Below are 72,089 nucleotides of genomic sequence, written 5' to 3'. Positions count from 1 at the left end.
AGAAGAAAGTTGACAGAATGTTGGTTCCAATAGGATTGAAATATGCAAAACAAATACCAATAAAATATGGACAGCTTTCTAAGCATTTCTCATGACAGTGGTGTATTATGTAATAATACCTTATGATGGAAACCATCTTTGCTATGAGAAACATGATATATTTAGAAAGGACAATAATATATTTATCAGGGCCTGAATAATATTTGGCAGGGGTTCCTGAGAGTTTAAAGGAAAAAAATGTGTAAAAAATGTTGGATAAAGATGTAAAAGATGCATGCTATACTTCCAAACAGCAGCTTGTCTTTCCAGCCTGGTCTTGCAATCTGTGTCCTTTGTGGCATGAGCTATAGTGTTTATGCTGTACTGAGAATTTTAAAGTCTATAACACAATCATCTTGTAGTGAAATAATTACTGTTTGCTATAATTTTCAGAACACCCCAAGTACCCACATGAACTGCTTTACAGACTGCAAAGAAGCATACAACACAAACTGAGAGAAAGAAGACTAAGGTATGGTTGCATAAGGAATGTTGCTAAAATTGTCTGTTTGCTTTTTACTTATAAGAGTCACAAATAATTGTGATTTGGGGTCTAACAGATCCAGAAATAAACTTTAAACAAACCCCAAAAAGTGGTTTCTTTACTCAGATAATATGAAGATTGTGTAAATATTACTAAACTCACATCATTAAATAAGATCAGCAAAAATCAGTTTGCTATTATCCATTTGTTGTCTTAGCTCAATATAATTCTTATGAATACACCTATACAATGTACACAATACATACTGTGTGTGCATATATATTTATATAAATATATGTGTATATTTATATATATAAAACTCTCTCCATAATACCTTTTCAAGGATTAGCATTTTCCCTTTTTAATTTTGTGTTTACTTTACTATCTCTAAATAATTTGGGTATATTATTGTTTCTCTTTATAAATGAAACATAAACATCTATTGACATTATGGTATTTCCTCAACAGTTTTGCTGCTTTCCAGTTTTATCATTGATAATCTTTAAAAATTTAAGTACTATATTTAAAATTTTTTCCTGTTAATTTTTACCTACTCATTTCAAGTTTATGTAAAGTAAAATTCATTCATTCTGTTATCAAACTCAGGTTTGGCTGCTCACTATTCAAAAGTTAACACTCAAGAGACAAGTGCTGGTAGGAACAGAAATACTGCTTTATTTAGGTGGCTGGTTATCTAGGGAGAAGGCAGAATTGTGTCCTGTCCAGAATCAGCTCTAATGATTTTACCACGGGAATTTTTAAAGGGAAAAAGGAGAGTAATCTCAGTTAATCCCTGAGTTAGGGGGTTGGATTTTTTGCTGGTTCCCACTATGTGCAGGCTTGTTGACTCCTCGTGATCTTTAGATGCTATTTTGTTCTCACCATCTGCTCATGAGATTGCCAAGGGAAGAAACTACGGGAAAAGATCTAGTCATCTGTTAATTATTTTTTCTTCATTTCTACTTCTTTAATTAAAAAAAAAAGGGAATCAACAAGTTAGGCAAGGTACGCTGTTATCAAAAGATTTGAAAGGTTAGTTAAGCATGGGGCATCTGGTATAAAGGTTGGTAAATATATAGTTTTGCTAAAGTGATGAGATGAAAGGGGCCTTCTGGAGAAAGCTGCTGCCTGAAAAGAGCTGCTTACAAATCCCCACACTCAGACATTATTCCATTTCTATTGGATTATGAGTAAAAGTCTACCTATGTGACTTCTTCATGTTGACACAGGGCACCACATTCTTAGAGTGGATTGATATGGGTCTGTAGTGTCTCTTTGCTAACAATTTTAGTTACCTACTTATATATACCTGTAGAACAAGCTGTAATTATTTTGATGATATCCACAAAGATACACATTATTATGAGCAGTACTGTTTATTATTCCTGTTCTCTTGAGGCCTGTTTTTAGAATTGTGCTAGCCATAGATTCAGTACTGCTCAAGATGGAGTGGCTTATATTTGCCATGGCTACATTCTGGTCATCATAAGATTAGCTTTTTTCCCTCTGGTGATAGTCATAGTATTTATAAAACAACTCAGGATTGTGCATCAGACACAAAAAGATTCTGTGACTCTATCATGCAAATCATTAACTGTTTGTGCATACACTTTTGTGAGGAGGTCTGAGACACTTTAGCTTTCCTATAAACAGAAGCAGGGGACGTGGAGGAGTCTTCACACTTGGGAGGGTCCTGAAGGGTTCTACTTGGTTTCAGTTTTGATATATTTGTTTGAGTTTTGACAAATACACAGAGTTGTGTAACTACCAAAATGAGCAAGATATAGGGCAATTCTATCATCTGGAATATTCCCCAGTGCCCTTAGTAACCAACCCCTTTCCTCATCCCTAAAATCTGATATCTACCACTTAACTTCTTTCTCTGTAGTTTTGCCTTTTCCAGTATGTTGTACAAATGAAATCAGGAAGCACATGGCCTTTTAAGCCAGCATCTTTCCCTTATAATACTCCAGAACCATGGGGTCACAAAGATTTGGACATGACTGAGCAACTAACATTTTCACGTTCACTTTTCAGTGGGTATATTGTTGCTTGTATCAATAATTTATGCCTTCGCATTGCTATGTATAATTGCACTGTATGAATTTACCAAAGTTTATTTATCCTTTCATCAGTCAAAGGGTGTTTAAGTTATTCCCAGTTTTTAGAGCACATGATTAAAACTACTGTGAACATTCATGTACAGGATTTTTTTGAACATAAGTATTATTTCCTTGGGTAAATACTTAGGAGGAAGATTGTTGGGTCATATGATAAGTATGTTTACTTTTTCTTCAGGAGTCATTAATTTTATTAGTATTGCTAAAGCAACAAAGAAATATGTATTATATATGTCAAAGATTTTTACCTTTGTAAAATTTTGCAGGGGGTTTTATGTATGGCTCTTAATAACAATATGCATTTTCTCTATTTTCTAAGTAAAATATTATTAACTCTAGTCACTATGATGTATATTTTATCCCCATGACTTATTTATTTTATAACTGGAAGTTTGTGCATTTTGATCCCTTCATTTACTGCATCCACTCCTTCAGCGACCACCTCTGTCAACCACCAATCTGTTCTCTCTATCTATCGCTTGGTTTTGTTTAATTCCACATATAAGTGAAAATAAATAGTATTTGTCTTTCTTAGTCTGACTTGTTTCACTTAGCATAATACCCTCGAGATTCATCCATGTTGTTGAATAAGATTTTAATCTTTTGATGGTTAAGTAGTGTTCCGCTATATGTATCACCGTACCTTTATATTTTTGTACATCAATAAACACTTGCTAAACTCTTGACTGTATCACTTTTGCATTGCTAGCAGCAATGTATGAAATTTGAGTGCTCCGCAAACTTGCCAGGGCATGTGACTTTATCAGGTTCTTTTTATATCTGTTGTTTGCTGATCCGATAGATGTACAGTGGTGTCGATTTTTGGTTTTACTTCACATTACCTGTAATGACTAATGATATTGAACATTTTTACCTATACCTATTTGCCACTGGATTTATCTTCTATGGTAAAGTGGGGTTTTTTTAATTCAAATATTTTATTATTTTATTGGGTTGTTTTCTTGTTTTTGAGTTTTAGAAATTCTTTATATTCTATGGATCCAAGTTCCTTGTGAGGAATAATTTACAAATATTTTTTGCCAATCTGTAATTTGTTTTTTAATTCTTTTAACAGCATCATTCACAGAAAAAAAGTGTTTTTAATTTTGATGAAGTCTAATCTATCAATATTTTCTTTGGGGGATCATGCTTTTGATATTCCATAGAAGAATTCCTTGTCTGTTCCAAAGGTCATGAAAATGATTTTCTATGTTTTTCTTTATAAGTTTTAAAATTTTACATTTTATATGTTTATGATCTGTTTTGAGTTAACTATTATTGGGTTGGCCATAATGTTCATTTTTTTCCCCCATGAGATGACTCTAGTAGTGCATAGTTGCATTTAGTTTCATTCAAAACAATTTTGCTAGATTGTATTTTGATAGATGTCATATCAGCATGAATTAAAAACGCTTATCAAAACTGGTGAATTTTTGTGTAGCCATTTTAATATTGGAGATGAAAGAAAACAAATATTTTTGGCATATTGTGCTCTATGATTTCAAGAAGGGTAAAAATGCAACTGAAACACACACACAAAAAGATTTGTGTATGGAGAAGGTGCTGCAACTGATCAGTTGTGTCAAAAGTGGTTTGAGAAGTTTGGTACTGGAGGTTTCTCATTGAATGGTGGTCTGTGGTCAGGTAGACCAGTTGAAGTTGATAGCGATCAAATTGAGACAGTAAGTTGAGAAGAATCATTGTTATACCACATAGGAGATAGTTGGCATACTCAAAATACACACATTAATTGTTGCAAATCATTCAAATCAGCATGATTAGGTTAATCACTCTGATATTTGAGTTCCATATAAGTTAAGCAAAAAAAATCTTGACTGTATTTCCATAAGTAATTTTCTACTGAAACTTAATTAAATCATTCCACTATTAAAAAACAAATCATGACAAGTAATGAAAGTGGATACTGTACAATAATATGGATGGAAGAGATTGTGGAGCAAGTGAAATGAACCAACACTAGCCACACCAAACACCGATCTTCATCCAAAGAAGATGATGTGTGTGTATGGTGGGATTGGAAGGGAGTCCTCTATTATGAGCCATTCTGGAAAACCAAATGATTAATTCCGAGTATTGCTATTAGGATAATGCAAGACCACATGTCTCTTTGATGACCAGGCAAAAATGGTTACAGCTTGCCTGGGAAATTTGGGTTCATCTACCATAGGCACCAGACACTGCACCTTTGGGTTTTCCATTCACTTGGTTTATAAAATTCTCTTCATGGAAAAAAAAATTTCAATTCTCTAGAAGACTATAACAGGTACCTGGAACAGTTCTTTGCTCAAAAAAATAAAAAAAGTTTGGGGAAGATGAAATTATGAATTTGCCTGACAAATGACAGAAGGTAGTAGAACAAAATGGTGAATACATTGTTCAATAAAGTTCTTGATGAAAATGAAAAATATGTCCTTTATTTTTACTTTAAAAACAAATGAAATTTTTGGCCAACCCAATATATAAGCTGAGAGATCCGGTCAAAGCGATTTTTTTCTTCTTCTTCTTTTTCCTTCTTTTGCATGCAGATATGAAATAATTCATCAAATTTTGTTTAAAAAATTTGTTTTAGACATTGGCTCGCCTTTGCATATTTGACAAAAATCAATTGAACATAGTTGTGTTTCTCTATTTCTGAATATTCTCTCCCATTGATCGACATGTCCATCTTTTCATTGATACCATGGTGTGGTGATCTTTGCAGCTTTATATCAGATAGTGTGAGTCTTCCAACTTTGCTGTTTAAAAAAACCAACTTTTTGTTCTAATTCTCTTTCCTTTCTATATGAAGTGTAGAGTCATCTTGTCAATATTTACAATAATCATACTGTTACAGAGACAGGAGAAAATTCCTGAGAAACGTGTATGGACAGCGTAAGCCCACACTAAAAGCCAGGACTATAGCCAATGTCACTACAGTGCAATGGTTGGAGAGATACTGTAGCATTAACTGGGCATTGATGCTAACTCAAATACCAGCAGACAACATGGCAACAATGACATTACTGCTTCTGGATAGTGGATACCCTATTACCGCCAATGGAATGCCCTGTAGAGCTGTTGATTTGTTACTATGTTCACCCAAGGGTAAAATATTAACACATTTCCCAAATGAAATAGGAGGTTCATATCCCTGGTGACTCAGACCATAAAGAATCCGCCTGCAATTCAGGAGACCTAGGTTGGATCCCAGGGTTGGGAAGATCCCCTGGAGAAGGGAAGGGCTGCCCACTCCAGTATTCTTGGCTGGAGAATTCCATGAACAGAGGAGCCTGGCAGGCTACAGTCCATGGGGTCAAAAAGAGTTGGACATGACTGAGCGACTTTCATTTTACATGCTGGAAAAAGGGAAAAAATGTTGGACAAACCTAACACTCAGATCATATCAGATCAGTCGCTCAGTCGCGTCCGACTCTTTGCGACCCCATGAATCGCAGCACGCCAGGCCTCCCTGTCCATCACCAACTCCCGGAGTTCACTGAGACTCACGTCCATCGAGTCAGTGATGCCATCGAGCCATCTCATCCTCTGTCGTCCCCTTCTCCTCCTGCCCCCATTTACCTAACACTAAATGTTATTAATTTCTTTGTAAGCTGCACTATTGTAACCCTAGAATTCTTTTCTTACCCTTGTAGATGATGCCTCCTCTTTCACTGACATTACATCACATAGGCTGAGGCACATCTTCACCAGTTTCTCATTTTACAGGACTGACACTGACTTCTTCTACCTTTGTGTAAGTTAGTTTCCCAAATGGTTTCTCCTTTGGATGGGAGGGCTGATTCTCAGCATTTCCATTAATGACATGTGAATAGGTAGCAAATATAAAAGCTAGCTTTTACTCTAATTTCCAAAAATAAATAAAATTGAATTAAATGAAAAGTAGAAAATATCTGACATACTAACACCAGTGCTAGAATCCCTAGTGCTCCCTGAGACATTTTTCACTTTCTTTTGAGAGTTCTTTAGTTATGTCTGAAAGTAACCAGTGTCTCTGCCAATGCAGGGCTTGCATGTGGACAGCTTGCCTAAAGCAGCCTGGTCCTGCAATTACTTACAAAGCCTTTAAATTAGTTAAATTTTTTTCTGTCCCATTCAGACTTCTGCACAATGTAACCACTGTCATTAGGCTTGTAGCCCTGAATCTTTTCAGGCCCACTAAAGATAATTGCTCCCATGTCTGTTATTTTCATTTGCTTTTGTGTGTGTGTGTGTGGACTATAGCTTTCTTTACTCTATTTCATCTGTAATGAAGATTATATCTACTGGTTCTCCTGTTCACAATGCATGTTTTGTTTTGTTTTTTTAAATATATCTGCCATTTCAGTGGGCTTTTGTTAAGGGGGAAGAAAAGACATATATGCAGAGTTCATTGTCTGAACCAGAAACACATAAAGGAGTTCTACTATGGACTTAAAAGTACTCATAATAAGGAACTGGGCTTCCCAGGTGGCATTAGTGGAAAAAGAACTCAGCAATGTAGGAGACATAAGAGACATGAGTTCAGTCCCTGGGTCAGGAAGATCCCCTGGAGGAGCACATAGCAACCCACTCCAGTATTCTTGCCTGGAGAATCACCATGGACAGAGGAGCCTGACAGGCTACAGTCCATAGGGTCACACAGAATTGCACACGACTGAAGTGACTCAGCACGCATGTACGCCACAAGGAATTATTGATACTCACTCCTTGACCATGTTTGGCAAATGAGTTATCTCGAGGAGGGGGTGAATTTTCCTAAACTTCTCTCTTTTTTTTTTTTTTCTGTGTCTCTCATTTTTCAAGTTTCTCACATGTCAGAACTAGTTTGTTGATTATGCTCATTCCTCCTATCAGGATTCCTGTAACTAATTGCATAAATGTTTAATATTCTTTCCAGTTATCACTTCTTGATGTTCTTATTTTAAATAACAAATATGCTTGTTAATTATCTCAAAATATTTCGACTGGTATAGAATGAAGCTTGGGCTCCAAAATCACTGCAGATGGTGACTGCAGCCATGAAATTAAAAGATGCTTGCTTCTTGGAAAAAAAGTTATGAACAACCTAGACAGCATATTAAAAAGCAGAGACATTACTTTGCCAACAAAGTTCTGTCTAGTCAAAGCTATGGTTTTTCCAGTAGTCATGTATGGTTGTAAGAGTTGGACTATAAAGAAAGCTGAGTGCTGAAGAATTGATGCTTTTGAATTGTGGTGTTGGAGAAGACTGTTGAGAGTCCCTTGGACTGCAAGGTGATCCAACCTGTCCATCGTAAAGGAAATTAGTCCTAAATATTCATTGGAAGGACTGATGCTGATGCTGAAGCTCCAATACTTTGGCCACTTGATGCGAAGAACTGACTCATCTGAAAAGACCCTGATGCTGGGAAAGATTGAGGGCAGGAGGAGAAGGGGACGACAGAGGATGAGATGGTTGGATAGCATCACCAACTCAATGGACATGAGTTTGAGTAAACTCCGGGAGTTGGCGATGGAAAGGGAGGCCTGACATGCTGCAGTCCATGGGGGTCGCAAAGAGTTGGACACAACTGAGCGACTGAACTGAACTGCTAGAATGAAGCAGTGATGTTAATCAAACTTCTCAGGGCAGAAAGTTAACTTATGGCAGAAAGATAAACTTGAAGTTCACATTATCAACCATTATTGTGTATGGTTTTCCTTAAATCACTCCAATGTTTTAAAAGAGTTAATTTTTCTGCCAAGTTACCATATGGCAAAACCAATAGAATATTGTAAAGTTAAATATAATAAAATTAAAAAAAAATCATATGATAGTTTAAAGACATGGAGAGCACACTTCAATCCACAGACTCCTATATTTTCAGAACTGAAAAGCACAATGCTATAACTCTAGCTTAGCCTCACTTTCTCACACATGCTAACAAAAATCCTAGAGCTTAAATGATATGTTGATCAATTCAATTATTACAAGAACTGTTACCAAGTTCCTCATTCGCATACCCATTGTTCTCCTAAAACTATTTTCTTTTCTTACCTTAGAATACCATCACTGCACAAAACAAACTACCCATACCTTTTTCACCTCACTTATCCCTTGCTGTTTTCTGTGTTGATGTGCAAATGCCTGATCTATTAATCATTTAAAGGAAGGTGACTAAATTCAGGTGCACATCAGATGCAGTTTGACTAGTAGTATGTAAAATACTAATTTTACATTTACCTAAAATATTCCTGATCTAGTGCTTTCCTGAACAGTATTTGAATCTGGGCTACGTTTATATGTTTTAGACTTTATGAATATGTTATTTGCAATTGTTTGAGCAATAAAAAAATAAAATTATAAAATATCTTCTGTCAGGATCCTCAGAGTACTATGTATATATAATAATTACAACATTACAAAATTATAATAAGCAATCATCCACTAGGACAAATTCAGGGAGGAAAAAGTTTTGAATAGTGTTACATAAATGTAGAGAGAATTAATTGTAAACTCAAAAAAAAAAACAAAAACCCTGCAAACATGATTAAATGCAAAGCCAGACACAAATCGAACTGAACACATTTGTCTTTGGGAAAGAAATGATAAAAATGTTTTGGCAGTAAAATGAAATTGCTTATAAGTCATTTCAAAATAATAATACACCCTGGAAGATTTTATTGGTTTTATGACTTTAAAACTGTGACCCAGTGTCTTGGATATGCTTCCTTGTAAAGTTATAATCTAATTATAAAGTGGCCAAATATTAAAGAGCTGCTGTGAATCTGCTGCTGCCTCCAAATGTTACTTTTGATGTTTAAAGCTCTTCTAATGAAAATTGCATGCACTAACTATCAATAGAAAAAGATTAAATACTATAGTGCAGTGAAGTGAAGCAGAGATTGGTTTTTCACCCTGTTCAGGTTATGATTGCATTATTGTGAACTTAATATTTGTTCCAAGAGAAAATGCTTTCTTTCTTTAAATATACATTACAATAATTGAATAGACAAAGTTATTCCTGGAAGTTAAGGGGCATTTTAAAACCAATAGAAATAGTTGTATATTGTTTCTTCCCTCTATTCTAAATGCCTCTTTTCCTCAACTCCAACTCTGCTGTTGTTTATGAAAACACTATACGATGCTCCAAGGGAAAGAAATATGTTTCTCAACTGCAGAAACTTATTGGAATCTTTTCTTGTACCTCTGTTTCTATTTAGGGGTGTGTGTGTGTGTGTGTGTGTGTGTGTGTGTGTGGTGTTTGAGTTATTGATGAAACAGGAGGGAAATCTAGGGCTAGGGTCTGGTTAACTTACTTAGCTCATTACTATCTTCCACCGCCCATGGGAAAACTGTTTTCTGGTTCTTCGCTGTCTCTGTCCCATTCATTCTTCTACTTCTTTCTACTTTCTTCTAGCATCCTTTTCAAGATTGCCACATTTCAGTATTCCACTCAGGCCAGTCTTTAGTTTTCCCCTGGGAAATACTTCTCCATGCTATAAAATCAGACTTTTGTCCTGTATTTTTCTTTTCATGGCTACAATTCTTATTCCTTAAGCCAAATTTCAGTTCTTAAGAGTTAGGATTCTTACTAAACTCACACTAAAATGTAATGTGAATAATGACTATATTGTTATGTTTAGGAATAATTATCTAATATAAGTCTACTTATGTTTCAAATAAATATGTAATAGACGATGAAATTTCAGGCAAGTGAATTTAGCTCCCAATAGGATTCTACACTCTGATCATCAGACTATGAATATATTATTTCACATGTCAAAAAGAACTTTGTAGATGTAGTTAAATTTCCTAATCAATTGAATTCAAAAGAAGAAGACTGACCAGAAGCAGAGGCCCAATATAATCACATGATCCCTTAAAAGCGCAAGGCAAGGCAGAAAGGGAATTTAGAGAAATCCAAAGCACAAGAAGAATTCAATGATTCTTTGCTTGAGTTTGAAGAGAGTCATGTGTCAAGAAGATAGGGACTTCAGTTCTACAACCACAAGAAGCTGAATTTTGTCCACAACCTCATAAGCTAGCATGGTGCCCCAGAAGAGAATAGTAGCCCTGACAGATATCCTAATACCTTATCACTGCTGCATCATTCATCCATTTAAAAATACTGCTTGTTAAAATGTAAGCCATTAAAAAAATAATTCAAATAAAGCTCTTGTACCTTTGTTTATCTTTTCTAAATCTGTCCCTAATATGTTTTCATGTGCCAGCTTTCATATTTGTATCTTCTGTTGTCCAATATTATCCTGGCCAATGTGTTTAGTCAATTCTGTTACATATAATGAAATATCTAAATGCTAGCATTTATGCCAGCTAGTAATAGCTAATCTATTTATTTTTCAGCATCTGCATAAACTCTTTCAGAGTGTTGTCACTTCTCTATTTAGCTGGAAAGACTGACAAACAAAATCTGAAAAAGACTAGTGTTTGCAGAACAGAGGGTTTCATACCTCCCATCTCCCTGGCTGCATATTTTCAAATTTTATGCCTCATCTGCTAAAATCTCTTTCAACACAAACCCCAACTGTGCAGCTGTGTAAATCATGCATTCCCATGACCAGGTGTGCCAAGGATGACTGTGGAGATACCCCTGTTAAAGTAATCCTCCCACTAGAAGAGACACTGATAACATTGATTTTTGGATGTCAACAGGCTGGATGGCTTAGAAGCCAAATAGTTTAAGATGGTTCCAGAATGCTTTCATTTGAAGCATGATTATAACTGTGTTGTTATAAAGTTTGGGAAAACTAGAAGCACCTTCTCTGTGCTAATAATTACTGGAGAGCATTGTTCTTTGCAGACTCAGGAATCCTTAACATACAGGCTGAACTTGCCCTGCTAAAATTTTTCTGTTTCCCTTCTGCTGATGCTGAAAAAATAATACAAATCATAGTTTTTCATCTAATAAGCATCAATTACTCAACATAATCAAAAGAAGACGTTCACCTTTTCATCTATCTCTGTCATCTGTCTTGTATCTATCTATCATGGAGCTACCCTGAGGCCATCAGTCATTACACAAGTTGGTTGTTTATTTTTTTAAACTTAGTTTTACAGCATGACTCTTAAGAAATGGCTACCTTGGACATGCCTGTGATGACCACAGCGAAGTAAAATAACACTGCCTTGCTGCCTCAAGAGGAAATCACTGACTTTTATTATAGTAGTGTGGTTTATGCTAGTGTTCCCTTTCAATGAAGGTCTAATATGACAAATGGTGTTAGGGGAATATTTTAAATCATCGTCACAAATCAGTATATATTATTCCATCAGTTTGATGTTTAGATGTATAATACATATTTTCCTTTCAAAAGAACTGAAAAGTAATGTATTTTGTTTACTGGATGTTCCAAGCCTATGATGAATACATCCTTGCTCATGTCTCTTTTGTATGTTTACTCTGAACTCCTCAGAAGTTAAAGAGAAATAATGGTTTTCACTGGGAGCTTTGTTGTTGTTTGAAAATAACAAACTTGACACTAGCAAATAGTGAAGGGGAAGAAATTTAAAACCTTTCATATCCTTAATACAGGTAATAGGAAATAGATTTGTAAAGTAGAATTTGTGGTTGCTTAGATTTTGATTTTACTCAGAAAGTCACTGAATTGCTTTTGAAATTACAACTTTTAACAACTCTTAAACAGGAGTAATACTATAAGTTTCTAATCCATATCAGAGACCAATTGGTGTGTGGATTAATGCAATAATTTCTACCAAGATTTTTGGTATATATCAAATGGGCTGGGTGAACACAAGATAGTGCTGTTGTTTGTCATGAAATTGTGATTTTTTTTTGTTTGTGTTCAGTTTCTTTTAAATCCCTCCTTTTTCATTTTCCTTAAGTTAGTTGCTTGCTGTCTTGATTCAATATTAGCCTAGGTTTTTCTGCTGATGTTGATTTATGTTTTTCTACCCACCATCTCTTGAAACACTCCTCACTCTACAGGCTTCAAAGTGTGGCATTTGGAGGCTTAGAAAAACTTTTGCCTGTGGTTTTAATACAATGAAGAGCACACAAAATTTTAATCACATCCAACAACATATTGCATAAAAACTTACACTTAAACTTGTATTGAAAGAAGCCATTGGCTTCTTCCTGAAGGTATTATCTCTCAAATTTTATTTTGAGAAATAATTCTAGTATAATGGCTTAGGACTGTACTTTTAGCTTCATATTTATCAACCTACAATTTCTTTATGGCTTATATGGTCTTCTCTTGCGGCTCAGCTGGTAAAGAATCTGCCTGCAATGGGGGAGACCTGGGTTTGATCCCTGGGTTGGGATTTGTAAGGGCTTCCCTGGTGACTCAGACAGTAAAGAATCTGCCCACAATGCAGGTGACCTGGGTTCAATCCCTGGGTTGGGAAGATCCCCTGGAGGAGGGCATGGCAACCCACTCCAGAAGTCTTGCCTGGAGAATACTATGGACAGAGGAGCCTGGAGGGCTACAGTCCATGGGGTCACAAAGAGTCAGACATTACTCAGCAACTCAGCACAGCATGACTAATTTTGCCTGTTTATTCTCTTGATTTATAGTTCATGTTGACAACTAATTAATTGTCCTATTTTAATGTTTTGTTCTTGTTCATATGTCTAAAACTGGAAATTATAGACCACTTCCAATGAAAGTCCAGAGAAGGCAATGGCACCCCACTCCAGTACTCTTGCCTGAAAAATCCCATGGATGGAGGAGCCTGGTGGGCTGCAGTCCATGGGGTCGCTAAGAGTCAGACACGACTGAGTGACTTCACTTTCACTTTTCACTTTTATGCATTGGAGAAGGAAATGGCAACCCACTCCAGTGTTCTTGCCTGGAGAATCCCAGGGACAGGGGAGCCTGGTGGGCTGCTGTCTATGGAGTTGCACAGAGTCAGACACGACTGAAGCGACTTAGCAGTAGCAGTATCAGTCCATTGAAAGTTACAATCCACTTCTAAGATTCTGCACATTGTAAGTGGTATAAGTTCAGTTCAGTTGCTTGGTCGTGTCAGACACTTTGCGACCCCATGGACTGCAGCACACCAGGCTTCCCTTTCCATCACCAACTCCCTGAGCTTACTCGATTCGTGTCCCTCGAGTCAGTGATGCCATCCAACCATCTCATCCTCTGTCGTCCCCTTCTTCTGCCTTCAATCTTTCCCAGCATTGGGGTCTTTTCCAATGAGTCAGTTATTTGCATCAGGTGGCTAAAGTATTAGAGTTATTAAACAATGTATTGTTTTCTATATCCATGTATTTGTTTACTAGCTCTGAAAGTCAGTTAGAGGAGACTGAAGTTTATTATTTTAGTGAACAACTAAGACATAATCTTACCTGTTCTTTCAAAAATATTTATTAAGTGCCTTTTGTGTATCTTTTACATTTAAGAAAATAATTTTATAATATACACAGTAATATATATTATATATATATATATATACTTTATGAAAGGATTTATGTTATAGTAACCAAATGTCTTGACTGTGTTTTTTTTTTTTTTTTTTAATTTAAAATTAAGGAGATGACCTGTCAGGCAGAATATTAGAAAATCCTGTTGATAATGTTAGTTCCTGTTTAAACCTATCTCAGAAGGAAATTGTTCACAGTTTTCATAAGCCAAATGTCTTCTGACTTCAAATCCATTCTCCTCCCACCATAATATATAACCACTCATTTGCAAGGGATGCAGTTATTGTCAAGGTGCTGCTGTTGGTGTTTCTTTGCTGAGCTGGGAGAGATTAAGAGGAGATACTTTTACAACATTTGTTCTTCCTTAGAAAAGATTCCTATGTATCTTTTTATTAATCAAAATACATGTAATGCACTAAAAACTCAAGTTGTCAAGAATAAACATTAAGGGTGCTATGAATGCATTTTTTTCTTGGCCATTTCTGTAAATGGGAACTCACTATTTGCAGACAAAGAATAGTATCTTGTTTTAAATATGTATTGAGACAAAAGGCATGCCCTCAAATCTCATCACTTAAAAAAATTTCTTCCCATTGGGAAAATTTTATGATTATTATATGTGCAAAAAAAAAAATGGTTAAACTAAAAAGGACTTAAACTGCTAGGGTAATACTTGTCTCTCTTGTATATTTTCTATTTTACATAAGACCCAAAACATGGTGAAGAATGATTCTGAATCATTCTATAATGATACCAATTTTTATTTTTATTTTATAGTTCTCTGTTTTATAACTAACCATGGCATAGAACTGTAAACTAAACACCAAGGTCATCTTTTACTGTGTTCTTCTCTGCCTTGGAATTGTCTATTTTTCATGCTTGTTTTGCTGTTTTGAATATAATGTTCATTTAGAGAAGATTCAGTAAGTTGATCCTTTCTTTTTCTTGTACTGAAAAAAGCTAAAATATGCCTTTTTGTTCTCCTGACTTTGCCAATACTTGTTGACTGTAGCATAAAAACTCATTCTGGCTTCTGATTTTGTGTTCAGATGACATGGCATGACTTCAGAAGTTTTAGATTCTTCCAAAGATGGGCCTGAATCTAGTACTAGCTGTGTCAAGCTACTTTTCTTTTTTTGATTACATGTGTTTTTGTCAATAACTTGACTCATTTTTATTGTAAACTTTTATTTTTAAATGGCTGACTACAACTTGGCAAGATTGGTGCTTTGATTTTATGCACACATCTTAGTTGCCAAAGCTGAAATTACCTTAGGAAAGAGCAAAATGAAGAGATCCCATTAGGAGGCACTATTTTAGATATACCCAGTCACATGCTATCTTTGAACCATGACAAATTCTTGGCCTCCGCTGATTGCCACACCTAAATATTCTTCAATATTTTCTTTCTGCAAAGACACAAGAATCATATTAGGTACCAATTAGTTGAGCCTCAGCCCCATTCCTTCCTTTTAATAGGTAGCAGTGTTTCCTTGGCTATATCTTCATCTGCAAGTAATTTCAAGTCTGGTATTATTTATCAATTTCACTGATTAAAATAACCATACTTGAACTTTGGTTTACAACTCTTTAATGTTTAAGCAGATAAAAATTTCTCAATCATGTCTGCTAAGGAGCAAAGAGGAGAAGGCAATGGCAACCCACTCCAGTACTCTTGCCTAGAAAATCCCATGGACAGAGAAGCCTGGTGGGCTGCAGTCCATGGGGTCGCTAGGAGTCGGACACAACTGAGCGACTTCACTTTCACTTTTCACTTTCATGCATTGGAGAAGGAAATGGCAACCCAGAAGGCACAAGATTATGTAAAATCTGTAACTTCCCTTTCTTTTTCCATCAGAATATTCTTTTTAGACTTTCATGTGTAATCTTGTCTATTGTATTAGGATCTCTTCATTTTCTGCAATAAAGCAACATGGAACATTGTCCCTTAACCCTGTCCGCTTCCCATATCAGAGTGACTAGTTTATATTTATACCACACATCATCAGTGCCTATCTCAGTTAGGGATGACCTACACAGTAAACACCTTAAGGACAATGGAACAATAATCTCACTGTTTCCCCAGGAGTAACATCAAAGCCACAGTTTTTTTGGCTCCAGAATTCTCAGGGAACATTTTTTCATAAATCTTGTCATAGCAACTTACTTATTTACAGCTGTTTACTGGAGGATTTTTGGCACACTGCTTTTACTCAGCTCTAGTCACTTTTTTCCCCTTTCAACTGACTCTGTTAAACCCATATGTCTTAGAGGTTTGCAGCCACTGACTTTCTGTGCATCAAAAATCCAAATATAACTTATCTAATCATCTCATATCCTCTGCCACCCACTTCTCCTCCATATCCATAGTTACTCCTTATGTGCAGTTTTGGTTCTAAGGATTCAACCAACTACTTACTGTGTAGTACTCTAGGAATTGCTATTGTAAAAAATCCATATTTCAATGGTATGTATATAATCTACTTTGCACTTCTTTACTAATTGGCCAGACGTCCCCAGTGGCTCAGTGGTAAAGAATCTGCCTGCAATGCAAGAGGTGCGGGTTTCATCCCTAGGTGGGGAAGATCCCCTGGAAAAAGGCGTGGTGACCCTCTCCAGTATGCTTACCTGGAGAATTCCATGGACAGAGGAGTCTGGTGGACTACAGTCCATAGGGTTGCAAAGAGTCAGACACAACTGAAATGACTGAGCACACATGCACTAATTGACCACTGTATTGACTTCTAAAGGATAAATATGCTTTATTAGCTAGTCTGAAAGTTGACATCCTAATGTTGAATCTTCACAGTTTGACACATTTTGCTTCTAACCATTTATGTTACCTTCACACTTTTCCCTGTACAGCATACTTATGATATGTGAAAAAAAGTGAAAGTGTTAGGCACTCAGTCCTGTCCTACTCTTTGCACATGTAGCCACCAGGCTCCTCTGTCCATGGAATTCTCCAGGCAGAATACTAGAATGGGTAGCCATAAATATGATACAGTCATATCCAATTTAGCTTATGAATGTGAAGTAGATATATTTTGGTTCATATTCTGTAAAAATTTGTTTGAGTGATCTTGATGGAATTGTCTATATTTGGATATATCATCTATATTAATTTTTATCTTTAGAGGTTCTTCAAAATAGAGTTGAGATGGGTTGCCTTACATGAATTACAATGAGTGCCTTATCTTTGTTTTTGTTCTCCCTCTGTTTTGTAATGTAATTCATTTTGCAATACGATATGCATCTATTTTAAAAATTCATTAAAATCTTACTCTTACCTCCTACTGAATATGCCCCAAACTAACTGTTTATGTGATGATTACCTTATTATTTGGAAAAATGTCAATTTCTCTGAAAAAAATCCCCTTTTAAAATGGATCAAGTTAGATTCTTCTGTTTTACCTTTTCAAATAGACTTTAATTTTTAGAACAGTTTTATATTCACATTAAAAATTAAATGGAAAGTATAGAGAGTTCCCATACACTATCTGCCCTCTCAGCAGCCCAGCCCCACTTCTCCACTATCACCTTTCTCCACTAGATCGGCACATTTGTTACAACAGATGAACTGCATTGACACATTATTGCTATCCAAAGTTCATAGTTTATATTAGGGTTTTTCTTGGTGTTCATTCTACTGTTGTTTTTTTTTCAGTCACTAAGTCATATCTGACTCTTTGTGACCCCATGGACTGCAGCACACCAGGCTACTCTGTCCACAACTGTCTCCCAGAGTTTGCTCAAATTCATGTCCATTGAGTGAAGAATGATGCTATCTAATCATCTCATCCTCTGTCATCCCCCTTTCCTCCTGCCTTCAATCTTTCCCAGCAGCAGGGTCTTTTTCATTGAGTTAGTTCTACCCATCATGTGGCCAAAGTATTAGAGCCTCAGCTTCAGCATCAGTCCTTCCAATCAAAATATAGGCTTGATTTCCTTTAGGATTGATTAGTTTGATCTCCTTTCTGTCCAAGGAATTCTCAGGAGTCTTTGCCAGAACCATCAATTCTTTAGCACTCTGCCATCTTTATGGTCCAATTCTCATATCTGTATGTGACTACTGGAAAAATCCTAACTTTGACTATACGGACTTTTGTCAGCAAAATGATGTCTCTTCTTTTTTAATACACTATCAAGATTTGTCATAGCTTTCCTTCCAAGGAGCAAGCATCTTTTAATGTTATGACAGGAGTCATTATCCACAGTGATTTTGAAGCCCAAGAAAATAAAATCTGTCACTGTTTCCACTCCCCACCCACTCCTATTTGCCATGAAATGATGGGACCAGATCCCATGATCTTAGTTTTTTGAATGCTGAGTTTCAAGCCAGCTTTTTCACTCTCCTTGTTCACCCTCATCAAGAGGCTCTAGTTCCTCTTTGGTTTTTTACTTTAGAGTGGTATCATCTGCATTTCTGAGGTTGTTGATATTTCTCCCAGCAATCTTGATTCAAGCATGGGATTCATCCAACCCACATTTCCTATGATGTACTCTGCATATAAGTTAAATAAGCAGCATGACAATATACTGCCTTGTTGTACTCCCCTTCCCCAATTTTGAACCAGTTAACTGTTCCATGTCTGGTTCTAACTGTTCTTCTTGACCTGTATTCAGGTTTCTCAGGAGACAGGTAAGGTGGTCTGGTATTCTCATCTCTTTAAGAATTTTCCACAATTTGTTGTGATCTACATAGTCAAAAGCTTCACCATAAATTCAATGAAGCAGAAAGTAATGTTTTTTCTGTAACTCCCTTGCTTTATCCATGATCCATGTACATTCTATGGGTATTAACAAATGTATAATTACATATATCCACCATCATAGTATCATACAAAATAGTTTATCATTCTAAAAATTCTATGTGCTCTGCCTATTTATCCCTTCTTCTTCTCTAATTCCTGGAAACCACTGATTCTTTTATTGTCTCCATAGCTTTGGCTTTTCTCAACTGTCAGAAAACTCAGTATGTAGCCTTTCAGATTGGCTTCTTTCATGAGTAATATACATTTAAGATTCTCCATGTATTTTTATGACTTGATAGCTCATTTATTTTTAGCATTCAATATTATTCCATTGTCTAGATGTACCCTAGTTTATTTACACATTCACCTATTGAAGGACATTTTGGTTGCTTCCAGTTTTGGACAATGAGGAATAAAGCTAATGTAAACATCTGTGTGCAGATTATTGTGTGGACATGTTTTCAACTTATTTGCATAAATACCAAGGTGTGTAGTTGCTGGATCATATATTAAGTGCATGTCTATATTCCAAAATGACTCTGCCATATGCATTCTCACTATCAGTGAATGAGAGTTCCTATTGCTCTGTATCATCTCTGCCATTCTGTGCTGTTAATGTTTGGACTGTTGTCATCCTAATAGGTGTTTGTTGGTATCTCATTGGTATTTTAACTTTCATTTCTCTGATGACATATGATGTTGAACATATTTTCGTATACTTATCTGTCATTTATGTATCGTCTTTGGTAAGGTGTCTGTTAAGGCTTTTGATTTTTTTTTTTAAATCAGTTTGTTTTTTTTTATGGTTGAGCGTTAAGAGCCTTTTGTATTGGGTTGGTCAAAAGTTCATTTGGGTATTTTTCCATAAAATATTGTGGAAAAACCCAAGCAAGCATTTTAGCCAACCCAGGGCATTTAGAATAACAGTCCTTTATCAAACTTATCTCTTGTAAATATTTTCTCCCAGTCTGTGGCTTATCTTCTCACTTTGTAGTGTCTCTCACAGAATAGCAGATTTTTATTTTAATTATGTCCAACTTATCAATCATTTATTTTATTGATCATGCTTTAGATGTAGTATCTAAAATATCCTTACTCGGAGGAGGAGCCAAGATGGCAGAGGAGTAGGACGGGGAGAACACTTTCTCCCCCACAAATTCATCAAAAGAGCATTTAAACGTCGAGTAAATTCCACAAAACAACTTCTGAATGCCGGCAGAGGACATCAGGCACCCAGAAAAGCAGCCCAACTCTTCGAAAGGAGGTAGGAAAAAATATAAAAGACAAAAAAAGAGACAAAAGAGGGAGGGACGGAGTTCCGTCCCGGGAAGGGAGTCTTAAAAAGAGAGAAGTTTCCAAACACCAGGAAACCCTCTCACATCCGAATCTGTGCCGAGCTTTGGAAGCACAGAGGGCAACATAAAAGGGAGGGGAAAAAAAAAAAAAATAAACAATTAAAAATCGCGGATTGTGAGCCCTACGGTAACTCCCCCAGCGGAGAAGCAGCGCAGACGCCTGCACACGGCATTAGCAAGCGGGGGCTGGGCAGGGAAGTGCGGCACGGGCTGTGTCCCTTAGAGTAAGAATCGGGCCGAATGTCCTGAGCGCTATCTGAGCGAAATAATTTGGGCTAGCAAACCAGACTGTGGGATATCTACCACGCGAAAAGCCAGCCCTAACCTAAGACACCGCCAGGCCCGCGCACAGAACAAAGGACTGAACAGAGATAGCCGGCTGCAGACCTTCCCCCTCCGGTGACAGGCAGCCAGAGCCGGAAGGGGGCAATCACAGCCCCAGAGAGACACTATCTATAAAACTGTAAGCAGGCTTCTTTGCTAACTAAAACTTCTTGGGGGTCTGGACGGTCAATATCTGCCTGAGAAGGTGCGCCGGTTTTACACCCAGATAACCGAGTGGCGGGGAGGCGATAAGTCGCAGCATTGGCGCCCGCCAAACACCTCATCACCTGAGCTGCTCGACCTGGGAAGAACACAAAATGCAGGCCCAACCGAGTCTGCGCCTCTGAGGACTACCCGAGTGCCTGAACCTGAGCGGCTTGGACCTGGGAGCTCAGTCCAGGGCCGGCCTCTGATTGTTCCCGGCGGAACAACCTAGAGCCCAAGCAGTGTGGGCAGGGAGGTTACACGCGCCGTGAGCGGGGGCAGACCCAGTGTGGCCGAGGCACTTCGAGCGCACGCCAGTGTTATCTGTTTGCAGCATCCCTCCCTCCCTCCCCACAGCGCGGCTGAACAAGTGAGCCTAAATTAAAAAAAAAAAAAAAAAAAATAGGGTCCTCCACCGTCCCCTTTGTGTCGGCGGGAACCAGACACTGAAGAGACCAGCAAACAGAAGAAGCTATAACAGAGGGAAACGCCTTGGAAGCTACAGGCCATAGATTAAAACCCTGTGGTTACTACGGATTACATAGGAAGGGGCCTATAGATCTTGAGAAATATAAGTCGGACTAAGGAACTGCCAAAAATGAACTGAACCCACAATACTCACAACAAAACCAGAGAAAGACCTAGATATATTTTTACTATTTTTACGATCAATCTTTCTTTCTTTCTTTTTTTTTTAATTAAAAAAAAATTTTTTTTAAGTCCTCTATTGTCCTTTAATTTTCACTTTTATAACTATTACTTTGCAAAAAAAAAAAAAAAAAAAAAAGACCCTATTTTTTTTTTTTTTCTTCTTCAGCAAACTTCATATATATATTTTATAATTTTTTGACCGTGGTTTTTTTTTTTTTTTCTTCTTTTTCTTCTTTTCTTTAACATTGCATTTTTGAAATTCCAAACTCTACTCTAGATTTTTAATTTTAGCCTTTTGATATATGTTATCAATTTTGTACCTATAGTTTTTTTCATAATTGCTGTGACTTTTTTTTTCCTCTGTTTCTTTCTCTTCTTCTTTTATATAACATCGTATATCTGCAATTCCAAACTCTACTCAAGATTTTTAATTTATGCTTTTTGGTATTTGATATCAATTTTGTACCTGTATTTTCTTTATAATTTTTGCGACATTGTTTTTGTTGGTTTGTTTGTTTTCTCTCTTTATTTTTCTTCTTCTTCTTCTTTTTTTTTTTTTTTAACGTTGTATTTTTGAAATTCCAAACTCTACTCTAGATTTTTAATTTTTGCTGTTTGGTATTAGTTATCAATTTTGTACCTGTAGTTTCTTTATTACTTTCACGACCTTGTTTTTCTTTGTTCGTTTTTTCTCTCTTTCTTTTCCTTCTCCTTTTCATTAACATCGCTTTTTTGAAATTCCAAACTCTACTCTAGATTTCTAATTTTTGTTTTTATGTATTTGTTACCAATTTTGTACCTTTAAGAACCCAATCTTCAGGACCCATTTTTCACTAGTGTACGAGATTACTGGCTTGACTGCTCTCTCTCCCTTTGGACTCTCCATTTTCTCCACCAGGTCACCTGTATCTCCTCCCTAACCCCTCTCTACTCTACCCAACTCTGTGAATTTCTGTGTGTTCCAGACGGTGGAGAACACTTAAGGAACTGATTACTGGCTGGATCTGTCTCCCGCCTTTTCATTTCCCCCTTTTATCCTTCTGGCCACCTCTGTCTCCTGCCTCCTTCTTCTCTTCCCTGTATAACTCCGTGAACATCTCTGAGTGGTCCAGTTGTGGAGTGCACATAAGGAAGTGACTACTGGCTAGCCCACTCTCTCCACTATTAATTCCACCTCATCTCATTTGGGTCACCTCTAACTCCCTCCTCCCTCTTCTCTTCTCCATGTAACGCTGTGAACCTCTCTGAGTGACCCTCACAGTAGAGAAACTTTTCATCTTTAACGTAGATGTTTTATCAGTGGTGCTGTATAGAAGGAGAAGTTTTGAAACTACTGTAAAATTAAGACCGATAACTGGAAGTAGGAGGCTTAAGTCCAATCCCTGACTCCAGGGAACTCCTGACTCCAAGGAACATTAATTGACAGGAGCTCATCAAACGCCTCCATACCGACACTGAAACCAAGCACCACACAAGGGCCAACAAGTTCCAGGGAAAGACATAACAAGCAAATTCTCCAGCAACAAACGAACACAGCCCTGAGCTTCAAGATACAGGCTGCCCAAAGTCACCCCAAAACCATAGACATCTCATAACTCATTACTGGACATTTCATTACACTCCAGAGAGAAGAAATACAGCTCCATCCACCAGAACATCAACACAAGCTTCCCTAACCAGGAAACCTTGACAAGCCACCTGTACAAACCCACACACAGCGAGGAAACGCCACAATAAAGAGAACTCCACAAACTGCCAGAATACAGAAAGGATACCCCAAACTCAGCAATTCAAACAAGATGAAGAGACAGAGGAATAGCCAGCAGATAAAGGAACAGGATAAATGCCCACCAAACCAAACAAAAGAGGAAGAGATAGGGAATCTACCTGATAAAGAATTCCGAATAATGATAGTGAAATTGATCCAAAATCTTGAAATTAAAATGGAATCACAGATAAATAGCCTGGAGGCAAGGATTGAGAATATGCAAGAAAGGTTTAACAAGGACTTAGAAGAAATAAAAAAGAGTCAATATATAATGAATAATGCAATAAGTGAAATTAAAAACACTCTGGAGGCAACAAATAGTAGAATAACAGAGGCAGAATATAGGATTAGTGAAGTAGAAGATAGAATGTTAGAAATAAATGAATCAGAGAGGATAAAAGAAAAACGAATTAAAAGAAATGAGGACAATCTCAGAGACCTCCAGGACAATATTAAACACTACAACATTCGAATCATAGGGGTCCCAGAAGAAGAAGACGAAAAGAAAGACCATGAGAAAATACTTGAGGAGATAATAGTTGAAAACTTCCCTAAAATGGGGAAGGAAATAATCACCCAAGTCCAAGAAACCCAGAGAGTCCCAAACAGGATAAACCCAAGGCGAAACACCCCAAGACACATAGTAATCAAATTAACAAAGATCAAACACAAAGAACAAATATTAAAAGCAGCAAGGGAAAAACAACAAATAACACACAAGGGAATTCCCATAAGGATAACAGCTGATCTTTCAATAGAAACTCTTCAAGCCAGGAGGGAATGGCAAGACATACTTAAAATGATGAACGAAAATAACCTACAGCCCAGATTATTGTACCCAGCAAGGATCTCATTCAAGTATGAAGGAGAAATCAAAAGCTTTTCAGACAAGCAAAAGCTGAGAGAATTCTGCACCACCAAACCAGCTCTCCAACAAATACTAAAGGATATTCTCTAGACAGGAAACACAAAAATGGTGTATAAATTCGAACCCAAAACAATAAAGTAAATGGCAACGGGGTCATACTTATCAGTAATTACCTTAAACGTAAATGGGTTGAATGCCCCAACCAAAAGACAAAGACTGGCTGAATGGATACAAAAACAAGACCCCTGCATATGTTGTCTACAAGAGACCCACCTCAAAACAGGGGACACATACAGACTGAAAGTGAAGGGCTGGAAAAAGATTTTCCATGCAAATAGGGACCAAAAGAAAGCAGGAGTAGCAATACTCATATCAGATAAAATAGACTTTAAAACAAAGACTGTGAAAAGAGACAAAGATGGTCACTACATAATGATCAAAGGATCAATCCAAGAAGAAGATATAACAATTATAAATATATATGCACCCAACACGGGAGCACCGCAGTATGTAAGACAAATGCTAACAAGTATGAAAGAAGAAATTAACAATAACACAATAATAGTGGGAGACTTTAATACCCCACTCACACCTATGGATAGATCAACTAAACAGAAAATTAACAAGGAAACACAAACTTTAAACGATACAATAGACCAGTTAGACCTAATTGATATCTATAGGACATTTCATCCCAAAACAATGAATTTCACCTTCTTCTCAAGCGCACATGGAACCTTCTCCAGGATAGATCACATCCTGGGCCATAAAGCTAGCCTTGGTAAATGCAAAAAAATAGAAATCATTCCAAGCATCTTTTCTGACCACAATGCAGTAAGATTAGATCTCAATTACAGGAGAAAAACTATTAAAAAATCCAACATATGGAGGCTGAACAACACGCTGCTGAATAACCAACAAATCACAGAAGAAATCAAAAAAGAAATCAAAATTTGCATAGAAACGAATGAAAATGAAAACACAACAACCCAAAACCTGTGGGACACGGTAAAAGCAGTCCTAAGGGGAAAGTTCATAGCAATACAGGCACACCTCAAGAAACAAGAAAAAAGTCAAATAAATAACCTAACTCTATACCTAAAGCAACTAGAAAAGGAAGAAATGAAGAACCCCAGGGTTAGTAGAAGGAAAGAAATCTTAAAAATTAGAGCAGAAATAAATGCAAAAGAAACAAAAGAGACCATAGCAAAAATCAACAAAACCAAAAGCTGGTTCTTTGAAAGGATAAATAAAATTGACAAACCATTAGCCAGACTCATCAAGAAACAAAGGGAGAAAAATCAAATCAATAAAATTAGAAATGAAAATGGAGAGATCACAACAGACAACACAGAAATACAAAGGATCATAAGAGACTACTATCAACAATTATATGCCAATAAAATGGACAACGAGGAAGAAATGGACAAATTCTTAGAAAAGTACAACTTTCCAAAACTCGATCAGGAAGAAATAGAAAATCTTAACAGACCCATCACAAGCTCGGAAATTGAAACTGTAATAAAAAATCTTCAAGCAAACAAAAGCCCAGGTCCAGACGGTTTCACAGCTGAATTCTACCAAAAATTTAGAGAAGAGCTAACACCTATCCTGCTCAAACTCTTCCAGAAAATTGCAGAGGATGGTAAACTTCCAAACTCATTCTATGAGGCCACCATCACCCTAATACCAAAACCTGACAAAGATGCCACAAAAAAAGAAAACTACAGGCCAATATCACTGATGAACATAGATGCAAAAATCCTTAACAAAATTCTAGCAATCAGAATCCAACAACACATTAAAAAGATCATACACCATGACCAAGTGGGCTTTATCCCAGGGATGCAAGGATTCTTCAATATCCGCAAATCAATCAATGTAATACACCACATTAACAAATTGAAAAGTAAAAACCATATGATTATCTCAATAGATGCAGAGAAAGCCTTTGACAAAATTCAACATCCATTTATGATAAAAACTCTCCAGAAAGCAGGAATAGAGGAACATACCTCAACATAATCAAAGCTATATATGACAAACCCACAGCAAACATTATCCTCAATGGTGAAAAATTGAAAGCATTTCCTCTAAAGTCAGGAACAAGACAAGGGTGCCCACTTTCACCATTACTATTCAACATAGTTTTGGAAGTTTTGGCCACAGCAATCAGAGCAGAAAAAGAAATAAAAGGAATCCAAATTGGAAAAGAAGAAGTAAAGCTCTCACTGTTTGCAGATGACATGATCCTCTACATAGAAAACCCTAAAGACTCCACCAGAAAATTACTAGAAGTAATCAATGACTATAGTAAAGTTGCAGGATATAAAATCAACACACAGAAATCCCTTGCATTCCTATACACTAATAATGAGAAAACAGAAAGAGAAATTAAGGAAACAATTCCATTCACCATTGCAACGGAAAGAATAAAATACTTAGGAATATATCTACCTAAAGAAACTAAAGACCTATATATAGAAAACTGTAAAACACTGGTGAAAGAAATCAAAGAGGACACTAATAGATGGAGAAATATACCATGTTCATGGATTGGAAGAATCAATGTAGTGAAAATGAGTATACTACCCAAAGCAATCTATAGATTCAATGCAATCCCTATCAAGCTACCAACAGCATTCTTCACAGAGCTAGAACAAATAATTTCACAATTTGTATGGAAATACAAAAAACCTCGAATAGCCAAAGCGATCTTGAGAAAGAAGAATGGAACGGGAGGAATCAACCTACCTGACTTCAGGCTCTACTACAAAGCCACAGTTATCAAGACAGTATGGTACTGGCACAAAGACAGAAATATAGATCAATGGAACAAAATAGAAAGCCCAGAGATAAATCCACGCACATATGGACACCTTATCTTCGACAAAGGAGGCAAGAATATACAATGGATTAAAGACAATCTCTTTAACAAGTGGTGCTGGGAACTCTGGTCAACCACTTGTAAAAGAATGAAACTAGAACACTTTCTAACACCATACACAAAAATAAACTCAAAATGGATTAAAGATCTCAACGTAAGACCAGAAACTATAAAACTCCTAGAGGAGAACATAGGCAAAACACTCTCTGACATACATCACAGCAGGATCCTCTATGACCCACCTCCCAGAATATTGGAAATAAAAGCAAAAATAAACAAATGGGACCTAATTAACCTTAAAAGCTTCTGCACATCAAAGGAAACTATTAGCAAGGTGAAAAGACAGCCTTCAGAATGGGAGAAGATAATAGCAAATGAAGCAACTGACAAACAACTAATCTCGAGAATATACAAGCAACTCCTACAGCTCAACTCCAGAAAAATAAATGACCCAATCAAAAAATGGGCCAAAGAACTAAATAGACATTTCTCCAAAGAAGACATACAGATGGCTAACAAACACATGAAAAGATGCTCAACATCACTCATTATCAGAGAAATGCAAATCAAAACCACTATGAGGTACCATTTCACACCAGTCAGAATGGCTGCAATCCAAAAGTCTACAAGTAATAAATGCTGGAGAGGGTGTGGAGAAAAGGGAACCCTCTTACACTGTTGGTGGGAATGCAAACTAGTACAGCCACTATGGAGAACAGTGTGGAGATTCCTTAAAAAACTGGAAATAGACATGCCTTATGATCCAGCAATCCCACTGCTGGGCATACACACTGAGAAAACCAGAAGGGAAAGAGACACGAGTACCCCAATGTTCATCGCAGCACTGTTTATAATAGCCAGGACATGGAAGCAACCTAGATGTCCATCAGCAGATGAATGGATAAGAAAGCTGTGGTACATATACACAATGGAGTATTATTCAGCCATTAAAAAGAATACATTTGAATCAGTTCTAATGAGGTGGATGAAACTGGAGCCTATTATACAGAATGAAGTAAGCCATAAAGAAAAACACCAATACAGTATACTAACGCATATATATGGAATTTAGAAAGATAGTAACAATAACCCTGTGTACGAGACAGCAAAAGAGACACTGATGTATGGAACAGTCTTATGGACTCTGTGGGAGAGGGAGAGGGCGGGAAGATTTGGGAGAATGGCATTGAAACATGTAAAATATCATGTATGAAATGAGTTGCCAGTCCAGGTTCGATGCACGATACTGGATGCTTGGGGCTGGTGCACTGGGACGACCCAGAGGGATGGCATGGGGAGGGAGGAGGGAGGAGGGTTCAGGATGGGGAACACATGTAAACCTGTGGCGGATTCATTTTGATATTTGGCAAATCTAATACAGTTATGTAAAGTTTAAAAATAAAATAAAATTAAAAAAAAAATAAAATAAAATATCCTTACTCAACCCCAGGTCATTTATATTTCCTCCTACCTTATCTTCTGGGAGTTTTGTAGTTTTGTGTTTTATATTCAGATCTATGTTGTGAATGGTATAAAGTCTGTCTAAATTAATTTTTTACCATGTGGATATTTACATCTTTCAGCACCATTTGTTAAAAAGACCATGTTTTCTCCATCTTATTGTGTTTCCTCCTTTGTCAAAGATCAGTGTTTTACTTGAAATAGTGTAATGATTGGTCCATTTCACCTGCCTTCACTAATCAAGGTCATTTTAAGACTTGCATGTGTGCCAAGCAGCAACTAGCCTAAGCAATAAGACGTTTGCCCAAATTGTTTTCCAGAAGCTTGGAGTCTGCTGCATCTAGTTCAAGATGAGTTGATTGAGACTGGATAGGACCACAGACCACTGACCCTTCAACTGGGTATGCTTGGTGACCTTTTGAAATGCAGAGACCTGTAACTCAGACATGTCTGTGTGTGGAATGATTCCTATACCTTTTCCCACACCTCAGCTCACCCTGCTTCTTTATTTATTATCCATAAGAGCCCTGACTCCTTGCCTTTAGGGAAGCAGATTCGAGACTAGTTCTCTGGTCTCCTTGACCTTGGAGATAAACCCTCTTTGCTGTAAACCTCAGTGTTTTAAATTCCTGTGTTCAACTTGCTGTGCATTGGACAAAATCAACCTGGTTTGTTAACATAAGTTTTATTGTTTCTTGTTATTTGTTTTTTATATTCAAAATACTATTATGTCTTGCATGCATTTTTTTAATGGTCTAAACTTAGTTTAAACTTGCTACTGCATTAACAGTAACTAACCAAAAAGAAACGATTCTGCTTACTAGCTTTTTAGAATTTCCTTCTAAATTCATGGATCTTTTAGGTTCAGTATAGCATCTATCTATCAGATCTAGTCCCTTAAATCTATTTCTCACTTCCACTATATAATCATAAGGGATTTGATTTAGGTCATACCTGAATGGTCTAGTGGATTTCCCTACTTTCTTCAATTTAAGTCTGAATTTGGCAATAAGGAGTTCATGATCTGAGCCACAGTCAGCTCCCCGTCTTGTTTTTGCTGACTGTATAGAGCTTCTCCATCTTTGGCTGCACAGAATATAATCAATCTGATTTTGGTGTTGACCATCTGGTGATGTCCATGTGCAGAGTCTTCTCTTGTGTTGTTGGAAGAGGGTGTTTGCTATGACCAGTGTGATCTCTTGCCAAAACTCTATTAGCCTTTTCCCTGCTTCATTCTGTATTCCAAGGCCAAATTTGCCTGTTACTCTAGGTGTTTCTTGACTTCCTACTTTTGCATTCCAGTCCCCTGTAATGAAAAGGACATCTTTTTTGGGTGTTAGTTCTAAAACGTCTTGTAGGTCTTCATAGAACTGCTCAACTTCAGCTTCTTCAGCGTTACTGGTTGGGACATAGACTTGGATTACTGTGATATTGAATGGTTTGCCTTGAAACGAACAGAGATCATTCTGTCATTTTTGAGATTGCATCCAAGTACTGCATTTCGGACTCTTGTTGACCATGATGGCTACTCCATTTCTTCTAAGGGATTACTGCCCACAGTAGTAGATATAAGTGGTCATCTGAGTTAAATTCACCCATTTCAGTCCATTTTAGTTCGCTGATTCCTAGAATGTCAACGTTCCCTCTTGCCATCTCCTGTTTGACTACTTCCAATTTGCCTTGATTCATGGACCTAACATTCCAGGTTCCTATGCAATATTGCTCTTTACAGCATCAGACCTTGCTTCTATCACCAGTCACATCCACAACTGGGTATTGTTTTTTCTTTGGCTCCATCCCTTCATTCTTTCTGGAGTTATTTCTCCACTGATCTCCAGTAGCATATTGGGCACCTAACGAACTGGGGAGTTCCTCTTTCAGAATCCTATAATTTTGCCTTTTCATACTGTTCATGGGGTTCTCAAGGCAAGAATACTGAAGTGGTTTGCCATTCCCATCTCCAGTGTACCACATTCTGTCAGACTTCTCCACCATACAGTGGAAGTGAGAAATAGATTTAAGGGACTAGATATGATAAATAGAGTGCCTGATGAACTATGGATGGAGGTTCATGAATTGTACAGGAGACAGGGATCAAGACCATCCCCATGGAAAACAAATGCAAAAAAGCAAAATGGCTGTCTGGGGAGGCCTTACAAATAGCTGTGAAAAGAAGAGAAGTGAAAAGCAAAGGAGAAAATGAAAGATATAATCATCTAAATGCTGAGTTCCAAAGAGTAGCAAGGAGAGATAAGAAAGACTTCCTCAGTGATCAAGGCAAAGAAATAGAGGAAAACAACAGAATGGGAAAGACTAGAGATCTCTTTCAGTAAATTAGAGATACCAAGGGAATATCTTATGCAAAGATGGGCTCGATAAAGGACAGAAATGGTATGGACCTAACAGAAGCAGAAGATATTAAGAAGAGGTGGCAAGAATACACAGAAGAACTGTACAAAAAAGATCTTCATGACCAAGATAATCACAATGGTGTGATCACTCACCTAGAGCCAGACATCCTAGAATGTGAAATCAAGTGCGCCTTAGAAAGAATCACTACAAACAAAGCTAGTGGAGGTGATGGAATTCCAGCTGAGCTATTTCACATCCTAAAAGGTGATGCTGTGAAAGTGCTGCACTCAATATGCCAGCACATTTGGAAAACTCAGCAGTGGCCACAGGACTGGAAAAGGTCAGTTTTCATTCCAATCCCAAAGAAAGGCAATGCCAAAGAATGCTCAAACTACCACACAATTGCACTCATCTCACACGCTAGTAAAGTAATACTCAAAATTCTCCAAGCCAGGCTTCAGCAATACATGGACCGTGAACTTCCAGATGTTCAAGCTGGTTTTAGAAAAAGCAGAGGAACCAGAGATCAAATTGCCAACATCTTCTGGATCATCGAAAAACCAAGAGAGTTCCAGAAACACATCTATTTCTGCTTTATTGACTATGCCAAAGCCTTTGACTATGTGGATCACAATAAACTGTGGAAAATTCTGAAAGAGATGAGAATACCAGACCACCTGATATGCCTCTTGAGAAACCTATATGCAGGTCAGGAAGCAACAGTTAGAACTGGACATGGAACAACAGACTGGTTCCAAATAGGAAAAGGAGTATGTCAAGGCTGTATATTGTCACCCTGCTTATTTAACTTCTATGCAGAGTACATCATGAGAAACGCTGGGCTGGAAGAAGCACAAGCTGGAATCAAGATTGCCGGGAGAAATATCAATAACCTCACATATTGCAGATGACACCATTCTTATGGCAGAAAGTGAAGAGGAACTGAAAAGCCTCTTGATGAAAGTGAAAGAGGAGAGTGATAAAGTTGGCTTAAAGCTCAACTTTATCACTCAACTAAGATCATGGCATCTGGTCCCATCACTTCATGGTAAATAGATGGGGAAACAGTGTCAGACTTTATTTTTTTGGGCTCCAAAGTCACTGCAGATGGTGATTGAAGCCATGAAATTAAAAGATGCTTACTCCCTGGAAAATCCTATGGACGGAGGAGCCTGGTAGGCTGCAGTCCATGGGGTCGCTAAGAGTCAGACACGACTGAGGGACTTCATTTTCACTTTTTACTTTTCACTTTCATGCATTGGAGAAGGAAATGGCAACACACTCCAGTGTTCTTGCCTGGAAAATCCCAGGGACGGTGGAGCCTGATGGGCTGCCGTCATGGGGTCGCACAGAGTCAGACACAACTGAAGCGACTTAGCAGTAGCAGCAGTACTCCTTGGAAGGAAAGTTATGACCAACCTAGATAGCATATTCAAAAGCAGAGACACTACTTTGCCAACAATGGTCCATCTAGTCAAGGCTATGTTTTTTCCAGTAGTCATGTATGGATGTGAGAGTTGGACTGTGAAGAAAGCTGAGTACTGAAGAATTGATGCTTTTGAACTGTGGTGTTGGAGAAGACTCTTGAGAGTCCCTTGGACTGCAAGGAGATCCAACCAGCCCATTCTAAAAGAGATCAGCCCTGGGATTTCTTTGGAAGGACTGATGCTGAAGCTGAAACTCCAGTATTTTGACCACCTCATGCGAAGAGTTGACTCATTGGAAAAGACTCTGATGCTGGGAGGGATTGGAGGCAGGAGGAGAAGGGGACGATAGAGGATGAGATGGCTGGATGGCATCACTGACTCGATGGACGTGAGTTTGAGTGAACTCCGGGAGTTAGTGATGGACAGGGAGACCTGGCGTGCTGCAGTTCATGGGGTCGCAGAGAGTCAGACACGACTGAGCGACTGAACTGAACTGATAGCATCTAACTAATGGAAATAGAAGCTTACTTTGCCTAAAAGGAGAAAACTTCTCCTGTTTTAGTAAAGATGCAAATATTGATCACTGTTTTGAAGAAACAATTAGTATTTCTGAGTTGAAACTATAAAAAAAAACCCTGAAAATGTTGAATGTTTGATACTGAGGAATGAACTTAAAAATGAGGATCATTGAGTTCTCATACCATGGTAGTGGGGGTGAAGGTAAGCCTCTTCTCTGCATGCATTTTAAACTGGCAGTGTAAGAGGAACCATATTTTGTATTTTGATATCATTTGCTATGAAATGCTTTTTCGACACTGCACTAGTAAACTAAATGTGGCAATTTCAGTCAAAGTTAACAATTCCAGATATGGTGTTGGGAACAGAGAAAGTGTCAGAGAGAATGTATTTACAAGACTGTTATAAATAAAAGTAAAAATAGTGAAATATGATGTGGAAAGGTTGTCTAAGAGTCAGCAGACAGGTTCTAGAACCATGTTGCTGTCACTTAAAAGTATCTGTTTTATTCAACATAAATTGGAGAGTGAATAAGTAGTTGTGGGTGTGTGTGTGTGTGTGTGTGTGTATGTGTGTGTTTGATCTTCTTCAGCTTTTTAAATTCTAAACTTCTAGTACAAGTCAAACATAATTTTGGGTTAATCTAGTTCAACTCAGCAGCTTTAGTGACTAATTTAAATATGTGTTTCCTTAAAACTACATGCTTTTAATAAAAATATGTGTAAGAAATTTAAACTTCAATTTTTTCCACTATTTTTTCTTCTAAAGGTAAATCAGTAATAAACACAAATGATTCTAATGATTTGAATTTCCTACAAATTTCTGAGTTTTTATTTGGCATTTGTTTTGGAAATCCAGTTCAAGTCCTTGGAATTATAGGATTTTAGGATTAATAGGAACATTTTAATTCCATGCCATCCCAACCTTAATTTTGGAAACAGTAAATTGTGGTCCAGAGAATGTAAATGGTTTGTATAGTGTCACATAGCTAATTTATGGCAAAGTTGGAAGAACAAGCTAGATTTCCTGATCTCCAGCCCAGTGACCTTTCCACAATAAGCTTAAAGTCCTTAGCAATTAGTATTGGTTCAATAATCCATTGATAAGACATTTAATTCTTTATTTGACAGAAATAAGTTTTGACACACATTAATTCATTTTATCCTTTCAACATCCCTGAAGGTTATTATCATTCTCATTTTTATACACACATTAGAACAGATTAAGTATTATGCCCAAGGTCATATAACTAATAAGTAATGAAGTATGAATTTGAAGCATCACTTTTGCCTGACTCCAGATCCTAACCACTTTCAAGGCATTAAGTTAACTTCTTCAAGTTTCCATTGAACATTAGTATAATAATTGTTCTGAAGGGCACCTTAGTATATCTTTCAAATTAGTCTTTATCAGGGCTTAGTAATAATCCAAATTTATTCAAATTTATGGTTATTCTCTGGTACTGCTCTATTGTGAGTCTTTCCTTAAAGTGAGGCTGACATTAGGATATATGTAATAATAAATGGGATAAATAGGGTGCATATATAAGTTTATTAACTAGCCATTATGGTCGATTAGAAGCAATTCACTCATTATTTCATGCTTTGAACATATTTTTAGTGTATTTGTGTGTTTGCACACACATATGAGAATTGTTCTGATCATCTTAGTTTCATCCTCTCAAGATGGTTTTAAATGCTGATCCAAAGTCCAATGTATAACTTTTCTGAGAATCTTAGAGTCAACTTTCAGAATAAAAAGTTGTCACTAGAGGTTTCCCAATGCCTTTATACTGCATTTCTGAATTAACAACAAATGCAGATTTGTGTTTGATGGCTCTTTTATAGCTGCATGCAGCTGGAGAAAAACCAACTGCCAAGGGAACTCAATTTTCTTTATCATCAATTTGACATTGGTTAACAGATGGCTTCTGGATACCATGGTAGTCTTCTTAATTTGTCTTTTTATGTAGTGCTGCAAATACCCTTGGTTAATTACCTGATTATTACATTTAATTCTTTGTCAACAATATACCTCATTGTTTTGGAACATATCCTAGGAGATAGGTTATAAAAGGCAGATATTTGAGTGTTGAACTGCTACCATGCATTTGAAACATAAAGCAGGATACCTAAAGGAAGGCAAATATATTCAAATATTCCCATCTTAAAATACAAGATGCTTTCTCTGAATTATTCCATTTCTCCAGAATACTGTGGAGTCTCAAGAGCTGATGTAATACAAAAGAGAGAAGAAAGGGGATCTAAAAAAAAAAAAAAAACAAAAAACAAATTGAAAACAAATTCAGAGACACTTTAAGGTAAAACATCTTTCCAATTGAACATTAACCTAAGGTTAACTGCAATTGAAGTCATTTTTTTCTTTTTTTAGAATTTAAGTAGAATTTAAATATTACACCTGGGAGAGTGAAAATTTTTCCACTGTTTCAAAGGGTATGTAAAAATCAGCTTACAGTTGATTGAATCTTTGGCATTCCTTAAAATGCAAATGTGAAACCTTTCTCTGACTACTCAGAAATTCAAAGAAATAAACAAACTTTTAAAAGTTTGAAAGAGCAGATTCAATCAGAAAATATTGCATGCAATATTACATATACATGCGTTCTTGTACATATACAAAGAGGAGAATTCAATACATGATGAGAATTCATTGATCATTATAGTATTACCTTAAGTTCCTTATGTTGTCCATTATGACAGTGCTGTATTGACTTCCCAAACATACCAATTAAAACAATTATTAATTTTTTATTTTTTCTTAGCTTTTTATTTTCATTTATTCATTGTTAAATAGTAAGGCTAAAAGCTTTCTCAAAAAATGACACAGAATTTTACTTTCACTTACTATTGTACTTTAACAAGATAAATTACTCATTTACTTCTTTAAGCATTTAAATAGATTAAAAAAATGAACTCAATGAAATCAGAAAACCCTCAAAATAGTACTTTGCTGCCATTATGATAGAAGATTAAAACTATAACTAATAGTAAATATTCTGTTGAAGTTTGTGTTGCCACCCATGGGGAATGAAACTTCTTAGCAATTAGTCTAAAATGTAGACTGTTGCCAATTATGAAAACATTTGAAACTTCTAAGTGGATTTTATTACTATTTAATTGTCAAAGAAAGCTCCATTTGGAAAAAGCTGCAAGTTCTTCAGCTGTTCCTTAGAAAACCCAGATTTAGCAATTGAGCTACTTAAACCACAATGATCTTTTTTTTTTTTCTTTTTTTTAAAATTTATTTATTTTTTTTAATTTAATTTTATTTTTAAACTTTACATAATTGTATTAGTTTTGCCAACTATCAAAATGAATCCACCACAGGTATACATGTGTTCCCCATCCTGAACCCTCCTCCCTCCTCCCTCCCCATTCCATCCCTCTGGGTCATCCCAGTGCACCAGCCCGAAGCATCCAGTATCGTGCATCGAACCTGGACTGGCAACTCGTTTCATACATGATATTTTACATGTTTCAATTCCATTCTCCCAAATCTTTCCACCCTCTCCCTCTCTCACAGAGTCCTTAAGACTGTTCTATACATCAGTGTCTCTTTTGCTGTCTCGTACACAGGGTTATTGTTACTATCTTTCTAAATTCCATATATATGCGTTAGTATACTGTATTGGTGTTTTTCTTTCTGGCTTACTTCACTCTGTATAATAGGCTCCAGTTTCATCCACCTCATTAGAACTGATTCAAATGTGTTCTTTTTAATGGCTGAGTAATACTCCATTGTGTATATGTACCAAAGCTTTCTTATCCATTCATCTGCTGATGGGCATCTAGGTTGCTTCCATGTCCTGGCTATTATAAACAGTGCTGCGATGAACATTGAGGTACACGTGTCTCTTTCCCTTCTGGTTTCCTCAGTGTGTATGCCCAGCAGTGGGATTGCTGGATCATAAGGCAGTTCTATTTCCAGTTTTTAAGGAATCTCCACACTGTTCTCCATAGTGGCTGTACTAGTTTGCATTCCCACCAACAGTGTGAGAGGGTTCCCTTTTCTCCACACCCTCTCCAGCATTTATTACTTGTAGACTTTTGGATCACAGCCATTCTGACTGGTGTGAAATGGTACCTTCATAGTGGTTTTGATTTGCATTTCTATGATAATGAGTGATGTTGAGCATCTTTTCATGTGTTTGTTAGCCATCTGTATGTCTTCTTTGGAGAAATGTCTATTTAGTTCTTTGGCCCATTTTTTGATTGGGTCATTTATTTTTCTGGAGTTGAGCTGTAGGGGTTGCTTGTATATTCTCGAGATTAGTTGTTTGTCAGTTGCTTCATTTGCTATTATCTTCTCCCATTCTGAAGGCTGTCTTTTCACCTTGCTAATAGTTTCCTTTGATGTGCAGAAGCCTTTAAGGTTAATTAGGTCCCATTTGTTTATTTTTGCTTTTATTTCCAATATTCTGGGAGGTGGGTCATAGAGGATCCTGCTGTGATGTATGTCAGAGAGTGTTTTGCCTATGTTCTCCTCTAGGAGTTTTATAGTTTCTGGTCTTACGTTGAGATCTTTAATCCATTTTGAGTTTATTTTTGTGTATGGTGTTAGAAAGTGTTCTAGTTTCATTCTTTTACAAATGGTTGACCAGAGTTCCCAGCACCACTTGTTAAAGAGATTGTCTTTATTCCATTGTCTATTCTTGCCTCCTTTGTCGAAGATAAGGTGTCCATATGTGCGTGGATTTATCTCTGGGCTTTCTATTTTGTTCCATTGATCTATATTTCTGTCTTTGTGCCAGTACCATACTGTCTTGATAACTGTGGCTTTGTAGTAGAGCCTGAAGTCAGGTAGGTTGATTCCTCCAGTTCCATTCTTCTTTCTCAAGATCGCTTTGGCTATTCGAGGTTTTTTGTATTTCCATACAAATTGTGAAATTATTTGTTCTAGCTCTGTGAAGAATGCTGTTGGTAGCTTGATAGGGATTGCATTGAATCTATAAATTGCTTTGGGTAGTATACTCATTTTCACTATATTGATTCTTCCAATCCATGAACATGGTATATTTCTCCATCTGTTAGTGTCCTCTTTGATTTCTTTCACCAGTGTTTTATAGTTTTCTATATATAGGTCTTTAGTTTCTTTAGGTAGATATATTCCTAAGTATTTTATTCTTTCCGTTGCAATGGTGAATGGAATTGTTTCCTTAATTTCTCTTTCTGTTTTCTCATTATTAGTGTATAGGAATGCAAGGGATTTCTGTGTGTTGATTTTATATCCTGCAACTTTACTATAGTCATTGATTACTTCTAGTAATTTTCTGGTGGAGTCTTTAGGGTTTTCTATGTAGAGGATCATGTCATCTGCAAACAGTGAGAGCTTTACTTCTTCTTTTCCAATTTGGATTCCTTTTATTTCTTTTTCTGCTCTGATTGCTGTGGCCAAAACTTCCAAAACTATGTTGAATAGTAATGGTGAAAGTGGGCACCCTTGTCTTGTTCCTGACTTTAGAGGAAATGCTTTCAATTTTTCACCATTGAGGATAATGTTTGCTGTGGGTTTGTCATATATAGCTTTGATTATGTTGAGGTATGTTCCTTCTATTCCTGCTTTCTGGAGAGTTTTTATCATAAATGGATGTTGAATTTTGTCAAAGGCTTTCTCTGCATCTATTGAGATAATCATATGGTTTTTACTTTTCAATTTGTTAATGTGGTGTATTACATTGATTGATTTGTGGATATTGAAGAATCCTTGCATCCCTGGGATAAAGCCCACTTGGTCATGGTGTATGATCTTTTTAATGTGTTGTTGGATTCTGATTGCTAGAATTTTGTTAAGGATTTTTGCATCTATGTTCATCAGTGATATTGGCCTGTAGTTTTCTTTTTTTGTGGCATCTTTGTCAGGTTTTGGTATTAGGGTGATGGTGGCCTCATAGAATGAGTTTGGAAGTTTACCTTCCTCTGCAATTTTCTGGAAGAGTTTGAGCAGGATAGGTGTTAGCTCTTCTCTAAATTTTTGGTAGAATTCAGCTGTGAAACCGTCTGGACCTGGGCTTTTGTTTGCTGGAAGATTTTTGATTACAGTTTCAATTTCCGTGCTTGTGATGGGTCTGTTAAGATTTTCTATTTCTTCCTGGTCAAGTTTTGGAAAGTTGTACTTTTCTAAGAATTTGTCCATTTCTTCCACGTTGTCCATTTTATTGGCATATAATTGTTGATAGTAGTCTCTTATGATCCTTTGTATTTCTGTGTTGTCTGTTGTGATCTCTCCATTTTCATTTCTAATTTTATTGATTTGATTTTTCTCCCTTTGTTTCTTGATGAGTCTGGCTAATGGTTTGTCAATTTTATTTATCCTTTCAAAAAACCAGCTTTTGGTTTTGTTGATTTTTGCTATGATCTCTTTTGTTTCTTTTGCATTTATTTCTGCTCTAAGTTTTAAGATTTCTTTCCTTCTACTAACCCTGGGGTTCTTCATTTCTTCCTTTTCTAGTTGCTTTAGGTGTAGAGTTAGGTTATTTATTTGACTTTTTTCTTATTTCTTGAGGTGTGCCTGTATTGCTATGAACTTTCCCCTTAGGACTGCTTTTACCGTGTCCCACAGGTTTTGGGTTGTTGTGTTTTCATTTTCATTCGTTTCTATGCAAATTTTGATTTCTTTTTTGATTTCTTCTGTGATTTGTTGGTTATTCAGCAGCGTGTTGTTCAGCCTCCATATGTTGGAATTTTTAATAGTTTTTCTCTTGTAATTGAGATCTAATCTTACTGCATTGTGGTCAGAAAAGATGCTTGGAATGATTTCTATTTTTTTGAATTTACCAAGGCTAGCTTTATGGCCCAGGATGTGATCTATCCTGGAGAAGGCTCCATGTGCGCTTGAGAAGAAGGTGAAATTCATTGTTTTGGGATGAAATGTCCTATAGATATCAATTAGGTCTAACTGGTCTATTGTATCGTTTAAAGTTTGTGTTTCCTTGTTAATTTTCTGTTTAGTTGATCTGTCCATAGGTGTGAGTGGGGTATTAAAGTCTCCCACTATTATTGTGTTATTGTTAATTTCTCCTTTCATACTTGTTAGCATTTGTCTTACATACTGCGGTGCTCCCGTGTTGGGTGCATATATATTTATAATTGTTATATCTTCTTCTTGGATTGATCCTTTGATCATTATGTAGTGACCATCTTTGTCTCTTTTCACAGTCTTTGTTTTAAAGTCTATTTTATCTGATATGAGTATTGCTACTCCTGCTTTCTTTTGGTCCCTATTTGCATGGAAAATCTTTTTCCAGCCCTTCACTTTCAGTCTGTATGTGTCCCCTGTTTTGAGGTGGGTCTCTTGTAGACAACATATGTAGGGGTCTTGTTTTTGTATCCATTCAGCCAGTCTTTGTCTTTTGGTTGGGGCATTCAACCCATTTACGTTTAAGGTAATTACTGATAAGTATGATCCCGTTGCCATTTACTTTATTGTTTGGGGTTCGAACTTATACACCGTTTTTGTGTTTCCTGTCTAGAGAATATCCTTTAGTATTTGTTGGAGAGCTGGTTTGGTGGTGCAGAATTCTCTCAGCTTTTGCTTGTCTGAAAAGCTTTTGATTTCTCCTTCATACTTGAATGAGATCCTTGCTGGGTACAATAATCTGGGCTGTAGGTTATTTTCGTTCATCATTTTAAGTATGTCTTGCCATTCCCTCCTGGCTTGAAGAGTTTCTATTGAAAGATCAGCTGTTATCCTTATGGGTATTCCCTTGTGTGTTATTTGTTGTTTTTCCCTTGCTGCTTTTAATATTTGTTCTTTGTGTTTGATCTTTGTTAATTTGATTACTATGTGTCTTGGGGTGTTTCGCCTTGGGTTTATCCTGTTTGGGACTCTCTGGGTTTCTTGGACTTGGGTGATTATTTCCTTCCCCATTTTAGGGAAGTTTTCAACTATTATCTCCTCAAGTATTTTCTCATGGTCTTTCTTTTCGTCTTCTTCTTCTGGGACCCCTATGATTCGAATGTTGTAGTGTTTAATATTGTCCTGGAGGTCTCTGAGATTGTCCTCATTTCTTTTAATTCGTTTTTCTTTTATCCTCTCTGATTCATTTATTTCTACCATTCTATCTTCTACTTCACTAATCCTATCTTCTGCCTCTGTTATTCTACTATTTGTTGCTTCCAGAGTGTTTTTAATTTCACTTATTGCATTATTCATTATATATTGACTCTTTTTTATTTCTTCTAAGTCCTTGTTAAACCTTTCTTGCATATTCTCAATCCTTGCCTCCAGGCTATTTATCTGTGATTCCATTTTAATTTCAAGATTTTGGATCAATTTCACTATCATTATTCGGAATTCTTTATCAGGTAGATTCCCTATCTCTTCCTCTTTTGTTTGGTTTGGTGGGCATTTATCCTGTTCCTTTATCTGCTGGCTATTCCTCTGTCTCTTCATCTTGTTTGAATTGCTGAGTTTGGGGTATCCTTTCTGTATTCTGGCAGTTTGTGGAGTTCTCTTTATTGTGGCAGTTTCCTCAGCTGTGTGTGGGTTTGTACAGGTGGCTTGTCAAGGTTTCCTGGTTAGGGAAGCTTGTGTTGCATGTTCTGGTGGATGGAGCTGTATTTCTTCTCTCTGGAGTGTAATGAAATGTCCAGTAATGAGTTATGAGATGTCTATGGTTTTGGGGTGACTTTGGGCAGCCTGTATCTTGAAGCTCAGGGCTGTGTTCCTTTGTTGCTGGAGAATTTGCTTGTTATGTCTTTCCCTGGAACTTGTTGGCCCTTGTGTGGTGCTTGGTTTCAGTGTCGGTATGGAGGCGTTTGATGAGCTCCTGTCAATTAATGTTCCTTGGAGTCAGGAGTTCCCTGGAGTCAGGGATTGGACTTAAGCCTCCTACTTCCAGTTATCGGTCTTAATTTTACAGTAGTTTCAAAACTTCTCCTTCTATACAGCACCACTGATAAAACATCTACGTTAAAGATGAAAAGTTTCTCTACTGTGAGGGTCACTCAGAGAGGTTCACAGCGTTACATGGAGAAGAGAAGAGGGAGGAGGGAGTTAGAGGTGACCCAAATGAGATGAGGTGGAATTAATAGTGGAGAGAGTGGGCTAGCCAGTAGTCACTTCCTTATGTGCACTCCACAACTGGACCGCTCAGAGATGTTCACGGAGTTATACAGAGAAGAGAAGAAGGAGGCAGGAGACAGAGGTGGCCAGAAGGATAAAAGGGGGAAATGAAAAGGAGGGAGACAGATCCAGCCAGTAATCAGTTCCCTAAGTGTTCTCCACCGTCTGGAACACACAGAAATTCACAGAGTTGGGTAGAGTAGAGAGGGGTTAGGGAGGAGATACAGGTGACCTGGTGAAGAAAACGGAGAGTCCAAAGGGAGAGAGAGCAGTCAAGCCAGTAATCTCGTTCCCTAGTGAAAAATGGGTCCTGAAGATTGGGTTCTTAAAGGTACAAAATTGGTAACAAATACATAAAAGCAAAAATTAAAAATCTAGAGTAGAGTTTGGAATTTCAAAAATACAATGTTAAAAAAAAAAGAAGAAGAAAAATAAAGAGAGAAAACAAACAAACCAACAAAAACAATGTCGCAAAAATTATAAAGAAAATACAGGTACAAAATTGATATCAAATACCAAAAAGCATAAATTAAAAATCTTGAGTAGAGTTTGGAATTGTGGATATATGATGTTATATAAAAGAAGAAGAGAAAGAAACAGAGGGAAAAAAAAAAGTCACAGAAATTATAAAAAAAAACTATATGTACAAAATTGATAACATATACCAAAAGGCTAAAATTAAAAATCTAGAGTAGTTTGGAATTTCAAAAATACGATGTTAAAGAAAAGAAGAAGGAAAAGAAAGAGAGAAAAAACGAACAAAGAAAAACAAACAAGGTCGCGAAAATTATAAAGAAACTACAGGTACAAAATTGATAACTAATACCAAAAAGCAAAAGTTAAAAATCTAGAGTAGAGTTTGGAATTTCAAAAATACAATGTTAAAAAAAAGAAGAAGAAAAATAAAGAGAGAAAACAAACAAACCAACAAAAACAATGTCGCAAAAATTATAAAGAAAATACAGGTACAAAATTGATATCAAATACCAAAAAGCATAAATTAAAAATCTTGAGTAGAGTTTGGAATTGCAGATATACGATGTTATACAAAAGAAGAAGAGAAAGAAACAGAGGGGGGAAAAAAGTCACAGAAATTATGAAAAAAACTATAGGTACAAAATTAATAACATATACCAAAAGGCTAAAATTAAAAATCTAGAGTAGAGTTTGGAATTTCAAAAATACAATGTTAAAGAAAAGAAGAAAAAGAAAAAAAAAAACATGGTCAAAAAATTATAAAATATATATATGAAGTTTGCTGAAGAAGAAAAAAAAAATAGGGTCTTTTTTTTTTTTTTTTTTTTTTGCAAAGTAATAGTTATAAAAGTGAAAATTAAAGGACAATAGAGGACTTAAAATCTTTTTTTAAAAAAATTAAAGAAAGAAAGAAAGATTGATCGTAAAAATAGTAAAAATATATCTAGGTCTTTCTCTGGTTTTGTTGTGAGTATTGTGGGTTCAGTTCATTTTTGGCTAGTTCCTTGGTCTGACATATTTCTCAAGATCTATAGGCCCCTTCCTATGTAGTCCATAGTAACCACAGGGTTTTAATCTATGGCCTGTAGCTTCCAAGGCGTTTCCCTCTGTTATAGCTTCTTCTGTTTGCTGGTCTCTTCAGTGTCTGGTTCCCGCCCTGACACAAAGGGGACGGTGGAGGACACTATTTTTTTATTTTATTTAGGCTCACTTGTTCAGCCGCGCTGTGGGGAGGGAGGGAGGGATGCTGCAAACAGATAACACTGGTGTGCGCTCGCAGTGCCTCAGCCACACTGGGTCTGCCCCCGCTCACGGCGTATGTAGCCTCCCTGCCCACACTGCTCGGGCTCTAGGTTGTTCCGCCGGGAACAATCAGAGGCTGGCCCTGGGCTGAGCTCCCAGGTCCAAGCCGCTCAGGTTCAGGCACTCGGGTAGTCCTCAGAGGCGCAGACTCGGTTGGGCCTGCGTTTTGTGCTCTTCCCAGATCTGAGCAGCTCAGGTGATGTGTTTGGCAGGCGCCAATGCTGTGACCTATCGCCTCCCCGCCACTCGGTTATCTGGGTGTAAAACCGGCGCACCTTCTCAGGCAGATGTTGACCGTCCAGACCCCCAAGAAGTTTTAGTTAGCAAAGAAGCCTGCTTACAGTTTTATAGATAGTGTCTCTCTGGGGCTGCGATTGCCCCCTTACGGCTCTGGCTGCCTGTCACCGGAGGGGGAAGGCCTGCAACTGGCTATCTCTGTTCAGTCCTTTGTTCTGTGCGCGGGCCTGGCGGTGTCTTAGGTTGGGGCTGGCTTTTCGCGTGGTAGATATCCCACAGTCTGGTTTGCTAGCCCAAATTATTTCGCTCAGATAGCGCTCAGGACATTCGGGCCGATTCTTACTCTAAAGGACACAGCCCGCACCCCGCTTCCCTACCCAGGCCCCCGCTTGCTAATGTCGTGTGCAGGCATCTGCGCTGCTTCTCCGCTGGGGGAGTTACCGTAGGGCTCACAATCTGAGATTTTTAATTGTTTATTTTTTTTCTCCCTTTTATGTTGCCCTCTGTGCTTCCAAAGCTCGGCACAGATTCGGCAGTGAGAAGGTTTCCTGGTGTTTGGAAACTCTCTCTTTTTAAAACTCCCTTCCTGGGATGGAACTCCGTCCCTCCCTCGTCTCTTTTTTTGTCTTTTATATTTTTTCCTACCTCCTTTCGAAGAGTTGGGTTGCTTTTCTGGGTGCCTGATGTCCTCTGCCGGCATTCAGAAGTTGTTTTGTAGAATTTACTCGACGTTTAAATGCTCTTTTGATGAATTTGTGGGGGAGAAAGTGTTCTCCCCATTCTACTCCTCCGCCATCTTGGCTCCTCCTTCCACAATGATCATTTCTAAGGAATGTCTTCAATATCAAAGTTGTGTATTTGCAATTAAGTAGTTAAAAATAATACAAAGTGGATTCATATACATGAAATCTTAAGAGTTAATTTAATAATGCTTCTGTGGTGTTCACATCCCTTTCTTTTCACTTCTGCCCTTTTAACATATACCGTCTTGTTCAAAGTGACAAGCAGATGAAACGAGTTATTAGCCTCTAGCCTTCTAATATAATAATGTAGTAGAATGAAAAGAGAAAAACCTTGACTTGAAGAAGTCTTTGGTTAAATTTCATGTTCTAACACTTGCTACTTGTTTCATGCAAGAAAAATAATCATCAGAAAATAGCATTGGCAGTACCTATTTTATAGGGATGTTGTAAGAAATACTATATGTAAATATTTTATAGTGCTTAGCAGAGTACAAAATTGAGTCTCAATAAATTTTTTCTTTCCTTTCAAAATGTACTCTGTCAACAAGATCCAGAAAAACTGAGTCAAAATTCACCCTGTGACTTTCTTTTAATCAATAAAATATGGGAAAAGTAATGAGCTCATTCAGTGATTGTGTTATATAAGACTCCCTTGCTGGTTGTGAAGAAGTAAATAACCATTTTAGAGGGCTTAGTTGGCAAGGACCTGAGGGACGCCTTTTGGAGGTGAAGGCACCTTCAAACCAACAGGAAGCAAGAAGTCAGTGCCCTTAGTTTATAATCACAAGAAAATGAAGTTCTCTGTCAGTTCTAGTGACTCTGAGGCAGAATCTTCCCTATTCTATCCTCCATAGAGGATCCAGCCTTGGCCATTATATTAATAGCATTCTTCCCAAGACCCCCGTTAAGATATAACTAGATTCCAGAATCACAAACACAATGGAATAATACATTTATGTCTTATAAGCTGCTAAATTTATGCTAATTTGTTATGCAGCAAAAGAAAAACTGATCTAATAAATTCCCTTGTCTAAGTTCCATTTTTTCCTTGTTTTGTATTTCTTTAAAACATATGAAAACAAATTTATGAATCTGAACTTTTAGAAACTGTTAAAATCACAAAGCTTTATATAATGTATCACTCTACATACATATATCAGCTTCATCACACTCCCCAGAGGCAGTCACCATTTACTGCTTCACATTTTTACCTCTGGTAAAATAGTCTTCCAAATTCATAAATCTATATGGAGATTTAAAATTATTCTAAACTTTTTTCTAATATTTGTCATGTACAAAAAGAAAATGTTTATTGATCCTTGGTTTTAGAGAGATTTGAAAGCTAATGCAAGCAACTACTGTACTATGTTATGTCTTAAATTTCATGGACAATCTGTGATCTGAAAAAAAAAAAAGGGAAGCAATGAACCCAGTCAGTAGAAGAATATTTTAAGAAAGTTAGATTCTTGTCCAGTATTGCTGCCAACTGGCCATATATTACAGAAACTACGTCTTGTCCCTATACCCTTAATTTACACAATTCCAATTTCAAGCTATGTCTTATAGATATAAGCACTTTATGATTTGTGAGTGTTTTATCGTTCATAATGGTACCTGGTGATTTTCAAACCTGGCTGATCACAAAAATCATACGCAATGTGTATTATTACTCTTATTATTATTGTTGATGTTATTATTTTCATCATTATCATCAACTAGTTATCATCTCTGGATATTATGATTCTGTAAATTTGGGATGCAGTTATGGAATCTGTGTTGCAATAACTTCACAGATTATTCTGATCAACTTGATTGGGAAACAATTTAGATATTTCATTTGTACATATATAATACTGTAATAGTCTGTATCATCTCATCCATTGGAAGGCAGACAGAAGATGCAAAAGTACAATTCCACAGCCTCCAGAACAAACACCACAATCATAGAAAGCTAACCAAAATTATCACATGGATCAAAGCCTTGTGTAACTCATGAAGCTATGAGCCACGCCATGCAGGGCCACCCAAGATGGACAGGTCATGTTAGAGAGTTCTGACAGAACGCGATCCACCGGAGAAGGGAATAGCCAACCACTCCAGTATTCTTGCCTCAAGAACGCCATGTACAGTACAAAAAGGCAAAGAGATATGACACCAGTAGATGAGTGCCACCCCCCCAGATCAGGAGTTGTCCAATATATTATGGGGGAAAAACAGAGAAATAGCTCCAAGAAGAATGAAGAGGTTGGGCCAAAGCCAAATGATGTTCAGTTATGAATGTGTCTGCTGATGAAAGTAAGTATGATGCTGTAAAGAACAGTACTGTGTAGGGACCTGGAATGTAAGATCCATGAATCAAGGTAAACTGGACGTGGTCTAGCAGGAGATGGCAAGATTGAACATAGACATCTTAGGAATCGAATCAGAGAATTAAAGTGTACAGGAATAGATGAATTTAATTCAGATGACCATTATATCTATTACTCCGGGTAAGAATCACTTAGAAGAAACGGAGTAGCCCTCATAGTCAACAAAAGAGTCTGAAGTGCAGTCCTTGGGTACAATCTCAGAAACAACAGAATGTCTCAGTTCATTTTCAAGGCAAACCATTCAATATGAGAGAAATCCAAGTCAGTGTGCCAACCACTAATGCTGATGAAGATTAAGGTTCTATTATAACCTACAAGACCTTATAAAACTAATGCCAAAAAAAGATGTCCTTCTCATCATAGGAGATTGGAATGCAAAAGTAGGAAGTCAAGAGATACCTGCAGTAACAGGCAAGTTTGGCCTTGAAGTAGAAAATGAAGCATAGCAAAGGCTAACAGAATTTTTCCAAGAGAACACATTGGTCATAGCAAACACAGTCTCCCAACAACACAACAGACAGCTTTGCACATGGATGTCACCGGATCGTCAATACTGAAATCAGATTGATTACATCCTGTGAAGTTGGAGAAGCTCTATAGAATCAGCAGAAACAAGACCTGGAGCTGACCGTGACACAGATCATGAGCTCCTTATCGTAAAATTCAGGCTTAAAATGAAGAAGACAGGGAAAACCACTAGACCATTCAGATCAGATCAGATCAGTCGCTCAGTCGTGTCTGACTCTTTGTGACCCCATGAATCGCAGCACGCCAGGCCTCCCTGTCCATCACCAACTCCCGGAGTTCACTCAGACTCACGTCCATTGAGTCAGTGATGCCATCCAGACATCTCATCCTCTGTCGTCCCCTTCTCCTCCTGCCCCCAATCCCTCCCAGCATCAGAGTCTTTTCCAATGAGTCAACTCTTCGCACGAGGTGGCCAAAGTACTGGAGTTTCAGCTTTAGCATCATTCCTTCCAAAGAAATCCCAGGACTGATCTCCTTCAGAATGGACTGGTTGGATCTCCTTGCAGTCCAAGGGACTCTCAAGAGTCTTCTCCAACACCACAGTTCAAAAGCATCAATTCTTCGGTGCTCAGCCTTCTTCACAGTCCAACTCTCACATCCATACCTGACCACAGGAAAAACCATAGCCTTGACTAGATGGACCTTTGTTGGCAAAGTAATGTCTCTGCTTTTGAATATGCTATCTAGGTGGGTCATAACCTTCCTTCCAAGGAGTAAGCATCTTTTAATTTCATGGCTGCAGTCACCAGTATGATCTAAATCAAATAAATCCCTTGTGATTATATAGGGGAGGTGATAAATAGATTCAAGGGATTAGATCTAATAGACAGTGCCTGAAGAGCTATAGATGGAGATTCTTTGTACAGGAGGTGGTGACCAAAACCATCCCAAAGAAAAAGCAATACAAGAATCAAAATGGTTATCTGAGGAGGCCTTACAAATAACTGAGAAAGGAAGAAAAGTGAAAGGAGAAAGGGAAAGATATATCCAACGGAATGTAGAGTTCCAAAGAATAGCAAGGACAGATAAGAAAGTCCTCATAAGTGAACAATGCAAAGAAGTAGAGGAAAACAATAGAATGGGAAAGACTAGAGATTTCAAGAAAATTAGATACCAAGGGAATATTTCATGCAAAGATGGGTACAATAAAGGACAGAAATTGTAAGGATATAACAGAGGAGAAGACATTAAGAAGAGTTGGCAAGAATACAAAGAACTGTACAAAGAAGGTCCTAATGACCAGGATGACCATGATGGTGTGGTCACTCACCTAGAGCCAGATGTCATTGAGTGTGAAGTCAAGTGGGCCTTAGGAAGCATTAGCATGAACAAAGCCAGCAGAGGTGATAGAATTTTAGCTGAGCTACTCCAAATCCTAAAAGATGGTGCTGTGAAAGTGCTACACTCAATATGGCAGCAAATTTGGAAAGCTCAGTAATTCCCACAGGACTGGAAAAGGTCAGCTTTCTCTCCAATCCCAAAGAAAGGTGATGTCAAAGAATGTTCAAACTACCATACAATGTGCTCATTTCCCATGCTATCAAGGTGATGCTCAAAATCCTTCAAGCTAGGTTTCAAAGGTATATGAATGGAGAACTTCCAGATGTAAGCTATATTTTAAAAAGGCAGAGGAAACCGAAATAAAATTGCCAATACCCACTGGATCATAGAAAAAGAAAAAGAAGTCAAAACAAAAATACTAAAACTTCTGCTTCATTCACTATGCTAAAGCCTTTGACTGTGTGGATCAGAACCAACTTTGGAAAATTCTTAAAGAGATGGAAATACCAGACCATCTTATCTGTCTCCTGAGAAACCTGTATGCAGGTCAAGAAACAATAGTTGGAATTGGACATGGAACAATAGACTGGTTCCAAATAGGGAAAGGAGTATGTCAAGGCTATATATTGTCACCCTGCTTATTTAACTTATATGCAGAGCACATCATGAGAAACACTGGGCTGGATGAAGCACAAGCTGGAATCAAGACTGCTGGGAGAAATACCCACAACATGAGATATCCAATTGTTACCAGTCTAATGGTGGAAAGCAAAGAGAAACTAAAGAGCCTCATCATGAAGGTGAAAGAGGAGAGTGAAAAAGCTGGCTTCAAGCTCAACATTCAGAAAACTAAGATCTTGGCATCTGGTCCCATCACTTCGTGGTAAATAGAAGGGGGAAAAGTGGAAACAGTGACACATTTTATTTTCTTGGGCTCTAAAATCACTGTGGACAGTAACTGCAGCCATGAAATAAAAAGATGCTTGTTCCTTGGAAGAAACGCTATGACAAACCTAGACAGTATATTAACAAAGCAGAGACTTCTCTTTTGCCGTCAAACGTCCTTATAGTTAAAGCCATGGTTTTTCCAGTAGTCATGTAAGAATGTGAGTGTTTGGACCATAAAAAAGGCCGAGTGCCAAAGAATTGATGCTTTTGAATTGTGGTGCTGGAGAAGACTCTTGAGATTCTCTTGGACAGCAAGGAATTCAAACCAGTCAATCCTAAAGGAAATCTACCCTGAATATTCATTGGAAGGACTGATGCTGAAGCTGAAGCTCCAATACCTCAGCCATTTGATGCAAAGAGCCAGCTCATTGGAAAAGACCCTGATGCTGGGGAAAATTCAGGGCAGGAGGTGAGGGGGGCAACTGAGGATGAGATAGTTTGCTGGCATCACCAACTCAATGGACATGAATTTGACCAAACTCTGGGAGATATTGAAAGACAGGGAAGCCTGGAGTGCTGTGGTCCATGGGATTGCAAAGAGTCAAAAAGGACTTAGTGACTAAACAACAATGGTCTGCAATTCACTGTAAGCTACATGATAGGGAAAGCAATCATTCTGGTATAGATTATATGAAAAAGCAATTGCAAATGAAAACAGTTTAAGCAATCTTTCCTAACATTTTATTTTCCTTTCTCATTTGATGTATTTTTATTGATTGTTGCCCTGGAGGTTATTTGTGTCAATAGCAAAACATGTCTTCTCTTTGTCTCCTATCCAGAAATTCTCCTCCTTAACTTAGAAGCTCTGATGCTGGAAAGACATGAGAGCTCGTCTTTGGAAATGTTTAAAATCATCAGCCAAGGTTCGCGTATACAGGTCAGTGTTTCTAGTCTTCCTTGTTTTTGGCTCCCTTTTCTCCCTGGTGAATCAAAGCAGGGAGCTGACAGTATCATCTCATGTCCTGTTGTAATTAAATTTGTTACCTGTACTTCTTATTCAGAAGTTGCTTTTGACTTATTGTTAACTTAATTTTTTTTGACATAACATTCTTCAAACATAGCAAATCGTGTATGTGCTTTGTTATAAATATGCAATGTTTTGGCTGCACATGATCAGAAAATAAACATGGTACTGGTTGTTTTGTCATTATGGAAACTCGAGCAATTATAGGAGGATCTAACCTCAAATATAAGAGAACTGTAGCTGCCTTCCTCTCATCTTCTCTATTTCTTTTAAACAGGTAGTTAGCTAACTTGCTAGCTAGGATTCACATACCATAAAGATTACCCTTTCAAAGTGCACAACTCATTGGTTTTTGGTATATTCACAGAGTTCTGCAATTATCACTACTGTCTAATTTTAGAACTTTTTTTTATTACCCCTAAAATAAATCACATGTATATTATTCGCTTTCTATCTCCCCAGCCTCTGACATATAATCTAGTTACTGTCCTTATGGATTTTATTATTCTGGAAATTTCATATATGTTGAATCATATAATATGTGCTCTGTTGTGACTGGCTTATTTCACTTAGGATGTTTTCAAGGTTTATTTATATTGTAGCATGTATCAATACTTCATTCCTTTTTGTAGCAAAATAATATTACATTGTATGAGTATACCACATTTTGTTTACCCATTCATTATTTTATGAACTGTAGTTTGTTTCCACTTTTGGACCATTATAAACAAGGACTTTATGAGCAATCAAGTACATGGTCTTTAATGTACACATTTTTTTTTCATTTATCTTTGATATATTTCTAGGAGTGCATTTTCTGGTTTATACTGTAACTTATATCTAATATTTTGAGGAAATGCCAAACTGTCTCTCAAAGCAGCTAAACCATTTTACATTCTCATCATCAATATATGAGGTTTATAATTTCTCCACATTCTTGTTTACGCTTGTTATTGCCTCTCTTTTTAATTTTAACCATCTTAGTGGGTATCTCATTGTTGATTTCATTTGCAACTCTCTAATGACTAATGATTGGAGAAGGAAATGGCAACCCACTCCAGTATTCTTGCCTGGAGAATCCCAGGGACGGGGGAGCCTGGTGGGCTGCCGTCTATGGGGTTGCACAGAGTCAGACATGACTGAAGCGACTTAGCAGCAGCAGCAGCAGCAGCAGCGACTAATGATATTGAACATCTTTGGTGCAGTTATTAGCCATTTGTCTGTCTTCTTTGAAATAAAACCTGTTCAAAATCTTTGCCTATTTCTTTAATTGGCTTGTTTTGTATTATTGGATTGTAAGAATTCTTTTTATATTCTGGATATAAATGTCTTGTCTTATCACATTCTTGGTGGTGTCCTTTGAATCAGAAAAAGAAATTTCATTTCCTCAGTTTTTTTTATTGTGGTAAAATACACATAACTTAAATGTACCACCTTAATCATTTTAAAGTATACAGTTCAGTGGTATTAAGTGCATTCATATTGTGCAACCATCACCATATCTTCAGAACTCTTCTCATCTTGCTAAGACTAAAGCTCCATATTCATTCATTGATAAACTCCCCACTCCCCCCTCCTTCTAATTCCTGGCAAGTATCATTTTACTTTTTGTCTCCATGATTATTACTCTAGATACCTCATATAGGTCTGCATCCTTGCCAACACTTGTTGATGCAGTTATCCTAACAGATGTGAAGAGGTACATCAATGTGATTTCGATTTGCATCTTCCTAATGAATAAAATTGTTGAGCATTTTTGCATGTGTTTGTTGACCATTTGTATGTCTTCTTTGGCGAATCATCTAGTCAAGTCCTTTGCCAATTTTTGAATTGAATTGCTTGATTTTTTTGTTGGAGTTTCTATACATTCTGCATAGTAATCCCTTATCAGATATACAGAAATAAGTATTTTCTCCCATTCCATGGATGGCCTTTTTACTCTGTTAATTGTGCCCTTTGATACACAGGAGTTTTTCATTTTATTGAAGGCCAATTTGTCTACTTTTTTTTTTTTCTGCATCCTTTGTGTCATACCCAGGAGATCATTGCCAAATCCAATATCATGAACTTTATGCCCTATATTTTCTTCTAAGAGTTTTATTTCTTTTTTAATTTTTATTGGAGTATAGTTTATGTACAGTGGTGTGTTAGTTTCAGGTATACAGCAAAATGAATCAGTTACACTAAGTGAAGTAACTCAGACACAGAAAGACAAATAACATATGATATCATATGTGGAATCAAAAAACATGGGTACGGATGAATTTGTTTACAAAACAGAAGTAGACTCACAGATACAGAAAACATATTTATGGTTACCAGGGTATAAGGAGTGGGGAGGAATAAATTGGGAGATAGGGATTGACATATATACACTACTATATATAAAATAGATCACTAATAAGAACCCGCTGTATAGCACAGGTAATTCTACTCAATACTCTATTGTCCTATATGGGAAAAGAATCTTAAAAAAAATAGTCAATATATGATATGAAAAAGAAATTTTATTTTGATTGAAACCAATTTATTTATATTTTCTTTTGTTACTTGTGCTTTTGGTATTATAATCTAAGAAATCATTGTCTAATGATTATATTAGATTAGACAATGATCAGAAATCATTGTCTAATCTAAAATCACAAAGATCATGGTTTCTTCTAGAGTTTTAGAGTTGTAGCTCTTTCATTTAGGCCTGTGAGCCATATGTAGTTAATACTTTTTATGGTGTGAGGTGGGTAGTCCAGATTCATTCTATTCATGTTGCTATGCAGTTGTCCTCACACAATTCAATAGTTCAGAAGGTTTTTCTTTCCCCGATTCGGTTATCTCGGTACCTATGTCAAAAATCAATTAACCACAAATTAATCTATATGTTATCCTTTCTGAACTGACCAATTATATGTACCTTTATATATATACCACACTCTCTTGATCACTCTACCTTTGTAGTAAGTTTTAAAGTCAGATAGAATGACTCTTCCAGTTTTGTTTTTCCAAATGATTTTGGCTATTCTGGGTTTCTTGAATTTCCATATAAATATTAGGATCACTTTGCTAATTCTTGAAGAAATGCAACTGAGATTTTGATAAGGATAGCTTTGACTGTATAGATGAAGAATGATCAATGTTGGGTTATTTAATTCATGAACATGGATTATCTCACTTATTTATATATTGATTTCTTTCCTCAGTGTGGTGTTGTTTTCTGCATACTGATACCATGCAAACTTTTTAAATTTACCCTTAAGTGTTTCATTCTTTGGTTGATTTTTTTTGAATTTCAAGTTCCAGTTCCTCATTGCTGGCATATATAAAAGCAACAGAGCTTTGTAGAATGACCATGCATCCTGGGACCTTGCTATACTTACATAGTTTCAAGGTTTGTTTGAAGATTCTTTGGAATTTTCTACATAGACAATCATGTTGTAGGCAAATAAAGACTGTTTTATTTCTTCCTTTTCAATCTGCATATATTAAAATTACATTTGTAGTCTTACTGTAATAGCTACAACTTCTCACATAGTACTGAATAGGAATGGATAGAGAGGTGACTATTGAATTGTTCTCCAGAAGAGAAAACCTCTTACCACTAAGTAAGATGTTAGCTGCATCGTTTGCAATCAGTGTCATAATTAGCTTAATATTCTATCGAATTTTGTTTGCTAGTATTTTTTGAGAATTTCTGCATATATGTTCACAGGAATATTGGTGTATAGCTTTCTTTTCTTATGATTTCTTGGTCTGGTTTTAGTATGGTCATATTGACCTAATATTATTTATTAACTTTATTTTTTGGGGCTCCAAAATCACTGCAGATGGTGACTGCAGCAATGAAATCAAAAGACGCTTACTCCTTGGAAGGAAAGTTATGACCAACCTAGATAGCATATTCAAATGCAGAGACATTACTTTGCCAACAAAGGTCCGTCTAGTCAAGGCTATGGTTTTTCCTGCGGTCCTGTATGGATGTGAGAGTTGGACTGTGAACAAAGCTGAGTGCCAAAGAATTGATGCTTTTGAACTGTGGTGTTGAAGAAGACTCTTGAGAGTCCCTTGGACTGCAAGGAGATCCAACCAGTCCATTCTGAAGGAGATCAGCCCTGGGATTTCTTTGGAAGGAATGATGCTAAAGCTGAAACTCCAGTACTTTGGCCACCTCACGTGAAGAGTTGACTCATTGGAAAAGACTCTGATGCTGGCAGGGATTGGGGGCAGGAGGAGAAGGGGACGCCAGAGGATGAGATGGCTAGATGGCATCACTGACTCGATGGACGTGAGTCTGGGTGAACTCCGGGAGATGGTGATGGACAGGGAGGTCTGGCATGCTGCAATTCATGGGGTTGCAAAGAGTCGGACGCGAATGAATTGAACTGAACATGATTGACCTAATAGAATGAGTTGGGAAATAGTTCTTCCTCTTCTTTTATTTGGATGATAACGTGAAGATTACTTGAAAAATTGGTGTTGATTCTTTAAATGTTTAGTAAGATTCACCAGTGAACCATCTTGATGTGGGTTTTTCTCTGTGGAAAGTTTCTAAATTACAAATTTAATTTCTTTGTTTGTTACAATTTATTTCAGGTTTCATATTGTATATTGAGTCACTTTCAGTAGTCTGTTTCTAGGAAAATTTCCTTTCTACTTTGTTGACATACAGTTAATTATAGTATTCTTATAATTTTTACCTCTATAAAGTCAGTAGTAACAACTACTTTTTAAGTACTTATTTTAGTAGTTTGATTTCTCTCTCCCACATTCTGTCTCTCATTCTTTGGTTCAATAATGAAAGATTAGTGAAGCAACTTTTGATTCCATTGAATTTTTTTTTTTCTATTTTCTGGTTTATTTCCACTCTAATTTCTATTATTTCCTTCCTTGTACTTACTTTGGGCTTACATTGCTTTTTCACTAATTTCTTAATGTGGAAGGTGAAGTTGATTAGATATCTTTCTGTTTTATTCATGAGTGTGCTCAATTGTGTCTGACTCTTTGTGACCCCATGGACTGTAGCCCACCAGGTTCCTCTGTCCAATGGATTATCCAGGCAAGAATACTGGAGTGGGTTGCCATTTCTTCCTCCAGGGAATCTTCCCAATCCAGAAATTAAACCCATGTCTCCAGCATCTCCTGCATTGCTGGTGGATTCTTTACCAGTGAGGCACCAGGGAGGCCTCTAGGTATTCATAAATAATAATTCTCTCCACACATAGTTTTAACTGAATTCCTTAATTTTTGTCATGTTGTATATTCATCTTCATACATCTCAAAGTATTTTTTATTTTTCTTTAACCCACTGGGAATTTGACTGCATTGTTTAGTTTCCACACATTTCTGAAATTCTCTAGTTTGTATGTGTTATTTCTAATGTAATTTCACTGTAGTAAGAGAACGCATTTTTCATGATTTATGCCATCTTAATTTTGTAATAAATAGCACTTTACATTTAGTAAGGCTTCCTTTATGGCCTAATATATGATCTATATTTGGGAATGTGCTATATGTGCTTAAAAATGTTTACTTCTGTTGTTAGGTGAGTGTTTTATAGTTGTGTCTTAGATCTACTTCATTCATTGTGTTGTTCAAGTCTTCTGTTTCCTTGTTAATCTTATGCTGAGTCTTGCTCTCTATTATTCAAAGTGGAGTATTGAAGTTTCTCCAACTACTGTTTAATTGTCCATCTATCCCTTCATTTATATCAGTTTTCAATTCATGCATTTTGTGGTTCTGTTACTAAGTACATATGTGCTTATAATTGTTATGTCTTCTTGATGATTGGTCCCCTTTTCACCGTAAAATGTTTTTTTTTTCCTAGTAACAATTTTTGCCTGAAATTTTATTGAATCTGAAATTATCAATAATATAGCCACTTCAAGTCTCTTTGGTTTATTGTTTGCATGATATATCTTTTTCCATTCTTTTATCTTCAGTCTGTGTCTTTATATATAAAGGGTGTCTCTTATAGGCAGGTCAAAACTGGATCCTTTTTTAAAAATTCAGCCAATTCTTATCTTTTGTTTGGAATGCTTAATCCACTTACATTTAGTGTAATTACTAATATGATAAAGTTTAGATCTGCTCTTTTGTAATTTGTTCTATGTGCCTTATATCTTCATCAGTCCTCTATTCCTTCATTACTGCCTTCTTTGATGCTAAATAGATATTTTTCTTGGGTACTATATTCATTTCTTTGTTATTGATTTATTGTAGTTTGATATATCTTTTAAAATTGTTGTCTGAGGATTACAAGTAACATCTTAATTTATAATAGTCTAGTTTAATGTCAACTTAATTTCAATACTACACACAAATTCTGTGCCCAGAAGCTAGATATAGAATTTGTGCTTAATATCCCCTTTCAGACTTTGCCGTCTGGCTTCCACTTTTTCTGATGCAAAGTCAACTCTTAATCTTATTGAAGATACTTTGTATATGATTTTTCCCCTCTTGCTGACTTCCAGATCCCTTCTGTATTTTTGACCTTTCACAACTTGACTAGGATGTATTTGGGTATGGATATCTTGAGTTTAACCTATTTGAAGTTGATTGAGGTTCTCAGATAATGCAGATGAATATCTTTTATCAAATTGGGAAAATTTTCACTTTCTCATGATTAGAAACATCATGTTTCTAATGTTCTTTCTGTTCCTCTTTTCTGGACTCCACTTCTTGACTACTATTATGCACATGTTGGTACATTTCAAGGTGTTTAAGAGTTCTTTGAAGTTGGTTAATTTTATGTATCCTTTCCTCTTTCTCTTCCTCAGAAATAATTGAAAAAAATCTTAATTGACCTACCTTCAGTGTTAATCTGGAGAAGGCAATGGCACCCCACTTCAGTACTTTTGCCTGGAAAATCCCATGGACGGAGGAGCCCGGTAGGCTGCAGTCCATGGGGTCGCTAGAGTCGGACGTGACTGAGCGACTTCCCTTTCACTTTTCACTTTCCTGCATTGGAGAAGGAAATGGCAACCCACTCCAGTGTTCTTGCCTGGAGAATCCCAGGGACTGGGGAGCCTGGTGGGCTGCCATCTATGGGGTCGCACAGAGTCGGACACGACTGAAGTGACTTAGCAGCAGTGTTAATCTCCTGTCAGCTCAAATCTGTTTTTGAGTATTTCTAATGGATTTTTATTTCAATATTTAATTGTTTTTACCTCTTGATATTCTCTATACAGTCAGATATTGTTCTCATACTTTTCTTTAATTCTTCAGATATGACTTCCTTTACTTTTTGAAAGTATTTATAATAGCATATTTATACAATTTTTCTAGTAAGTCCAACACCTGGTTTTCCTAAAAGATAATTTTTTTTGTTGGATTAATTTTTTTCTTTCTTTGTATGGGCCATACATTTTTTTCCCTTTGTATATTGCATATTTTTAAATAGGAAACTGAATACTTGAAATAATATGGATACTCTGGAAATGAGATTTCTATTCATCATCAGAGTTTGTTGTTGTTATTTGTCAGTGATTTTCCTAGATTAATTCTATGAAGCTTATATTTTTTGTCATGTGTGGCCACTGAAGTTTCAGCTAACTTAGTTGTCAACTAATGATGGAATAGAGATTTTATTAAATGCCTTGAACTGGTATCCCAACCTTTGCAGAGAGGCTTTCTGTATTTGATGGGGTGTGATTTTAAGTCTCCTGCTGAATTTTATGCCTTATCCTTCATTTCTAAATTGTGTAGATCCTCAACTAGAGGTGAGAGGTTAGGAAACACTTAGGTATTCTGGGACATAAACACATACCCAGGAATAATTTGGAGCCTATCAAAGCCCCATATAGACATCTCATAATGCATATTTTCCTTTTAAGTTCTTTGGCTACACTCTTATTTGGTTAAACCAGTGTCACTTTGTCTGGCAACTTCAAGAGTAAACAATTGATGCTGGTTGTTTTTGGCAAACACTCTAGGGTAGAGTTTTCCCACTAGAAAGCTCCAATTCAGATCAGATGAAAAGCTTTGTGAGGGGAACTTTTCCTGAGATCTACTAGATAAGTACTGCAAAGTGAAAGAGACTCAGTTGATTTTGATTCTTTGTGACCTGTGGACTGTAGCCTGCCAGGCTCCTCTGTCCATGGAATTCTCCAGGCAAGAATACTGGAGTGGGTAGCCAATTCCCTTTTCCGTGGGATATTCCTAACCCTGGGATCAAACCTGGGTCGCTTGCATTGCAGCTGATTCTTAACCACCTGAGCCACCAGGGAAAACCCAATACTAGATAGATAAACTAGATAGATAAACTAGATAGATAAAACTAGATAGATAAACTGGGGACAATTCTCTGTGTCTTTTATAGCAGCTCCATGTCCATTAGATGGCTGGTTTTTAAGGCTACCACAGAGCTGGCAAGAGGAAAATATAATAGGGCAAGTTAAAACATCATATTTATTGTTCTTACTGAGATTTAGCTGTTTTTTGGGTGTTTTTTTGCTATTGTTTTTTTTGGATTTTGGTATAAACCCTTCATGGATTTTTAAAGCTTCTTTTGATTTCCAGAATTTTGAAAGAGCTGATTTTGACAAACTTTTTTTTTTTTTTTTGTCTTCTGCTTGGTTTTTATAAAGAAACAGTTTTTCAGAGATCCTTACTCTGCCATTTCAGAAATGCTTTCTTCTTCTTAACCTAATTCTAAAGCAAGGAATATTAAATCTCTCACTACATGTAGCAATTTGATATTATCACTGTCAAGCTCCTCTGTCCATGGGATTTTCCAGGCAAGAATACTGGAGTGGGTTGCCATTTCTTTCTCCAGGGGATCTTTCCAATCCAGGGATTGAAACTGGGTCTCCTGCATCGTAGGCCAATTCTTTACCAACTAAGCCACCAGGAAAGACCTACTACATGTAGCAATTTGATATTATCATTTGAATTGCATTAATAGGAAATAACTTGGTAAATGATTCAGAGTAAACCTTATTCCCAGTGTTGGATAGCAGGACATATCTACTTATGCTCTAGTCTAGTTTAGGATCACTGTAATTGCTCCATGACTTCATAACTCCACTGTACAATTTCAGAACTGCATTAACTACTCAAAGTTATAAACAATAGTTCTGATTTTTCAGTAGTATATTTTAGGCCCATCATTTTAATGCTTTAAAATATGGACTTGTGTTTATCTAAATTTCATAGATTTGTATTTTATTCTCAGTATTAATTAGTGTAATTAGCTCTCAGTATCTGTGAAATCTTTTCTTAGACTATAAATTCTTTGAAGATTGAGTCTCCAGTGTGTTCAGTTATTAATATATCACATCTTGTAAAGTGTCTTGTCCTTTTTGTTACTTACTCAATTTAGAAAATATATTAAGAACCTAGTATATACCAGTTACTGTTACTTATACCAGAGATAAAAGATGGAAAAAAGTGTACTCTTGAAGCCCTTATTTCTCCTAGAAATTTAATGAATATTCTTCATTTGTATCCTTAGCACAATATATTCTTATGTGTTTAAATTTTCCTGCACCTTAGTATGAAAGAGAACAAATGAGACCTTAATAGAACATTGAAAATAAAGCATTACAATCTGCTTAATTTGTATGTTTATGAAAATTGCAGGGGATTTCCCTGGTGGTCCAGTGGTTAAGATGGACCAATGCATGGGCTGTGGGTTCAATCCCTGGTCAGGGAACTAAGATCCCACATGCCATAGGGCAACTAAACCTGAAACCACAATTGGAGAGCCTGTGCACCACAACTACTGAGCTTGCACACTCTAGAGCCCCTGCTTCTCGAGAGGAGAAGCCTGTGCACCACAATTAGAGAAAGTTCACATAACACAACAAAGAATGAGAAAGATACAGGATGGCCAAAATACATTAAAAAAATCAGGGCTTCCCTGGTGGTCCCCCGGTTGAGAGTCTGCCTGCTGATTCGGAGAACATGAGTCTGATCCCTGGTCCAGAAGGATCCCACGTGTTGAGAGGTGACTAAGCTCATGCACCACCACTAAGTCCACATGCCACGACTACTGAAGCGTGCACACCACAACACCTGTCCTCCACAATGAGGAGCCGCCACAATGAGAAGCCCACACCACAACTAGAAAGTGGCCCCCACTCACCACAGCTAGAGAAAGCCCACCCCCAGCAATGAGGACCCAGTGCAGCCAAATAAATAAATACATTTTTCAAGTAAGAAGAGTTAATAAATATATAAATAAACATTTAAAACATAAAGTAAAATTATGAAGTGATTTATATAAAAATACAAAAAGAAAATTGCATAGAGATCCATAGAGATACCAGCTCCAGGTATTGAAATTATTACTAAGCTGAAATGATCCAGCTAGTTTGCAAGTTCATCAATAATAATGGTTGAATCCTTTTAATATTGAAATAGTATAAAAATAAATATAAATAAAGATAATAACATGCCAAGAAAATATAAATTAAGAAAAATATTTTGGTGTCTTCCAAACACTTGTTATTAAAAATATTCTAACTTACAGGTAGATTACTATGTTCTGCAGTTGAAAAAGACAGAAAATGTTATGAAAATTTTAACTGACATTGGGCCTCTTCTGTAAGACTAGGGTATAGAATATAGTATCAGAATCAGTATTAATATTTGATGATAATAGGAATATTCTAGATCCCTTCCCTGTTGGCTAAAAAATGGAAGTGTAGTTGAATACATGAAATGGATGTCATTTGAAGGAAAGCACAGTGACTAAATGTGCTTCCAAGATAGCTCAGTGGTAAACAATCCACTTGCCAATGCAGGAGCTGCAGGAGACTCAGTTCAATGCCTAAGTCTAGAAGATTCCCTGGAGGAAGAAATGGCAGCCCACTCCAGTATTCTTGTCAGGACAATCCCAGGAACAGAGGAGCCTGGAGGGCTGTAGTCCATGGGACGACCATAGAATCTCAAAGAGTCGGATGTGGCTGAGTACACACATAATGACTAAATAAAAAAGTATGATTTTTATGTTTAGGGATCAAACATGTCTTAGCTATAACAATGTACCATAGATAGACTGAGAGGCTGCTGACAGATTCAATTCCTGTTAAGAGCTTTTTTCCTTGTTTGTAGATGACCACCATCTAGCTGTATCCTGACGGGGCTGAGGTAAATATTTTTCTTCATTTATATGTAATTTTTTTCTTATAAGGACACTAATTCCTCAGTGGATTCATGACCTCATCTAAACCTAATTACCTCCCAAGGGATCCATCTCCAAATACCATCATAGTGGGAAGTTAGGGCTTCAAAATATGAATTTTGGGAGACAAAAGCATTTGGTTCATAACAAGGCACAATGTAAATGAACATCTAGTTTTAGTAACTGAATAAAGAGGATATTTCTTGAGGTTTAACACTTTACAAGCATCGAGGGTAGAAGATAATCAGACAAAGGAATGAAAATTATTGATTTGATCCTCAAGTTTAGTTTCCAGATTAGTGTCCAGATGGAAAGATAGAAAACCACAAAGTATCATAACATTCCACAATATCGTTATGCTTATGGTGTGGATATACTGGAGACCATTTTTGGAGTTTGCCTTTGATATTTTGATGGAATCCTTTCTAATTACTCTCCCCTCCCCCCATACTCCCTCTCTTACAAACAAATTTCTGTGCTTACAGGAGAACATATTATCTTAATGAATTAGCAAATGCTTTCCAAATAACAAAGCTAAAGAGTGTTTATTTGCAGTCTTATTTTATGTAGGTTTTAATAATTTTTGTTTATAACTTTATAAAACAGTTTAATTTGACTTTTTATTACCATATCATCCTCATGTTCTTTAATAATATCATAAAATATAAAAACCATATTTGTATATTAATAAAATGTATTTCCCCTATGATATTTAACATATGCTTTATTATAGGTCTCTCATGGTATCTCTCCATGTATTTATGTTTATGAAACCTTAACATAAAGGGAATTTTATAAGAACACTTAAAATATAGACTCTCAGCAAAATTCTTCCTTCATTAACTCCCTTTCAAGGCACTAGAAAACATAATATTTTTAAGTAGAGCAGTTTAAAACCTAATGTTTTGTTCATATTAGGATTTGCTTTGATGTGCTTCCTCTACTTGTTTTTTTTTATGTAAATGAATAGAATTCAGGGATTAATGATATGCCTCTGGGTTTCCTTGATGCAAATTTATAGAATATTTAAGATGTTTAAGACCACACTTGTTTAATTATTGGATCCATCTTTGAAACCCAGTTAGCTATAAAATACATATGTGTTCCCAGACTGTATCTTCCAACACTGAGAAAATCTGAGACATGCTGTGAGCACTTTCATTTCACATGATTGCTTTAAAATGAATAACTATAGGCTTCTATTAAGAAGGCATTGTGGAAAGAACAGTTTAAAGAATTATAGTGGAGGAAAGTCATTGGATTTGATACTACTACTTATTAATTGCTCTAGGTGATGAGTGTGAAACTTAATTTGTCTTAATCAGTGTGAGGTGAAGAGAGCATAAATTAATTTGACATGCAAATTTTGTGCTTTTGTAATGATACTGAAAGTATTCTGATCGCAAGGAAAAACAGTATATTCATCCCATAGGTCAGTGACGACTATGCCCTGCCTATAGCAACATTGTGCACAACGTTCCTAAGCCTGAATTGGATAAAATCTCTACTCTAATCCTATTGATCTTCTTGATAATAAATTGATAAAGCGGACATGACCTGTTTCCTGACAGCTGTTGTGACTAAGTGTGTCATATAAGCAGTGTAGGATCAGGAAGCAACATATTATTTAATCTTCAGATAAACTTAACAAAAAGTAATTGTACCTAACTAGCAGTAGTCCTTGGAGAAGGCAATGGCACCCCACTCCAGTACTCTTGCCTGGAAAATCCCATGGATGGAGGAGCCTGGAAGGCTGCAGCCCATGGGGTCACTGAGGGTCGGACTCGACTGAGTGACTTCACTTTCACTCCTTACTTTCATGCATTGGAGGAGGAAATGGCAACACACTCCAGTGTTCTTGCCTGGAGAATCCCAGGGGCGGGGGAGCCTGGTGGGCTGCCGTCTATGGGGTCGCACAGAGTCGGACACGACTGAAGCGACTTAGCAGCGGCAGCAGTAGTCCTCAAACAAAACTTTCAGCCCTTTCTCACTACGTTCTGAGTCCTTAGTGAAAGCAAAGAAATCTTTTGAGTTCTCCAATTCTGATGTCAACAGATATGATAAGCATGTGATAAACTGTTCCTTTTCCACCAGGAACAACAGTGTGGCCCTCTTAAGAAAAAGTTACTGTGCATTGTTTTCAGAGAGCTCAGTATTTTGAAATCGGTACTCCCTTAAAATATCACAGGTATTTTAGTAATGTCTATGACTCAGTTTTACATTTCAGAAAAATATACAAAGCTAAAAACAAAGAAAACCAAACCTATGAACATAATAACTATTCAGTTAACAACTACTTACTGCAATAGCTCTTGAATATTGTTACTATGTTTTCACCAAAATCTCCTTTTGTTCCAGTATGATGACTTTTCAGTTAAAGGCACAGTAAATTAATGTGCTCTAAAAAGTAATACTTTGACATTTTAATTTCAGGCAAAGACACAATAATTTACTTGACAAAACAGTTCCTAGAAAAATAATAGAAAAAAATAAATGAATTGTGTCCTATGTCTGGATGAAGCTAAAATGTTTCTTTTGTATGTATGCCAGTAAAATGGATGAAGAAATAGCATCTTTTGTTTATTCATGCATCTCTTGTGCACATGAACAATTTCCATGTATTTCAAAGTGTTTTTTTGTTTTGTTTGTTTGTTTGATTGGTTTTTCTGTTTTGCTCTAAATGTATTAAGTGATGTTTGGGTACAGGACAACCATGAGCCATAGAGAGGGTGAAAAATTGGTGATGAAAATAGTGCAATAAAAGAATGCACCAGCTAAAAAACAACTGCTTCTCGTATCTTTCCTGCAACTACTATCTTTTTTACTTAAGAACAAGAAATTTATATTGCATAACTTTTAGGTAAAATATGCATTCTTTTTAAAAATCTGTTTATTTTTGGCTGCTTTGGGTCTTTGTTGCTGCGTGCAGGCTTTCTCTAGTTGTGGTGAGCAGAGGCTCCTCTTCCTCGTGGTGCATGGGCTTCTCCTGGTGGCTTCTCTTGTTGCAGAGCACAGGCTCTAGGCATGTGGGTTTCGGTAGCTGTGGCCCCGGGCTCTGGAGCACAGGCTCGGTAGTTGTGGCACACATGCTTAGTTGTTCTGGTGCATGTGATATCTTCCCAGACCCCAGGGATCGTACCTGTGTCTCCTGCATTGGCGGGTGCATTCTTAACCACTACACCACTAGGGCTGGCTTAACAAGTAAAATAAAAGCCACCTGCAATGCAGAAAATGCATTCAGATGTGGGTTCAATCCCTAGAGGAAATGGCAACCCACTCCAGTATCCTTGCCTGAAAAATCCCATGGACAGAGGAGCCTGGTGGGCTACAGTTCATGACGTTGCAAGAGTCAGACATGACTAAGTGCGCTCACTGCCACCACAGACCACCAGGTAAGCGTGAAAGTAAAAGTGTGAGTTACTCAGTCATACCTGACTCTGCAACCCTATGGACTACTGTAGCTCACCAGGCTCCTCCGTTCACGGAATTCTGAAGCCAAGAATACTGGAGTGGGTTGCCATTTCCTTCTCCAGGGGTCTTCCAGACCCAGGGACTGAACCCAGTTCTCCTGCATTGCAGGCAGATTCTTTACCATCTGAGCCATCAAGGAAAACCTCCAATGTGACGAGATCTAGTTTAAAGACACAGAGTTATCACTTCAGAAGTGTTTTGTGAATTTGTTGGTTTTACTAAGTACTGAAACCAACAGTGTCAGCACCAGCTCTGTAGTGCAAAATACATCTTTACATACAATACACAGTTGAGTCTGTCAATATCATTGCCATGGTGATGGTCTCCTTGAGAAAAATACTAAGAAACATTAGTAATGCTCAATAGGTGCAATTTTTTTACTTTGCGAGCTGGCATATTATTAAACTTAAATTCTTTAATATCTTGGCAAAATAATTTTATTGTATGAAAAGAGGATATAGATTACATCACAGTGATTTGAGGAAAATTTAAAAATACCTAGTGTGCATTCCTATATGCCAGGCACAAGGCATATGATCTAATTTATCCTCAAAAAATGTTATGAAGGTGATATATCTTTTCTATGAATAAGAAAATGAGGACTCACAATTATCAAGTTCATTGTACAATATCCTACTGATTAGGCATTGTGGAGCCAGTGCCAAATCCATTGTTTTTAAAATCTATTCCAGAGGCTAGATGTAAACTAATATACCATACTGTTTCTTATAAGAAAGAGATAATCCATCCAGCCCTGTCTCCAGTGTTTCCCATGTAATTCTCTCAGATGAAGTTATCTTACTTTTGCAAACCTTTTCATCCAGCTCATTACCTATACCAAGATTCATAGTATCTATGAGATCTTAATTCCAGTAACTATTTAGATATTCAAAATAATTATTGAATACTCTTGATGAGTAACCACTCCAGGCGGTTGGAGATATGCTTAGTAAATGCAACAAATAAGATCCTGGTCTTCAAGAAAGAAGAGCCTACCAAATACTAATAGGTGATAAAATCAACACAGTGGCGAAATAGAGAATATCTGTGTGAGAGAAGTTAATTTCTCATCATATTATCCTATTCTTGCAAACCTCTCATTTCTTTATTTCTATCACTTTGATCACATCAGAATTTTCATTTCCTAGATATTTTCAGTCTCATATAGGTAGCGCTTGCACACTTGATCCAGTTTCATTTATTTTCTTATATAGTAAAGCTCTGTAATTTAGTATGTCAACTACTTTCTAACTAACTTTTTCATTTCCCATATGTTTAAATTTTTTTTCTTGCCCTACTAACAACCAACCTTGGGTTAAAGCTATCAGCCACTTTCTAGAGAAGAATAGCTATCAGCCACTTTCTAGAGAAGAATTATACCATGCTAACTGACCCATTAAAATGTATTCTCTCTATCTTCACTTAGACCTTTAGTATTTCTCAACTGTCTTTGTATTTGTCTCTGATATGTCTTTGTTCCTTGTTCCCTTATAGGAACAACACTTTTCTCATAACCTTTACCCTTGCTCCCCAAAGTAACCTGATTTTCTTACTTCACTTGAACAAGAACAACAAACAAACAAACAAAAACAACACTAAACAAAAAACTAGATACACAATCTTTCTCAATGATGTGCTCTTGATACCAATGGCATTTTCAGTTACTTCTCATTTTCTTTGTTCTGCCTGCCCTGCACATTTTAGAGGCAGTATTGTCCTTCCTTTGGTTTACTTTAAGTATCCTTTCCCCATTGTAACTTTGTTTTCTAAGCAAGTACTCATGCTTATACTACTCTGGAAACATAAATAATAATGACAGTGAAATTCTCAACATTTATTCCTACTTGATTTTTGTCTTTTTCCTTCTTCATTTCTCCTTCAAACTGAATGTAATTGGGAGGAGTGTTTATTGAGTGACCTTAATGCTTCAGGCTATGCCAGATGATTCTGTGGTCACTTTAGGGTGGGGTCTGTCAGGCTGACCAGAAACTTGTGTCCGCTGGCCAGCACCCACCTCCCCTGGGCAATGTTAGAGGAAAACAGAGTAGCCCTTACTTTTTGGCTGAACCTTTTATAACCCCACCCTTGTTTCGGATAGCATAAGCCTGCATAGTTTGAAACCTCACTAAACTCACTTGGGTATTTAAATGCCCAGACTCATATTTATAGATAATTACTTATTTTAATTTGTAAGTACCTATATTTCTGCATAAAAATTATTATGTTGACACTTTAAACATTAGTTTTTTTTAAAATTTTTACACCTATATAGTACAAGATTAGACATGTATTCAAATACTTATTTACTCAATTTCCTGGTGGTAGACATTTAGGATATCTCTCTTTTTTTTGAAATGAAAAACCGCTTAGTTATAAACTCTTTTATTCATGAATTCTTGTAGTAAATACCTGTTTTCACTGTAGAATTTCATTTGTTTATGGATAATCTGTCTTTTCCCTTCAGCTACTTTCAAATGTTTCATTGTCTTTGATTTCTATAGTTGGATTACTATATGTCCATCTATCCTTGCCATATGTTTGTGTCTCAAATCTAAAAATTCATGTGTTTCTTCAATTATGGAAAATTTTTAGCCATCATGTCTACAAATAATTTTTTTTTAATCTCATCTTTTTGTTTTCCAGAATCTCTCTTTAGATCTTATTCTGCTTTTATGTTTCTTAGTCTCTCTTTAATTTGGTAAATATGTATCTTAATGTTAGAGTCTGGACATTTTCTTTTTATTTTTAATTATCTCTAATCTACTATTTTGCCCAGCTATCTATTTTGAAAATTTTAAAGCAGAGTTTCTCCTGTTTAGATGTTTATTTCATTTCTGAAAAGTCTAAGACTGAAGGTACTATATCTCCTTGTCTTCCTGCTCTAAACCATGAACTTTCTTGATTTGGTGAAATACAACTTTATTTTTTAAAGCCTTGATATAACTAATTATTTTCTTACTTGTACTCTTCACATCATAAATGGTAGATATGATTTCTAAAACTAATCTCTGTGCATCTCAAATTTTTTTTTTAGTTATGTTAATCAATTTGGTTTGTTTCATCTTATTTTTCCAGAGACTGTCCTTTAAATGTTCTAAGTTACTGATCTTTTTCAGCTATACCTAAAGGTATTTGTATGTAAATAACTTTGGTTTTAGTTCTAAAGTCCATAATCTTTTTTTAATAACTGCAGTATCATGGGTTTAATATTCTTTTTACCCCAGTATATTTAAATTTTTGTTATTGTCCTAATAAATGTTTTCTCTATTTACTCTTCTGACTATTAAGTTTGGTGTTCCTCTAATACTATTTTTAAAAGTTTCCTATATGCTCATCTTTGTTTTTGAGTTTTCCCCTGGTTATTTTCTGTTGCTCTACTAGTTTCAGAAATTCTTATTCAGAGGCTTATGAGTAACAGTGACACGTGCTACCAGACACTGGAATTCAGAATTTGGGGTATAAACCTCATTTCTTTTCCAATTTCTTGCCACTGGCCTGTCCCTTCAATGAGAATTGCTATAACCATGTGTTGCTGCAGTGCAAGGACAAGCGATTCTCTTGCCAACACTTGGTACCATGTTCAGAAAGGGACTGGCTCATTTATATGGCTCATCAGGTCAGTCGCTCAGTCATGACCGACTCTTTGCCGCCCCATGAATTGCAGCACACCAGGCCGCCCTGTCCATCACCAACTCCCGGAGTTCACCCAGACTCACGTCCATCGAGTCGGTGATGCCATCCAGCCATCTCATCCTCTGTCGTCCCCTTCTCCTCCTGCCCCCAATCCCTCCCAGCTTCAGAGTCTTTTCCAATGAGTCAACTCTTGGCATGAGGTGGCCAAAGTACTGGAGTTTCAGCTTCAGCATCAGTCCTTCCAAAGAATTCCCAGGGCTGAACTCTTTTAGAATGGACTGGTTGGATCTCCTTGCAGTCCAAGGGACCCTCAAGAGTCTTCTCCAACACCACAGTTCAAAAGCATCAATTCTTCGGCATTCAGCCTTCTTCACAGTCCAACTCTCACATCCATACATGACCACAGGAAAAACCATAGCCTTGACTAGACGGACCTTTGTTGCTTTTCAATATGTTATCTAGGTTGGTCATAACTTTCCTTCCAAGGAGTAAGTGTCTTTTAATTTCATGGCTGCAGTCACCATCTGCACTGATTTGGAGCCAAAAAATAAAGTCTGACACTGTTTCCACTGTTTCCCCATCTATTTCCCATGAAGTGATGGGACCAGAATCCATGATCTTTGTTTTCTGAATGCTGAGGTTTAAGCCAACTTTTTCACTCTCTTCTTTCACTTTCATCAAGAGGCTTTTTATTTTAGTTCCTCTTCCCTTTCTGCCATAAGGATGGTGTCATCTGCATATCTGAGGTTATTGAAATTTCTCCTGGCAATCTTGATTCCAGCTTGTGCTTCTTCCAGACCAGCATTTCTCATGATGTATTCTGCATACAAGTTAAATAAGCAGGGTGACAATATACAGCTTGACGTATTCCTTTTCCTATATGGAACCAGGCTGTTGTTCCATGTCCAGTTCTAGCTGTTGATTCCTGACCTGCATATAGGTTTCTCAAGAGTCAGGTCAAGTGGTCTGATATTCCCATCTCTTTCAGACTTTTCCACAGTTTATTGTGATCCACACAGTCAAAGGTTTTGGCATAGTCAATAAAGCAGAAATAGATGTTTTCCTGGAACTCTCTTGCTTTTTCGACGATCCAGCGGATGTTGGCAATTTGAGCTCTGGTTCCTCTGCCTTTTCTAAAACCAGCTTGAACATCTGGAATTTCACGGTTCACGTATTGATGAAACCTGCTTGGAGAATTTTGAGCATTACTTTACTAGCATGTGAGATGAGTGCAATTGTGCAGTAGTTTGAGCAGTCTTTGGTATTGCCTTTCTTTGGAATTGGAATGAAAACTGACCTTTTCCAGTCCTGTGGCCACTGCTGAGTTTTCCAAATGTGCTGGCATATTGAGTGTAGCACTTTCACAGCATCATCTTTCAGGACTGAAATAGCTCCACTGGAATTCCATCACCTCCACTAGCTTTGTTCGTAGTGATTCTTTCTAAGGCCCACTTGATTTCACATTCCAGGATGTCTGGCTCTAGGTAAGTGATCACACCATCATGATTATCTTGGTCATGAAGATCTTTTTTGTACAGTTCTTCTGTGTATTCTTGCCACCTCTTCTTGATATCTTCTGCTTCTGTTAGGTCCATAGCATTTCTGTCCTTTATCGAGCCCATCTTTGAATAAAATGTTCCCTTGGTATCTCTTATTTTCTTGAAGAGATCTATAGTCTTTCCCATTCTGTTGTTTTCCTCTATTTCTTTGCGTTGATCGCTGAGGAAGGCTTTCTTATCACTCCTTGCTATTCTTTGGAACTCTGCATTCAGATGCTTATATCTTCCTGTTCTCCTTTGCTTTTCACTTCTCTTCTTTTCACAGCTATTTGTAAGGCCTCCCTAGACAGCTATTTTGCTTTTTTGCATTTGTTTTCCATGGGGATGGTCTTGATCCCTGTCTCCTGTATAATGTCGTGAACCTCTGTCCATAGTTCTTCAGGCACTCTATCTATCATATCTAGTCCTTTACATCTATTTCTCACTTCCACTGTATAATCATAAGGAATTTGATTTAGGTCATACCTGAATGCCCTAGTGGTTTTCCCTACTTTCTTCAATTTAAGTCTGAATTTGGCAATAAGGAGTTCATGATCTGAGCCACAGTCAGCTCCCCGTCTTGTTTTTGCTGACTATATAGAGCTTCTCCATCTTTGGCTGCAAAGAATATAATCAATCTGATTTTGGTGTTGACCATCTGGTGATGTCCATGTGTAGAGTCTTCTCTTGTGTTGTTGGAAGAGGGTGTTTGCTATGACCAGTGCATTCTCTTGGCAAAACTCTATTAGCCTTTGCCCTGTCATTCTGTATTCTGAGGCCAAATTTGCCTGTTACTCCAGGTGTTTCTTGACTTCCTACTTTTGCATTCCAGTCCCCTATAATGAAAAGGACATCTTTTTTGGGTGTTAGTTCTAATAGATCTTGTAGGTCTTTATAGAACCGTTCAACTTCAGTTTCTTCAGGATTACTGTTTGGGGCATAGACTTGGATTACTGTGATATTGAATGATTTGCCTTGGAAACGAACAGAGATCATTGTTATTTTTGAGATTGCATGCAAGTACTGCATTTTGGACTCTTTTGTTGACCATGATGGCTACTCCATTTCTTCTGAGGGATTCCTACCCGCAGTAGTAGATATAGTGGTCATCTAAGTTAAATTCACCCATTCCAGTCCATTTTAGTTTGCTGATTCCCAGAATGTCAATGTTCACTCTTGGCATCTTCTGTTTGACCCCTTCCAATTTGCCTTGATTCATGGACCTAACATTCCAGGTTCCTATGTAATATTGCTCTTTACAGCATCAGACCTTGTTTCTATCACCAGTCATATCCACAACTAGGTATTATTTTTGCTTTGGCTCCATCCCTTCATTCTTTCTGGAGTTATTTCTCCACTGATCTCCAGTAGCATATTGGGCACCTACCAACCTAGGTAGTTTCTCTTTCAATACCCTATCATTTTGCTTTCTCATACTGTTCATGGGGTTCTCAAGGCAAAAATAATGAAGTGGTTTGCCATTCCCTTCTCTAGTGGACCACATTCTGTCAGATCTTTCCACCAATACCCACTTATCTTGGGTGGCCCCACATGGCATGGTTTAGTTTCATTGAATTAGACAAGGCTGTGGTCCTTGTGAGTAGATTGACTAGTTTTCTGTGATTATGGTTAGTGTGTCTGCCCTACCTCTCGCAACACCTACCATCTTACTTGGGTTTCTCTTACCTTGGATGTGGGGTATCTCTTCAGGGCTGCTCCAGCAAAGCACAGCCGCCTCCTTACCTTGGATGAGGGGTATCTCCTCAAAGCTGCTCCTCCTGACCTTGAACGTGGAGTAGCTCCTCTCAGCCCTCCT

The sequence above is a fragment of the Bubalus bubalis genome, chromosome 20 (genome assembly GCF_019923935.1).
Source record: "Bubalus bubalis isolate 160015118507 breed Murrah chromosome 20, NDDB_SH_1, whole genome shotgun sequence".
In the NCBI taxonomy this organism is placed as follows: domain Eukaryota; kingdom Metazoa; phylum Chordata; class Mammalia; order Artiodactyla; family Bovidae; genus Bubalus; species Bubalus bubalis.
The sequence above is the reverse complement of the archived record's forward strand: the minus strand, read 5'-3'. Positions refer to the sequence as shown.